Source organism: Pogona vitticeps, chromosome 2, assembly GCF_051106095.1.
Source record: "Pogona vitticeps strain Pit_001003342236 chromosome 2, PviZW2.1, whole genome shotgun sequence".
In the NCBI taxonomy this organism is placed as follows: domain Eukaryota; kingdom Metazoa; phylum Chordata; class Lepidosauria; order Squamata; family Agamidae; genus Pogona; species Pogona vitticeps.
In genome coordinates, this window is record NC_135784.1 from 165729330 (window position 1) to 165801418 (window position 72089).

The 72089-nt window shown below is 44.7% G+C and overlaps 1 protein-coding gene across 2 annotated transcripts; it reads right to left on the reverse strand.

The window, feature by feature from the left end:
* Positions 1–7676: 7676 nt before the first annotated feature.
* On the reverse strand, positions 7677–39768 carry CALCOCO1 (calcium binding and coiled-coil domain 1). Of its 2 annotated transcripts, none has more exons than XM_020784591.3 (15): positions 39677–39768; positions 29493–29647; positions 28220–28325; positions 27335–27534; positions 25859–26017; positions 25053–25201; positions 22214–22304; positions 21926–22081; positions 20072–20326; positions 19118–19243; positions 16984–17079; positions 16461–16572; positions 14858–15072; positions 14396–14502; positions 7677–12808 (listed from the first exon to the last, which is right to left on the reverse strand). In XM_020784591.3, the coding sequence occupies exons 2-15, from the start codon at positions 29631–29633 to the stop codon at positions 12607–12609; spliced, it is 2115 nt and encodes a 704-aa protein (XP_020640250.2). In that variant the 5' UTR covers positions 29634–29647; positions 39677–39768; the 3' UTR covers positions 7677–12606. The 2 variants fall into 2 exon arrangements, with proteins under 2 accessions (XP_020640250.2, XP_020640251.2); XM_020784592.3 differs by having other exon boundaries at positions 39649–39697.
* Positions 39769–72089: the final 32321 nt, after the last annotated feature.

Consider the following 72089-nt stretch of genomic DNA (forward strand, 5'->3'; position numbering starts at 1 on the left):
CTGAGTTATTGTTTTTTTTTTTTTAAAGCTGAGCCAAGTCCAAGTCAAGTCACTGGTGCGATTTAGGTCTGACGACAGTGGGTCTCATGCTTCTAGTCCTCATCCATCTTTCGGGGAGTCCATGCTAGTGGCTGATTTGACAGAGGAGCGCCTGCTTGCAAGAGTGGCTGGGAAAATGATTTGAGATGGGAAATAGACAAATGTCTCTTGAGTAGGCCAAACCCCCCCACCCTTTAAAGGGAAAAAGAATACATCTCCATATTTTTCAGGAGAGGAGATGGGTTGTTCTATAGCAGCAAAACCAGTAAAGAGTCTGGCAACAATGTATTCTCGAAGGCTTTCATGGCCAGGATCCGATGGTTGTTGTGGATTTTTTGGCTGTGTTCTGGCGGTTTTCCTTCCTAACGTTTTGCCACTGATCTTTAGAGGACAGGAGCTAGAATTCTGTCTGTGTTCTGGTGTGGTGTGTGGGATTGTTGACTATTTGTAGCTGTGGGATAAGGGTTTTTTTGTTCTTTTCAGGAGATTGGGTGTTTCCGGTGATTGGGTGTTTCCTGTGATCAGGGTGTTTGTTGTTATGGGTGTTTTGTTGTGATAAGGGGGGTGATCTGTCACTGTGATTGATGGGTGTCATTGGCTAGTCTTTTGTGTGCAGTGATCACTGGTCCTTGTGGCTGGGTAGAGTTCATTGACCTTTTGCAGGCTGTATTTTTCAGTGCTGGGAGCCAGGCTTTCTTGATTATTAGACTTTCTTCTTTTTTTTGTTGAAGCTGTGCTGGTGTTTGTGGATTTCAATGGCTTCCCTGTGTAGTCTAACATAATGATTGCTAGTGTTGTCTAGTAATTCTGTATCTTGAAGTAGGATTTCATGTCCAGCTTGTTTCAGGGCATATTCAGCTACTGATGATTTTTCCAGTTGTTTTAGTCTGCAGTATCTTTCATGCTCTTTGTTTCTGGTCTGGATGCTACATTTTGTGGTCCCAGTATATACCTGGCCACAACTGCAAGGTATCAAGTATACTCCTGCAGTGGTGAGAGGGTCCCTTTTGTCCTTTGCTGACTGTAAGATTTGTATTTTCATGGTGGATCTGAATTCTGTTTGTATTACTGAATACTGAATACTGCCTGGCAACACCTTAAAGGCGTCTACTTGGTTTCAGCTTTTGTGGATGGATGTCTTTGAAGGAGTAGGCTAGAGTCCATGAAACTCTTGCCAGGTGAAACATGTCAGTCTTTTAGGTGTTACATTATTATGGGGCCTTTGTCTGTTCCTCACATGCAATTCTGTCTTTCAGTATCACACTTCCACATATCAGGGGACTGCCAGATTATGAAAGCTCTGAAGGTAGTGATCAAGGGGAGCGCTTTCTCAATTTCACCTCCTCCCTAGAATGCTCTCCCCAGAAAAAAACCCACTTGGCCTTTCACCGTTATTCTTTGGATACCAAGTTAAAATGTTTCTCAAAACCCAGGCATTTGACTGGTTGATATTTAATAGTGAGCAAAAATGGTGAGCAAAAAGTTCTCTCTACGATTTGTCATTCTTGGGGGCCTGTTTGGGGCTATAGTTTTGTATTATACGTCTATTGCTTTTATTGTTTTGTTTTTAACCTGTTAACAACAGAGAACTATGGGATTAGCAAAGCAGGAAAATCATCTAATTAGGAAATCAGTTCATGTATTGCACATAAACCGATTTCCATATAATCCAGATATAGGGGCTAGTACAGCCCACATATAACTTATATGCAGAATACATCATGAGAAAGGCAGGACTGGATGAATCCCAAGACAGAATAAAGATTGCTGGAAGAAATATCAACAACCTCAGATATGCAGATGATATCACTCTGATGGCAGAAAGAGGGAAGGAAGAAAAGAACCTCTTAATGAGAGTGGAAGAGGAGAGCACCAAAAATGGTCTGAAGCTCAACATTAAAAAAAACAACAAACCTAAGATCATGGCCACTGGTCCCATCACTTCCTGGGAAATAGAAGGGAAATATATGGAGGCAGTCACATTTTACCTTCTTGGGCTCCATGATCACTGCAGATGGGGACAGCAGCCACAAAATTAAAAGACTCCTGCTTCTTGGGAGGAAAATGATGACAAACCTAGACAGCATCTTATAAAGCAGAGACATCACCTTGCCAACAAAAGTCCACATAGTCAAAGCTATTGTTTTTCCAGTAGCGATGTATGGAAGTGAGAGCTGGACCATAAAGAAGGCTGACCGCCGAAGAATTGATGCTTTTGAACTGTGGTGCTGGAGGAGCCTCTTGAGATTCCCCTGGACTGCAAAGAGAACAAACCTATCCATTCTGAAGGAAATCAATTCTGAGTGCTCACTGGAAGGACAGATCCTGAAGCTGAGGCTCCAGTACTTTGGCCATCTTATGAGAAGAGAAGACTCCCTGGAAAAGACCCTGATGTTGGGAAAGTGTGAAGGCAGTAGGATAATGGAGTGACAGAGGATGAGATGACTACACAGTGTCATCAGAGCAACCAACATGAATCTGACCCAACTCCAGGAGGCAGTGGAAGACAGGAGGGCCTGGCGTGCTCTGATCCATGGGGTCACGAAGAGTCGGACACGACTTAATGACTAAACAACAACAGCAGCCCACATTTCCAGGTAGCTCAAATAAGTAAGCCAGCTTTCTGGGGTAGCTGCCTGTGTCTTCACATTATCTGTTGTTTTAGAGTCGGAGCTAGATGGAAAATTCTCTCCCCTTCATGGACAGTGGCCAGGTCAGGCTGTGGGTAATAGAAATCGCCAACCTGAAAAGCCAAATGGAAATCTCTCTATGGCTCTATAGGATCTAATACTGAGTAGGGGTTTTGGGTGGGGAATGGTGGGGATTTGTGATAATTCCAAGATGTTTCTGTGTCTGAAGGAGGATGGAGGGGAGTGGCAGGATCAGGTTCAGTTTGCACATGCAGGTGAATAAGCTATTAGACCACAGATGGCAATGGCCCCATTTTTGAATGTTCTTCTTTCTTAAAAAGTTTCCTGCAAACAGAAAGCTAGCAAAACAGGCAAAGTACTGGGTTGGAATCTTCCTTTCTGATGCACTCTTTCTGTCAAGAAGAACAGTGTTTTTGTTTTTGCTTTACATGAAGGGAATAGTAAAAAGAAGATTATCCATCTATACTCTGAGATGGTATGTATGGCAGCATTCTTTGTGATGCAGTTGTTGTGATGAAGGAAAGCTGGCGCGGGGGGGGGCATAGCTCTGCAGGCTTTGTTGAGCTACAGCTTCCATCACCCCTAGCCGTATTAGCTATAAGGGCTGATGGGAGCTAGGGTTTGACAACCTTCAGAAGCCCCACCCTTGCAATAAAAGGAACTGGCGGCTATACATCGAGGTGCAGCTGCTTTAAGCTATGGAGAGGGAAACTCCAGAGTCTCAAGAACAGAGATAGGACACGTTTGTCTACTGTTAATGAATGAGGGGGAACAATCAGCTCAGCACTGTTCATGTCCCACATCTATAGGCAGGAAGAGAATGCAATCTATGTGTGTTGGACATACCGCAGGACCTTGTTTTCGCGTGGGGACCTCCCAAATTGCCTCTGTGCAAAAACTTTGCAAAATCACTACAAAAACAAGGGCTAGCTTTAATGCCAGCTTTACCACATCAAAAATAAATGTGTGAATAGCCCTGAGACTCTCCCATTTCATCGTCAATGGCAACAACCCTGTTTAGATTTCTTTGTGAAATTAATAGAAGGGAGACTGGTTCCCTGCCCAAGAGATCTCTTCCCACTCTTATAGGGTGTGATCACATTAGGAAATAGATTGCAATCTGGACTGCTTGTGGAGTGGTCCGGTGGGATCTATTTCCCAGTGAACACATAACACCAGGGGAAATCTGCTCTGTTTCTACCCCAATCTGTGCCTAAGCTGGACCTTTTTGGCTACAGGGTTTTGATTTTTTTGGGGGGCCCTGGCTGGAGCAATGTCCCAGCAGACAGACGGCTTGCCTTCTGGGAGATTGCTCCCATTAAAGCGACTTTTTCCAGTGTGTTCAGGCATGAATTTCTGCAGCTGTCTGACTGCACCCTAACTTTAGCAGTGGCTGGATTGACTTAGCCCTTGTCTAAGTCCTTGACTTAGCCCTTGAAATATTCCCCCTTCATTCCAACAACCACAGTTGTAGGTGGCAAACAGATTTCATTCTTAACCTGCTTTCTAAATAGACCCTGACCCTGTGTGATATAGGTCCAGTCAGAAGACTGATTTAGAGTCATGTGAGCATTGCCCCTGAAATTCGTGCAATCTGCTCGAATGCCTCTTCTGTCCTAGGGCCGTCCTATTGGCTGCCCCTTGCATGCCTGGCTCTTGCTTTCCCTGAACATACAATAGAAAACTGACCTTGGGCGTGGGGTGCCAGTGGGGATCTCACCAATCCCAGGTAAGAGGGAATTAATCGCTGACACACACCCCCCCCAGCCTCATGAAACTGTCTTATCTCTTTCAGAAAAAACACCCATCCTATGCATCCCAGTTAGCTTGTGGTCATTTGATGGTCCCAAGCATTTTGCAGATGGTGTTTGTTTGTGAGTGAGTGAGAAATATAGAAGCAGACACGGACACACCCCTCTCTTAAAATGCAGCGTACACAACTCTACCCATTGAGTTGGGAGTAAGTTCCTTGAACTCAGTGGGATTTATTGCCAAACTGACCATCAAGTGGGATGAGGCCAGAGGCTCCTTAGCTATTCCAGCCCACCCTTCTCAGTGGTGGGGGTGGAGAAGGACTGCTGTTTGAGAGCTCCTCCTAGCTGATCTAGTAAAAGGAGTCTTAGACTATGTTGTGCTACTGCCCTATGGGTTTTATTAAGGACTAAATATTAATATTAACAAAGGAACAACAAAACTCTGGGAACTTTGATATATTGCTTGGGGTTTGTCTGTAGGGCATGTAGTGATGAGCCCTTTCATTATACCAGTAGGGCCATGATAAAATAATATTGACCCATGTCACCTGTGGGCCCACAATCTGGCAGTGTTTCAGAACCCACTGCAAACAAGCTGAGGACCTGACATTTCATATTATTGAATTCCATTCCATTCTTGTTACTGTAGTTCATGAGGTGCTTCAATTTAACCCATATTGGGTTGTCTGTAAGATCATCAATCAGAAGAGTAGTATTTAATTTGGTGGTAGAGTAAATAAACAAAGGTGCTCAGTTTTTGCCATATGTTTTAATGATTGTACATTTAGATCTAGGGCCACAATACAATATCGGAGCTAAGCGTGATTTTTTGAGCTCAGTAGGCTTTTTCTGCACAGAGGCCCATTGATTTAAATGGGGGCTGACTCATCCTCTGTCTGATTCCTATTAAGCTGTGTTTCGGAGATTTATTATTTCACTGGTGTAAAACCTTTCAGTGGACTTTATTTTTAAAAGCAGCTGTTGTCATTTAGTCGTTTAGTCGTGTCCAACTCTTCGTGACCCCATAGACCAGAGCACGCCAGGCCCTCCTGTCTTCCACGGCCTCCCGGAGTTGTGTCAAATTCATGTTGGTTGCTTTGATGACACTCTCCAATCATCTCGTCCTCTGTCGTCCCCTTCTCCTCCTGCATTCACATTTTTCCAACATCAGGGTCTTTTCCAGGGAGTCTTCTCTTCTTGACAGAATATACTACAATGGATGGCAAAGCTGAACAAACGTCGTTTTTTTTTTGGGGGGGCTGACGGACTGACTTCTTCCTCCCCTCCCTCACCAAAGATCATGGACACTACCTTTGGTGGCTGGTGGATTCTGGGAATTGTAGTCCAAAAAGGAACTTTATAAAGCTCTGATTGAGAGTGGGTAAATGAGCAGAGTGGATGCTTCCTCCCATGGATACCCCCCAGGTTTCTTGGACAACAAACCACTCCCCCCACATCCCCAAACTGCCAGACCCATGGTTTCCTGTGTCTGCACAGCCCTTCGCTTTCCTCATCAATTTCCTGCCTCAGCAGCATTGAAGTCTACCCCCTCACCCTCTTCAAGCCCTCCGCAACTCAGCACCTGGGCTCTTGGAAGCCAGCGGCCCCCCCTCCTCCCGCGCTTCCATCTTATTCACCCCGGATAATTGCAGCAGCCGTGAGTCAGGTTGTATTAATGATCTATAGATCCCAGGTCACCCATTGCGCTTAAGACTTGGATTGCAACACTCCATTACTATTGGCTATACAAGGGCAAAGCCTCCATCCGTGCAGCAGTAAATCTGGCCTCGTTGGGCCATCACTCAGCCCCGCTCTGCCTGTCCATCTTCACCTGCCTGTGGGTCTTTTGTATTTTACATTTCTAATTAAATAAAATTACACACACAGACACCCAAGACATACACACACTGGGAGAGAAAAGAGGAGGGGGGGAATAATGAATTCCTCAATGATTTGCTGTTATATTTTAAAGGGTCCATAAAAGCCAAGGGTGATAAAAATTGATTTTGTCGTTATCTGCTCTAGTGCTGGTACAGAGAGAGGAGTCCCCTCCTTCCCAAGCACAAGCTGTTTTTTCCCCTCTTGGCTTTTGGCTGGATGGGGTGGTTTGCAGGGAACTGAGGCCTAGTGCTTGAAGCAGTGGCGTGTATCTGCAGCCCTCTTTGAAAAGCCCACAGCCAGGGCAGGAAATCTGGGTGAGTTTCCTGCCCATACTAGCACTCAAGGCTGTGGAACTCATCGCTACCACATCGTCCCAGAGCTGAAGAAAGGAATGGGAAATTTGGCCAAATATATCATTAAAAAAAATAGTTACCACATTTGCCACAGTTCATGGCCCAAGAGGTAGTTACTGTTATAGATATAAAATAATTGTTCACTCTCCTACTTCATGAATGTAACTGAGAGTTGTTACTATTTTCCAATTTTTAAGAATGGTTTTTTTTTTTTTTTTAAGATTATTTTTGAAATCTGCATGTTACAAGCTGCTGGCCTATGATACAAAACCCACTCTCCTCCTGCCAAACGTGTCACTGCCGCAACATCGAACAGCACTTGAACCATCAGATATTCCTCCTCCCTCATTTAGTGAGGCTACAGCCGCCCTAGGTGTAAATGAACTTTTCAAAAAAAAAAAAAAGTTACAGTTAGAACACAAAAGTAGTGAAGTGGTTCCTCTTCCAGTTACCGTCGCCATGTAATGTTGCTGTTGGAAGGAGGAATTAACTGCAGTTAATGTTCTTGAAAAGCAACTCATTCCATGCTTAGAGCTGAAACTCTCCACCCAACCAGTCTCTGCTCATGACATGGTGCTCTTGGTGGGAGAGGTCGCCATCGGGCAGCACTTGGCTCCAGGCAGCAGGTACCTCTTGGGATGGAGACTGGCTCTGGCGCAGACGATGCACCCTTGCGGTTGCCCAGGCCCATCAGAGGTGGTTTTGCAAATCATCTTTTGTCTCCAGCCCTTTGGAAACCCTTCCTCCACGTCTTTCCTGCCCGGTATCGCACGGGCCCCGGGCTTAGAACCCCACCACACCATACCCCTTTACTGACTCTGGCAACCTTGCAGCCCGCTGGCACTCATAACCGTGGATGGCCCTTTCTGTTACGCCGCAACCAGGCCAGGCAGCTGGGACACTCGGCGAATGGGACACCGCACAGAGTGGGATGTTTGTGCCATCACCCACTACATATAAATCTGGTAACCATAACATTCAAAAATGCACAGCCAGACTGCTGCAGAAACACTGCATTTTATTAGAATAGCGGCAACATGTCATATAAATATAAATATAAATATGTTTATATACACATCCTATACATAGACTTGGGGACAGGTCAAAATGGAGCTTAAAGGGTTGGGGCTTATTGCTTTGAGCTTCTGCCTTGGGTGTGGTTAAAAATGTGGGAGAGGGAAGGAGCAGGGAGAAGAAACAGAGGAGGAGATCTCACTGCCACTTGACGCAGAGCATGATGAAAAGGTTTCTCCTGCAAGGAAGCAGCAGCGTCAGAGCCTCTCCAAAAAGGCACAATCGCTAGGGAGCAATCTTTATCTCTCCCTCTTTCCTGTTTCAGCTGCACATTTTAGGTTCTGCAGCCTTCTCTTAGGGGTTTGGCAGAGATGCCAAGAGGCAGAATGAAAAAAGAGACTTTTGCAAGCCAAATAATTATTAGAAAGCAAGCATCAGGCTCAGGCTAGAAAGGTGGGAATGCTGGGGATATGTACAGCATAGGGGCAGGGAACAAGGTGCAGACAAGATAATAAAACCAAACACAACGGGGACCTGCGTGAGGTGCAATGCGGTGGAAGGGAGAAAGATGCATGCATGCATGCATGCCGCAGCAGGTAGCCAGTGGAGGAGGTGGCAACAGATGCAGGAGAGCCTCGAGAAAGGGGTTTTTTTTAAAAAAAGATCAAGAACAACAAAAGAAACCCAAGTCTACTTCAGGAAATACAGCTGATCACAGGATTACCCTCCTGTTTTCCCCCCTCTGAATACTGGTCAGTAAATCCTTTGCATGTGGACAGCCTGCTATTGCCAGTCACTACGCAATTGTATAATCCTGTTTAGCCATTCCTGATCTGGGAACTACCCTTAACAGGTGTAGAGGGAGAGCATGTTAGCCCTACCTTGGGTGTTTTCTGCTCTGCGTTGTGCCCTGAATCCTGATGCAAAATCCTGCCTGTTCTGATGGAATGCAAAGCTACACCAGCAGGAGGGCACTGGGTATGAGGCGGGCAACCAGTGTTGCACAGTCAAGACTGTTGTGCTGTTTGCTTGTGTGGCTCCTGTTTTGCCTGTTGTACATACGCATGACGAAGCGCACTTCCAACCATCTGCAGCAGACAGACGCAGCTTCACATTATGTGAGTGAAACTGCCCAACAAGATTTTAGCCATAGTGGCCAAAATTCTCCTGTGTAACATATGCCGGCACAAACTGGATCTGGAAACAGAAATAATTCATTTAAACCAACTCAAGCTTTCCATTCTCCCTTTTCTGAAGCTCCCTAGGGAATCAGTATCACTGATGGTGATCTAGTAGAGATTTTTTGGATATCAAAGGCTCCCCTCACCCGCATCCTGAGGCTCCCAAAGGCTTTCCCCGGGGAGCCTTAACACCTAAAGGGAGGGAGATAGGAAGCTTTCAATTAGTTCAAGTTCATTCTTTTCAACCTGGGATCTGGTTTATGCTGGGGTAACTTTACACAGCAGGATTTGAGCGATAGTGTGTGTAATGGCATGCTTGTCTCAATTTGCTGGATGTTGGTCATGTCAGTGGCAACTTGTCCATCGTCCAGCTAGAGCAAGTGGTTCCCAACCTTGGGTAACCCAGGTGTTCTTGGACTCTCCCAGAAGTCTTCACCACTAGCTGTGCTGGCTGGGGTTTCTGGGAGTTGTAGTCCAAGAACACCTGGGTTACCCAAGATTGGGAACCACTGACCTAGAGGATCACAAAACCATCGGAGCAACAGAGCAGGCCACCTGCCTCATAATGCTTGCAGCAGGATTCTGGCCTACAGGTGGAGCATGACTTTCTGAAGAGGAGAGCCTCCTCAATTGAATACCATGCAGGTATTCAAAATGCTGGAATAGCCATGTTCTAAATCACAGATACTGCACCATGGAGACAGGCAGCTCTCCTCGCTTCAGAAAAACCACCCTTTGCACAGTAAAAAAAATGGCAAGAGAAGGAGAGGGGGTTACTCTGCCTCCCCATCAACATCCCACCCCCGCCTTGTACGCTGACCCAGATCAGGAATGACCAAAAGAGGTCTCTTGCCTCGTCAAGCACAGCCATCTATGCAGCCAAATCATACCACAGAAGAGCGAACCACTTCAAGCTGACAGTGTGGAGAGTATCATAATTTCCAATGGCCCTCCAAGCTCCCTTCACACAGATATTGGCACAAGAGAGGGAAGGCTATCTGAGAACTCTACATCCGGCCATGCTCACTTTTGTGTGGCTTTTTATTCCCAGAGCAGCATTCAAACATGGGGTCTCCCAATCTGCAGCTTGAAGTGGTGTGATTCATGTGAGATGATGGCCCGCCTGAGTAGATTAGCTGTCAGAAAACTTCCCAATGGTGGGAACCAGGCTGGGAGAGGGTAAAAACAAACAAATGAAAAAACAACAACAACCCACCACAGGTGTGGGCTTCTAAATCTGTTACAACAGGATGCAACATCCAGTTGTATCACCGCAACTTGTAGAAAATACAGCCTGAGGTTTGCATTGGTAGCCATTAGGCTCCTGCTTTGCCCGAGAAAGGGAAGGGTCGGCCTAACCGTTTAACCAGAATAATCAGAAATGCACCAATACCACATTTGACACTGTAATGGTGGAGCATCTGACAAGCACACGATAAAAAGGAGAGTCCACGTGCCCTTTCAGTATCAGACCTCTTAAGACTGATAAACACATGTATGTAACCCTGATCATCTTTCCCTGCCTGCTCTTGCTGTGGAACATCTCAGGTATATCCATTGACTGAACTGGGCTTCATTCACATTGGAACCAGGACCGTAACATGCAAAGAACCACGGCAGACTCGTCTGTGCACATCAGCACCAAAGCTGTTCCACGGCCAGGATGATGTAACCTTCAGAAGGACAGACTTGTTTGAACGACAACAATGCAAAATGGAGATGGGCACGAATCACCACTTGGGTGGTTCGTGCCAGTTTGTCCTTTGGACGAATAGGTGTTTGGTGCTTCCCAGCCCCTCCTCGTCCAGCAGGTGCCCACTCAGAGGCAGCACGCTCGCTTCCCTGCCCCGCCTCCTTTGGGTGCTGCCTCTGAAGGAGGTGGGGCTAGGAAGCGCCGAACACCTGTTTCTCCAAAACACGAAATGGCACAAACTGCTGAACTGTAAGGTTCGTGTCCATCTCTAATGCAGAACTACTTTCCATTTTCACGCCCTTCTTCTCCTTTCCAAAGGACGCTGTAATACAGGAGTGGGAAGCTTGTGACCCTCCAGATGTTTTTGGACTCCAATTCCAATCAACCTCCATTCACGGGTTATGTTTGCTAGGGTTGATGGGACTTGAAAAGCCACACATCATTCTCTCCTGAAATCAATACACTTTACTTTCATTTGTTCAGAATTTATGGCAGTGGTATGCCAATGTACATCATTTGCTTACTCTGTTCTTAGGGTGGAAATTTGGGGCGAGGGTGTGTGAAAATCCACACAACCGCCTAGCAAAAGCAGACGACTAGGGAAGACTCTCTAAACCCATGCCTTTGTATTCCACACTTATATAGTTCCCACCTCTAAATTCACCTATGGTTTCCTTTTAGAATAAATTAAATCCCCAATGTCACCTATGTCTCTAGTCCTTATGATGGCATTCTGTGATAAACCATTAGTTAATTTGCTACAAGACTGGATTCCCAATCTCATCTGGCTCTTTCGTCTGACACCTGTAAACTTTTCTATGATTATTTTAGAAGCAGATATCTTTACTGCTTATGATTTATGGAGAATTTGTTTCATTTATTCTAGGATGTGGGTCCATAGATCCTGTAGCCCATCAGATCTGAAGAGCGAAGAAAACCCTGTATGTGATGTCAGGACAATCGCCTTTTTTAATGGACGGGACTGATGCATGTGTGTTGCCCAGAAACGTGAGGGCCTATGAGTTTAGATTATTATCCTGTGAATCTATCAATGTGCTCATTATTTTGTGACACACCCAACCATGCCCAAAACCAAGACACAACATTAATAATACTCTTAGAACTGCAGAGCTGGGAGGGACCCTATGGATCATCAAGCCAAGCCTCTGTCAAGAAGGCACCACTTGGGAACTGAACTCTCGACCTCTAGTTCCACAGCCAGAACCTGAAACCACTGAGGTTTCCAGAAGTTCCCAAGAACTGGTGGAACAAGGGAGTCTCCTAGAACAAGGTACTTCACTGACACACCCTTGCTGGACTAATTCTCCACCAAAGGAGAACAGCTAGATTCACTACTTCCTACATTCACGTGATGGCTTATGCTGGGATAACCAAGAACAGGACAGAGAAACAAAGCTAAAATGACTCAAAGACAGTATCCTACCTTCTCCCAAAACTCTCTTTGATACCTCTAGATAACCAATCATATATAAACAGGTTTTTTCACCTGCAGGAGGTACGACATCTTTCATTTAATGTTGTTTTTTCATCTGTCAATAGTTGGCTTTGGTTTAGCGCAGCGGTGAGGGAACGGTCACCCTCCAGATGTTGATGGACTCTATTCCTATTAGCCTCAATGGGGACAGCTTTTGATGAAGGATAATGGGAGTTGTAGTCCAACATCCAGTGGGCCACAGGCTATTCGCCCCTTAATGTGTGCTCATATATATGACTATATACCTACAGATCCTTATGTGTGTGGGTGAGTGTCTGCATCTGTGCCAATTCTTGTCTTTCTTCCCTAATGCAAGTTGACTCTGACTGCTCTGCTTTGGGGGCAGCTGGGGGGGGCTAGGAAAATGGCACCCCCTTTTCCCCACCTAGCAAGCAAAGCTGCTCCACTACGGCACTGCATTCATCTTAACAAGCTCTCCATGGGCAGGAAAGGGAAGGGAGATACTCACAGCCTGGATCCCACTCAAGGGGGAAAGGGAAGACTGACCGAGGGGGCGCACAGTGGGTGGGGAGGGAAGAAAAGGATCACTCAAAAATGAAGGGGTCGTGGGTGCTGAAAAATGGGTGCCCATCGACATGGGCATCTATTGTTTCCTTGTCGATTTCAGCAGGGAAGCGCTCGTGGCAGATGGGGCATTCCTTCCAAAATGCGGGCGAGGGCAGGTCCAAGGGGGAGGCGCCCATCCCGCAGGTCCCAGGTTCCGACATCTGGCGTTCTGTCAGCCCACTGTCACAGGGAAGGGAGAGAAGAAGGGAGAGCAATCAAGTGTCAGTGGGGGTTGGCCCACAGGCCCTAGCCCTGAATGGGAAATGCAATCCAAGAGCTAGCTTCTCTGAACAGAGGCAGGGGTGGTGGCAATCACTGCAGCATGGGCTTTGAGAACCACAGAACCATGGAGCTGGAAGGGGTCTAGAAGGCCATCCAGTCCAACCCCCTGCTCAAGGCAGGAATCCACATCAAAGCAGATCTGACAAGAGGGTTGCCCAGCCTCCTCTTGAATGCCTCCAGCCTTGGAGTGCTCACCCCCCCCGCCTTCGAGGTAATTGGTTCCATTGTTGTACTGCTTTAACAGTTAAGAAGTTTTGCCTGATGCCTTGGCTTCGCTGTGCCAAAGCAAAATGGGGGTCTGAAGGACTGTACCTAAGACAGGCAAGGCACAAGACTTCGGGAGATGTGATGCAAAGATCTGTGGACCACCAAGTCAAGTGTGGGACAAGGCAGGGATCAGTGAAATGGGGACTGGATCGCAGGGGATGTGCTTTCCTCTCTTGCGTTATACATGGTTCAAGCAACCAAAGGTCATCTTCTTCTGAAAAAGACCTTGCTAATCTACAGAGCCCTCAGAACAAGGGCTGGCTGAGCTCAGATCCTAGGGAGATGGGGCAAAGCAAGGGCCAGGGTGGTGGTGGGGAAGAGGAAGCATGGGCCCAGGAAAGCAAGAGGGAAGAGGAGGACATGGAAGCAACAGGAGCCCAAGGGAGGAGAAGGGCTCCGAGAAGGGGAAGGCTCAAGGGAGAAGGAGGCATCAGAGACACAATGGAAATCAAGGAGAGAGACTGGATGGAGTGAAGAGGTACTTCTCCCTTGGAAGCAGGAATCCCATGCTACTGGAGATAGATATTTGAGGTACATTGTACGCATGATTTGTGCGTATACTATTCATAAATACAATGACTAAAATTAAGGAAAACATTTACAATCCTGCTCTTAGGAAATCCAAATTCTGTGCTTAGGAACATGCAAAAGCTGCAGCCTCATATATATGATGCAAAATGTACAGGCACCTCGTTTTTTGCATATGGGATCCTAGGCATGATTTATTCTAATCCGGCTATTCACAAGGACGGAAAGTTCCGTATGGGGTGTAAGCTTTGCTACCAACTGCTGGAGATTTTGTTTAGCCACCCCTTTGGTTTTCACTCAATATTGTTGCCTAAAAAGACTTTCAAAAGCTATCTTCCAAATCGCTGGAAGGACTAGATGCTAGCTTCTCTTCCCCTTCAATGGAATTAAAAGGTTTTCAGGAAAATCAAATTCCACTTTCTTGTTTCTACATTCCTCTGCACACAACACACACATCTAAGGGGGGGCAACTAATGAATAACCCATGGGGAAAGGTGAGAAAACCCTGTTGGACTCTAATTCTCATCAGCCCCGGCCAACCTATCCAGTGGTGAGGCATGATGGGAACTGTAGTTCAACAGCAGCCAAGGAAGGAGAGCACAGATGCTCAATCCCTGCCACAGAATCTTTCCACCTGCAAGGAGGAAAGGGTGCTAGAAAGCAAATCTGGGTCATCCCAGCTCTCGTCACCTGGCCACTTCGTAGAAGCCACTGCCCAGCTCTGGAAGCAGCAGGTTGGTTTCTTCCCCGCCACTCTGCACAGCCGCCATCAGCACCGCCTTCTCATCCTCCGCCTCCTAAATGCAAAAGAACAAGATGAGATCCAACCATGCTCCAAGGTGGTTCCTCTTTAGGTAACTCCACTCCAGCAGCTTGGCTGTTATTTCCCCCACGTGGAGTTCAGATGGCTTCAGCATAATTACAGCGTATGCAGAGGGTAGATCTAACGGCTAAAAGAGCTGAAACGAGACCTTTTGTTTCATTCCCCAGGCAGCTGCCTGGCCCCTGTTGAGAGCGAGCAAGCGAGCGCTGGCACAGATGGTCTTGACCAGCAAGCTGATTACTTGGATCTGAGCTTTAGGGAATCTGGTCAGGCCCTCGTTTTGTCCCCTGCATATGAGTGGTGTGTTCCTTTGTCTCCAGGAGCCTCACCGAGTCGGAGCTGGAATCCTCTGTCGGCTGTTTGATCTGGCTAGCGATGGGCGCTGGCTGGCTGATCACCACAGCACGAGCAGGTCCGCGGGCACAGGGCGGGGTGGTGGTGGCAGCCCGGTTGTCACACAGAGTGTAGGAGCCCAGCTTGGCAGGCAGGCGCATGTCCTCAGGGCATTCGTCCTCAGAGTCCGACAAGGGCGAATCCAGGCCACCTAAGAAAGGTTTGTGGGAGAGGTTGGAAGAAAGCACGAACAGGGCCAGGAGAGCAAGCAATTCTAGGGGAACAAGTGTAAGTGTCTAAAACAGAGAGAAAGAGGAACTAACTTTCAGTCATCTTGCAGAACTCCGTCGCAGTATAAAGTCAGACCTGACCTCTTCAAAGACAGAAGGAAAATTCCAGATGCCTAGCCACCCAGATCCCATTTTTTAAAAATGAAAGAAACCGGTTTGCTCCTCTGAAGGTTGTGGACTCTAGTTCCCATCACCCACAGACACATAGCTGAAGGGTAATGAGATTAACTGTTTATTAACATTTGGAAAGCCACAGCTTCTTCACTCCTGAATTAAATGATGGCACAGATCTGTCTTTCCGGTGGTGGTGGTGAGTGGGTTTGGGCCTAATGAGAAAGGAACTAGAAAGCTAAAGCTATTCCTTGCCTTCACTTCCTTGCTCTCAGATATGTCTCAATCCCAAGACTTTGCCCCCTGAATCAGTAGTGGGTCGAATTCCTCTCCACTTGATTCTCTTCTCTCCCACCCCTCTTTTTGCTTCCTCTTTGGCCCAAACTGAAGTGGATGACTTCTGAGTTTCATGCTATATAGTTATAACTTTTAGTTACAGTTAGAACTTTCATAGGGTCATTCCATAACACAGCTGTCGTTGTATATACGTTAAAAAAGAAAAAAGCCAGGGTTGGTGTGGAGACCCAGAAACACACACACACACACACACACACACACACACACACACACACACACACACACACACACACACACACACACACACACACACACACACACACACACACACACACACACACACACACACACACACACACACACACACCAACAACACTAACAAAACAAAAACAAAGGCCTTTTGCAGCCTTTCAAGGTCAGTTTCAGGGGAAGACATGCCTTCCCTTAAAACAACATGCCACAGATACCTATGTTGCATAGGTGACCGTGGAGTTGTTAGGGTGAGGGAGATGGGACAACTGCAAGCTATGCCGACAGTGCAAAGGCCAGAGATGATCTTTGCTGTGCGGTCACTCTGCTCCCCATCCTCAATCTCATTCATGGGTATTACTGTACACAGAAAGATCGGGGGGGGGGCTTGGGGGGCATCAAGAAGTCAGGGGAGCAGTCATGACCCACAAAGAAAGTTCCATCAACCACCACAGGACTCCATTTAATTTAGAAGAAGACCTGGGAAAAATGGACATGACTTCGTGAGGTGGCTTCATGGCTCCCCAAAATATTCCGGTGCTGAAAACAATTCCCACATTTTCCTCCGTGACACTGTTTCGGGGGGGGGAGGGGGAGGGGAGAGATTGTCAAAAGCGTAACTGGAGAGTGATGCGAGGTCAATGGGACTGACCAGTGGCTTCCTGTGGCCCATCCTCTTCATCCCCCAGAAGAGATTCACTCCATTTCTCATCAGCGACCTTCTCCAGGCGCTCTTCAAGGCGCCTCATATATACCAGCAGCTCCTGAAGGCAGGAAAGAGAGGAAAAGTCAGCATCAGCTCCTAGCAAAAATGTAGATGGCAGAACATGCCATTTTGGGCTCTGAGGGACCTCTTGCGTACTCAGAAGGTCCAGCTACTTACTTCCTGTCAGACCCCCCCCTCTGCAACACTTCCTTGGCACCATCCATGTTCTATGCTGAGACCCTGGTCACAGATCAAGGCTCAGGAACCCACAGATGCCATTTAATTATGAGTCCTGCCATTCCTGACGGTTGGCTAAGGAGTTGATGGGAGTGGGGAGTCCAAACAAGCCTTCGAAGGCCACCGCTTTTTCAGCCCTGTCAGGTCTACTGTTGCTTCCACCTTCTTAAGCTTGTCCCTGATCTCTATGGGTCCCTTTGGAATCCTACCCACAGCAAAGCATCACGCCCACCTGCTTTTCAGCCAGGAGCTGCTCTTTCTCTTTCTGGGCAACCTGCAGGGCAGCCCGCAGCTCACGTAACTCTCGACGACCCTCCGAGACCTGCACCTAATGGGGCAAAAGCAAACATTTGCACAAGCCAGAATATTAAAGCAACGTGTGGAGGGGATATTTAACATAGTCCCCTATGAAGCCCAATATTAAACTCTCACGTTCCCTTTTTTTTTTAATATAATTTTTTAATTTTATTTTCAAAACTATTGGGTAATGGGGAAGGAATACAAAAGGCAAAGGGCAGTGGGGGGGAATGGAAAAAGGGTTTTGAGAATAAGAAAACATCAAATGCATAATCATTCAATCTTACATATCAAGTATATAAACATCTAATCTATTCATGTTCCAATGAAGGTTCATCTTTCTTCTTTTTCTTCTTCTTCTTTTGACTATTTTGTCTATGTATTAACCTCTTTAGCTTTCAACTTATACGTGTAATTCAGCTTAAATCTATGTTATTCCCACAGCATCAGAACACCAAGGCCAATTGTGAAATATATCCCCTCTTTCACCCTCCTTTTTTCTTGAGAATACACTCAGCAGACCCAAAATAATATAAATCCTGCTCTCCCCTCCCCTTTCCTCCCTGTGCTTGTTTTGTTTCTGCGACTCTTTTTTCTTCCATATTTTAAAAGGGGAAACAATATCATTCAAAGTTTGCTTTTCAACCTCAATTTCCTTATCTGCTATCGCTACATCTCTTACTGGGTGGTCCTCCATCCCTTGTATATTATCTGATATCTTCATCAATACAACCGGTTCTGAGATCTCTTTTTGGTGTAATTTAACGTCTGCTACCTTCCCTCCCCTTAGAGCCTCCAATCACGTCTTCCATCTGGTCAATATAATAATTTACCTGCATGAATTTTTGCAACAGTGATATCTGAAAAGAGGTTTTCCAGTCTAGCCACCGATCTGTAATTTTCTCAGGGGGAGGTTCCATTTTCTGTTTCCACTATTTCCACTATAGTGGAAACTCTCACATTCCCTGAAGGGAAACCATTTTCACCATCTGGCAAAATCTCTCCCAGTTCTAAGGGACCAGTTTCCCCCTGTATCAGGGATGGAAAACTGGGCTGGCCTCCTAGAAAATGATCAGGGATGGTGGAAACTGTAATCCACATTGACCTATATGGCAGAAGCCTCTATTGACCATCCTCAAACTCCTTTAGGTTCTGGAGGCGGGATCCACAACAGCACCCGTTCTTCTTCTCCCCCCCCCCCCGCCCTTATAAACTAGGTCAGCTAGCACTAACTCATTAAAGAAAAAAGAATATCAAAATAGGGCAAGGGTTCCAAAGCCTTGGGCCTCCAGATGTTCTTGGGCTTCAACTCCCAGAAATCCTGGCCATCACAGCTAGTGGTGAAGGTTTCTGGGAGTTGTAGTCCAAGAACATCTGGGTGTGTGTGCAAGGTTGGGAACCACAGGGCTAAAAGGGTATGGCAGCTATGTTCCAAAATAGGAAACTTTCCAATCTCCGTTATGGGATTAGAATGGAGCGGAGTGGCTGGAAATCCTGAATGGGAAACTCTCACACTGCAATATTTTATTGCAGCGACCGCCTGGTCTCCGCTAATATTGCACACAGAGCGTGAGGTCCCCATCCTTCATTCACAGGGCAGCTTCCTTCCCACACTTGCTGCTCTTCTTGAGATAAGATTACAGACGGGTAATGTTTGTCTTGGAAGCTGTCTAATGGCAGAAAATATGCTGAATGTTTAATAATATTAATATTAATATTAATATTAATATTAATATTAATATTAATATTAATATTAATATTAATATTAATATTAATAATAATAATAATAATAATAATAATAATAATAATAATAATAATAATAATAATAATAATAATAATAATAATAATAATAATAATAATAATAATAATAATAATAATAATAATAATAATATACACATCTGTCCCAGTTATCAGCTGGTAATATAAACAGGCCAGCCATCTCAGTGAGTCGTAGGGGATAGAGAGCAGGGAACCTTGGACCTGAAGAGACTAATTGTTTTGCCTGCCTGAGGAAATGGGATGCTCGGCCCACGCCCCACCCCAACCCCAACCCCAGCCGCCTAATTTACCAGGCTGGAGTCGCGTTCTTGGGCCAACTCCATACGCAAGACTTGCCGCTGTGCTCGCTCTTCTTGAAGGCTCTTCTCCAGGCGCAGCACCTCGGCGCTCAGCTTCAGGATCTTGTCCTTCTCCACCTGGCAACCACCACAGGGTAGGACTGAATGGTTCATGCAAGGCAGGAGATGAATCTCTCGCTCCATGCCTGCCCCCCCCCCAAAAAAAACATCCCAATGTAACTCATCATATCCAAACCTGAAAATCAGGAAGTGGATAAGAGGATAGGGCACACTCACGTTGGGGAGGAGGGTCTGCGCAGGACAGGGCGCAACTTTTAAAACATCCAGCAAATATTCAGAATTCAAATATTTAGAATTCAGACGAAAACAAGATTTCTACCTGTAAAATTTGTAATTATGTAACTTCCCTCCTGTCCCACCTTATTTCTACATTATGCTTAATCTGGTTTATAACAGGTGATCTGGCACAGGAAATGTCCATTCACATCTGTTCTTGTCACCGGAGGCTCAAAATATTGCCCAGGAAGTACACTTGCAGGAGTATATCAATCCATTAAAACACAGAATGATGAGTTTCTAAATTTAAAACTATGGCTTTAAAGGGGAAAAAACCAACAACCCTCAAGCGTTCAGTCTTGTCATCAAAATCCAAATATTCTTGCACAGACAAGAAGTGCTGACATCCATCATCCAAATGGGAAATGCACTCTTTCTGCATACCAAATTGATCTGAATTCCTACCCGCTCACGCTTTAATTCCATCTTTGCACAAAAGAAAATCAATGACGGCTGCAGCCTATGCTGCATTCATCTTGCCCTATCCACTGCACTAGACTTCCTTCCCACTAAAAGCCGAATATAGGACACACCTCGGTGAACGTGCTGGATTGGGGGGGGGGAGGATAGCTGTGGGCCTGGACATGAAAATGGGTATGTACCACGAACCTCCATGCTCTGCAGCAGAGTGGTCTTCTCCTTCCACCACTGGCCTTTCCCCTCTTTCCACTTGAGGGTCATATCAGCCAGTTTGATGTTGGTTTCGGCAGCCTCGAGGCGGCTCTTGTGCAGATCGGAGATGGTGCGGTCCCGGATGGAGGCCACGCTAGCCAACTCTTCCCCTAAGAGGGCCACCTTCTGCTGGCTGGCCGCCAGGATGTCCTGGGTGGAGCGCAGCTGCTCACACAAGGACTCCATCTGAGCCTGGAAAAAGAGAAGGAGGGAGGGGATGAATTTGGGGGGGGGGCAGCAAGAGAGAGGTCAGATGGGCTCATGGGAGAAGCTTGCCCACAAAGCATTATGGGAACTTCAGGAGGAGGGTGACTTTCACCCTCACCACCCACAATGTTTCATATGGTACCTAATCAAGGGATGGGGAAATCATTTGGTATATTTTGAGCGACTGGTAAAAGAAATACGTGACTTTTTAATTGTAACCATAAGGTTACAATTATTTTTAGTTCATTGTATTATTACTGGTAGCCATAACTGTCTTTTTGGGCCTCAGAATATCTTGGACTCTGTTACATCAGTCCCTACCAACCCACTCAGTGGGAAGAGAAGATGGGGGCTGCATCCCAGCAACGCCTGGAGAGCCACCTCAACCAAGTTTGGAAAATTACTCTAAAAAAAAGGAATCAGGTATGCTGAAAATTCTGAGGCCCAAAAAAGGCAGTTATGGCTACAAGTAATAATACAATGAACTAAAAATAATTGTAACCTTATGGTTACAATTAAAAAGTCACTTATTTCTTTACCAGTCTCTCAAAATATACCAAATGATTGCTGTTTTCAGTTACTTTTAAAAAAAGAAACACTTGAATGCTGTGAGCTATTGATCTCTGGTACAGAACACTCCATCCTTTTGTCTGCTTTGTCGTCACTTTAACGCCCATAACAAAATACGAATCAGCAATGTGAAACAGCCCATGAACCATATGATATTTTCCCTCCACTGTGTCATCAGACACAACTCATAAGCTCAGTTATAAGTTAAGTCACACCTGAACTACAAAGGAAAACTCATCACTGAGTTATCAATGTGATTTAACGAAGCCATTGGGAAAAAGAACTGTTTGCAAATAATGACTGGTTTGCTATTGGTTCCTCCCAACGTTTGCTGAACCTTTGCTGCCATCAGTCTCTCCCAAACGCAGGCCTGCAATCTGGCTTCTTTAACAGAGTCAAGAGTTAATGTTGTGGTTGCTGGTCACACATTCCTATAACTGCCAGGTTCTGGATTCAAATCCTCACTCAGCCACAAAACACTCTCAGGGAGGGGAAAATGGCAAACAACACATTGACCATCTTACACTTCAAAAACCCTATTAGATCGCTCATAAGTTGGATATGACCTGATGGCACTCAACAACAATCATTCTCCAGATGCTAAGGGGAGAGCTTTAGGGCAAAAGGCTGGAAGGGGAGAGGAGGAAAGAGAAATGAGAATGGGAAACTTCCTTTCTTGGAGCATCCTGAAGTCAACGCATCTTTGGAATAAACCCCTCAAATATTTTATTGATTGACTGATTGATTGATTGCATTTATATCTCGCCTATCTGGTCAAACAACCACAAATAATGTCAAAAGCTGCATGGCTGAAACAGATTCCATTTTTGGGGGGTGGGTGGGGGTGGGATCTGTGTCCTGATGAACGAAAAACAAAGTGGTGGGGAACACGTGGCCCCCGCTGATGCCCTAGCCAGCCCAGCTAAAAGTGAAGGATGCTGGGAGTCGTACTCCACGAAAACCTGGAGAGCCCTTCCTACATTCTTCCAAGGGCACTCGCAGCAAAGCACTTACGGTGCGGCGATTAGCGGCGGCCAGCTTCTGCTGCAGCTTGTTAATGTCCTCCTGCAGCACCAGAGTCTGTGAGACTTTCTCGCCGTGAAGGGTCTTGGCTTCCTGCAGGTCAGAGGCCAGGTGGCGGCTCTCCTCCTCGGAGGCTTGCAGCTTCACCTAAGGCACAGAAAAGAGGTGTCGGCAGCCAGTGGCTCCCCTTTCCTCCCCCACGGGGCTTTCCCTCCCTCCCACGTGTGCCTCCTTCTCTGAGTGTCTCCAGCAACCCCTTCCTCATCTCTCTCTCCTCACCTGGTATTGTTCTTTCTCAGCATTCTCTTCTCTGAGCTGAGTATGAATCTGCTCTTGTTCCCGGAGGAGGGACTTGACTGTATCCTTCACTCTGGTTGGAAAGGGAGAAAAAGCGTGGGTGTATAAAATCGAAACAACTAAAGGCCTGGGATCCAGACGCCCATTTCCTTTTCATCCCACTGAGTCCTACTACTAGAAATTGGCTTTGACCAGAGCACCTGCTTCGCTTTCCCCAGCAAAGGAGGTTTTCCCCCAGTAAAGGAGAACGCAAGGCCCACTCCTAAGACAACGTCCAGACTCACACTGCTAATTGAAAGTTGTATAAGAGAAATCATATCCGTCTTGGCAGCACTTTGCCATTCATTGAAGCAGATGCTGGTCGTGTTCTTGGCTGCACATGCAGGAATGCAAACGGCACCTCATTGAGGCGCCTCCAATTTGCCACCAAGACCTGTGTGACTGCCCTTACGCAGGTGTAAACCGTCAACAGAATTCTAGCCCGAGATAGGAAATACTATGGCATCTGCTAAGACACTGGCCTGAATCCAAAGGGTTAGTGCCCACTTGAGTAGGCCTATTCAATAAATGGTATTTGCATTAGGCAGTAATTCCTCACTCAACCAGTTGGATCAATGAGTCTACTCAAGTAGACCGATTGAAAACCCACTGAAAACCTGGCAACCTTTATCTATATATGGTACCAATCAAGTAAGGCAGAAGATCCTATAGGAAATAACATAGATTGCTGGTTTGTAATATTTTAGGATAATGAATTTACGTATGTTACGATATGAAACCAGCAGGTGTCTAGATAATTATAAGGTGGTAAAATGTATTGTATTATATCTTTAAAGTTGCTTTGTCATGTCATGGTTGCCATGAGATACATGGTTGATAAATAACATGAGAAGAATGTCAATAAAAATGATTAAAAATTAAAAGAAAGAAAGAAAAAATCCTCAAGGTTTTCAATAAAAAGCCAGCTCAAATTGGAAAAAAAAGGTAGGGTCTAACAACAGCTTTAAGCCATTAGAATTCAATTGTCAAGGAAAATTAATCTCCTGATGCTCAACCGTTATGAAATGCTTTCATGTCCATTTGTTGATTAAATTGTTTAACCATTCAGGCAAAAAAACTATTGCAAAAAACATGCACGTAAGGGCAATCAGGCAAGCTGTTTTGGCCTTTCCCAGGCTGCTGGTCGTGCACCTGAGCACCCAGCTAATTGAGTCGCTCTCTCTCTAACCAGGGGATGACCAGGTATGTGATGGACAGCCTAATAAACAGGCAGCATTGCTTATGTAACCACCTTTATGAGACCATGTAAAGCAGTAACATGTCTGTCTTCGGTGTTTAATAATCTAATAGAAATTCCAAGGCACAACCAGCTACAATAACAGTTAATCAACACTCAAACAAAAACAACTTAGCACTCGCTTTTAATAATTAAAATTACAAATTCTAAAGTTGTTCATGGAAACTTTTTAATGAATTAAGAGCAACAATAAACCGCTACCACCACCACCACCACCACTTCTAAATTCTGGCTTTGCAAAAATAGTTTCACTGGTTTCTGCGCAGAAGAATTATCTAATCTTACAGCAATAACATTGTATGAACCAGCCTAGCTTCTCTGGGTTGCATGCTTCAGAGGTGGAGAGATGCAATCAAGGTTAAGAATGGGGATCAGCAAAGTCCCTCTACTTCTTTTTCTTTAAAAAAAAGGGGATGTTCCTCAAAAAAAATAAATCCAAAATCCCTTGTATAGAAGTGGGAGGGATTTTGCAATGTTGTGGAATCATCCCCCACAGCATCCTTGCCTCCACCTCCCACACAAAATAAATTGCCATTGAAGGGCACAAAGGGAGGTGAATGGGATGTGTGGAAGTGGTATAGCTCTCCCATGGTTAACAGTACCACTCACTGTCGATTGTGTTTGAAACCTCCCACCCTGTCACTATAGGCATCCTTTGCATCCTTGGCCAGAGGCTGGACCAGGCTAAGCAGCCACCAGTCTCTTCCAGTAAGACAGACAAGTGGGGTCCATAACTCAGCTCTGAGTAGTGGGTGAGTCTGTCATTGTGGGTTGGAGGCAGGCAGGTTTAGGGACAGCATGTCACAATAATGCGTAGCCTCTCATGCTCTTAACACTCTGCTCCCCCAAAGTAATATGTTAATGTATATCTCACAAAAAGCTCCTCCCTCGTTTTCTAAATAATGAGGTCACTCACTGAATTAACAGGACTCTATAAATGACCCCAAGCATCCTTTAAAAAGCAATCAAAAAGTAATATGAAAGTGTTCAGTTGTTACAAACAAAAAATGAACACCGTTCCCACTCATTGCCCTGCTTTTGATATGGAGCAACGTGATGCTGCCATTATCCTCCAGAAGCAATAGGTTACAGCCAACACCGTGACATGTGACATGTCATATCCACACTCCAGATCTATTTTACCCTTGAGGGGGATGCAAGGCCAGCAGAAGACCTTTTTGCTGCCTGAGAAAAATGAAACAAAAGGGCAGCCCTTTCCCATTTCAAGGCTAAAAAATGGGTTTGGGGGAGGTCCCTGAGGATCCGCGTTTGGAAAAAACGTGTTGGCTATTACTGTATTGAGCTGTGGCGGGAAACCTGTAGCATTTCGGATGTTGCTGGGCTGCCCTTTGCATTTGCCCTAATCATCATGGGGACAGATAATGGGAGTTGTAGTTCAATGACATTGAAAGGGCCACCCCCTTCTCAATGCCTAATGTACAAGATAGGCCAGTTACAGACAGCCACGGAAGAGGGCTCCCGTCTACGATAGTCTGGGGGAGCCCTTCCAGCCACTGTCCTCACCTGTCGAGTTCTGTCTCCCTCTGCAGCATCTTCTCACCCATGGCCTGGATGTCGCCTTCCAGCTCCTGGATTCGGGCCAAGTGCTCCGTTTCTTGAAGGCTCAGGGTGTCTCTCTGTTTGGACACCTCCTTATAGGAATCTGACAATTCCTGGTTGGGGTGGGTGGGGAGACAAAGGAGTGAACACCGGCCTCAGCATTTAGCAGGGAAAACGGAACCTACTTGCACTTAATAAGTCTGACAACACAGGCTTGCAGCAGGAAATCTTGCCACTCTAAACATCTGTTTTGGCGAAAATCCAGAGCGTGAGAGAGCATGTGGGCGGACTACTCATCGCTATAACAGGGAAAGAGGATCCTGACCACCAGATCTTGCTTCAATTTTGCATTCAGAATCTGGAGGTTCCTTGGCATCAGAGGCAGGGATGGCTAAAGAGATTTTGTAGCCTGGGGCAAAGTCCAGGGTGGCAGCCCCTCCTGTTTCTGAGGTACAAGGACAGAACAGACTGGTGCCTGAATCTTTCTTCAACATGCTGCCCACAGGACAGCCTCCTCCACTGCCCTGAAAGATGGCAGGCTGACTGTTCTCTCCTCTAACATCATGCTGCCACCTCCCGAAATTTGCAGTCTGAGGCACATTGAGAGGTCAAGCCCTCATCGGAGCCATGCCTAATGAAGACATCCATGATTCTGGAGGGGGTCCCACCCAAGGCAGGAGAACACGGGGCCTAATCACCCCATGTTGCTTTAGAAAGGATGTGGCCTAGAAGACCTCAGTTTCTCCCAGCTCTCCTGCGTTCCTGCTTGCCTTGTACTGTGCAGCCAGCTTGGTGTGGTCGTCCCGCAGAGAGCTCAGCACAGCTTCCAGCTCCGCCACGCGGCTCCGCAGCTCTTGAACCTCATCCTTCAAGCGGCAGGACTCCCGCAAGAGGGCTCCTTGCTCCTGACGGCTCTCCTCCAGCTGAGTCTGGGGGGGGGGGGGAGGGTGCGGTAGGAATGAGATGCCAAACAGCAGCCAGGAGAAGACATGCCAAATGCATTCGCCAAATGGGCTTACACATTTCGCCTGCGCGCACGCACGCACGCACGCACGCACACACACACACACACACACACACACACACACACACACACACAGAGTCTAGATGTTGCCATCCCGGATGTGAGATTCAGAGTTTATTCAAAAGAAAAAGCATTATGATACAACTCTTATGTTGTTTTTTTTTTACCTCAGAGATGTCCCCCAAATTTTACTGAACCACCACCACCACCATCCTGCCATGAAAAAACTAGCACATGAAGGAGAAAGGGTTCCTCCTGGTCTTCTGTCAGAAATCTTAGCTGTCCACATGAGGGAGGACTGTGTCCCTCATGTGGTACAGTTTGGGAAGGACAAGACCTGAGGAAGACGTGGGGAAAGCACGGTCTCAGGCCAGATCAGAGCTTTGGCACATTATTCACTTGGACTATTTCGAATCCCTTGGCCAGTGTAGCCAATGGGAGTTGTAGTCCAAAGGAAGAGATGTTATGAAGCTGTGTCCCAGATGCTGTCGGCCCTGGTGTTATTGGATTGCAAATCTCAGGAAGGAAGTTGCAGTTGGCTAGCCCGACTCTGGAATTAGTAGCCAGCCTAAGGCTGCCCAGGGACATTTGTGATTCTGTTGTAACTAAATGCTACAGAGTGAAAGCCCTGGGACTTTCTACAGCAAAGGGTGGATGAGGTCAGTTGCAGTGGGGGCAGGAGACGCTTTCTGAACAACAGCATATTGTTGTGAGCCATCTCTGCTGAATTGGCCATTTAGATCCCGTTACCTCCCAATGGAGATGAACCCTGCTAGAACTGGGTTTGTTGGTACAGCTGAACACAGCTATCTGAAGGTTTGGACCTTCCTTATGGGCAGGGAGTGGCTATGGGAAGGAGTCCCCACACTTCAAAACTAACTGTTTCACCATGATGTGAACCTGGAACTAACGAAAAAGTGGGGCACAGGGCATGATAACTGACATTGAAGAAAGGGAACAAGAATAAAGAGGTACAAGGGAGGATGCTTTGCAGTTGCCACAAGTCAGGAATCAGAGATGATGGGCGTTGTTCACCTGCAACCTCTGCATGCTCACACGTTCCCCATTTGCTCTGAACCCTTCTTTCCCTCCTCACTTAGTCCAGCATCTTGTTCAAATGATGCAAGACATCTTTGCTTTAATAGCCACAGAGGTAGAGCATTGGTGGTTGAATTGTCTGTCTTAGAATGAGGCTCCTGGGCCATATATAAAAGTGCATTACCTCTAGCAGAGTGGCCTTGGGAACCACCAGCAACATATCGGTGCCTCCGCCATCATCGCCGGCCTCCTCTAGGGTGACCAGCTCATCCATGGGGCGTGGCTCGCTGAACTGGAAAGGGGAGCTTTGGCCACGCACCTCCCCACGGCGATCCACATAGCGGAACTGATATTGCTGGGGCCCTGGTTTAGGCAGGTAGCTGGCTGGAAAGAGGACAAAGGTACTTCTTGAATTATCTTACCGCATTTTGTACAGACCACAATCAATAAAGGCTATGCTTCAGGTAATCTGCTAGGCTTCAGACAACTTGGTATGGTCATCCCCTCTGCACCAAGCTTTTGTTCAATGTTAAACTTTCGTCCTTTTTTTACCGATTGAAGTCAATAGCATCAGTTTTAATGCTATCGAAAATTAATTTTGCTAACATCAGCTGGCATTATTTTTATTTTTGTTAATTCTCTGAACTTTTTTTTAAAAATAAGAGGTTATGATTTTCTTAAACAAAAGGAAATCAGACTATAACATTTTAAAATGATAAAGCAATTAAAGCTATCACTTTTGCAGTGGCCAAAATGCCCAGGTGCGTTCTGCAACATCTGAGCAACTCAACCAATGACTGTGAGAAGAACTGTTTAAAAATAAAGAAAAAGCCAGATTCTGCCCCCGAATATAGCACATTATATGGGTATGTCTGTGTGTGGTGGAGTCTGGGCTTTGAAGGCAGGCCACACATTTTGCTCAAATTGAAGAAAACCACAGCAGATCCCATGTTTCTTCCTCTTTGTGTTTTCCTTCCCAGTCTTGAATCACCTTCCCCACTGTTTCAGCATATTTAAGCTAAGGCCCTCCACTTAGTCCACAATGAACCCTGTAAAATAAAACACCCACCTTGGAACTGAACACTACAGTGAAAGAAGGCCCTTGCAGAAGGTCCACCATCTGGCACCAAGCACCATACAAAGGTGTGATAATCACGCACTGAAGAGGCTTCCACCTAGAAAGGGAACATGGAGAGATGAGAGCCCAGGTTGATCACACGAGGTAACAATAGAGGCAATGCCTTTTTAAATGACAAAAAGAGAGAGGCATCATTCTCTCACTTAACCAAAAAAAACACAAACTACCCTGCAGTTAGAAAACTAGTACAGTGGTGCCTCATTTAGCGATTGCCTCGTTTAACGATGTATTTGCTTAGCGATGAGGTTTTTGGAGCGATTTTGCACTCCGTTTAACGATGTTTCCTATGGGGAAAATTCGCATAGCGATGTTTGGGACCTTGCCTCGCTTAGCGATGACAGTTTCAGGTCCCCTGTTTTGCTTAGCGATGTTTCATTTTCGTAATTTTTAAAGTGTCTTAAAAGGTTCAAAAACGGTTTTGAATGTTTGGGATCGTTAGTGCACCTTCTAAAACATGTGCTAACTTAATTTGGCTTTGTTCTGACTCTTAGTTAATTTTTGGTGAATTGTTTTTCCCCATTGAAATGCACTGAACCAGATTTTGACAGCTGTCAAACGGGCACTTCAATGCTTTCCAATGGGGGAGAAAAAAATTCACCAAAAATTAACGAAGAGTCAGGACAAAGTCAAATTAAGTTTGCACACGTTTTAGAAGGTGCACTAACGATCCCAAGCACTTAAAACTGTTTTTGAACCTTTTAAGACACACTTAAAATTGCAAAAACGGACATCGCAAAACCACTGAAATGCATTGAATATTGTTTCCTATGGCCATTTTCACTTAAGGACGGTTTTCAATGCATCTCTATGGGAAAACGTGTTTCGCTTAGTGATGTTTTCCCATAGCGATGTTTTTTTTTGGAACCAATTAACATCATTAAGCGAGGCACCACTGTACATCAAGGAGGAAAATTCCACTCAGCCTTGATGTGTTTATTCTCTACTTGCAGGGAGTGAGCTGTGAGATTCTGGGAGCTGCAGTCCAAAAAAGAGAAAGCAACGTTTCCTATCGCTGTAATCAACACACTTGCACTGCTGGGTACTGTCAGGATTGTGAGTGACAGAAATTATAGTAGAACGTAATGAATTCTCCTTTCCCCCAAAGCATGCAAGTGCTTTGGGCAAACCCCCACCACCCAGGGGCCCAACATTCCTAGAGGACTCCCCCCAAAACACCTCCAGCATTTCCCCCCAGTTCCAATACCTTAAAGATCCCAATCCAATCTCTAGCCGATGGCTTCAGGCCAGCTGGGAGGGTGTAGTGACACTCCACCTTGGTGTGGGGCACATAGCTTGGAGCTACATTTAGGAAAGTCACAAGAGAGTGGGAAGGTGCCTCTTCCATCTCGGTAGCAGGGGCTGCATAAGACAAAGAAGGAGGGGGGGGGAGTCACAGGAGCAAGGAAGAACTGCAGGAAGGGCCTGGAAATGAACGCTCGGCGGGCATGGAGCTTGTCAATGCAAAGGCCGGCTCTGCTGTTGAGAGGAGCTGGAAGTTGCTATCATTGGGCAAGCAGAGCTTGGAACATCTGCCTGAGACCCACACAAGACTGCCTGTGATTTGCACCCCTGTGCCCCAATGGGGAAGTGCCACAGCTGAGCACATGACCTGCAGGCAGAAGGTTCCATCGCCCATGCCACAGGATTCATAGAGTTGTACTCCAAAATGAGAGAGAGAAACATTTCCAAGCTCTGATCACTCCTCACCACTTTCACTTCAAAGGAGCTTCAGAGCTGGGAAGAGCATTTCTATGCCTGCACACCTAGAGAATCTCTGCCCATCACAACAGATCAGCCTTCCCCAAGCTGGTACCACTTCAGATAGGCTGGGCAGCTCCAAATATTCCCAGCACAGGATGACAGAAGATATGGCCCAATGTACCTAGATGAACACAGATTTGAGGGTGTATGTGTAGACAATAGCAGGATAAATGCCACAGTGGGTCAGATTCTGTGCAAGGCAAGTCCGTATGTACGTCAGAGGAAGGCAGAGCCGTTATATGCCATCATCTCACAGCTGGGTTATGGAAACCTTGGTAGGGCTTTCAATATACACAAGATACTTAAGAAGTGGCTTTACCAGTTCCTCTATCTTTCTGAGTTTCCATGGCTAAGAAAGGATGTGAACCCCAATTCTCAGTCAGTCACTCTATCCGCTACCCCAAACCAGCTCCCAGAAACTTGTGCTAAACAGACTGTGCCAGAAAAAGTTGAAATTACAAACTCTGAAAGGTTGTGTTACGGACATGTGGGTACTTCTGATCATTTCTGCAGAAATGATTCCATTTCCGCGAGGCACAGCTGTGGTGTGGGCATTGGGGACATGCCCATGGCAACCACCCCATGCAGCTGAGTCTTGGACACACCGTGCTGTTCCCACCGACCAGAGTAATGCCTTCAACATTTCACAAGACGTCACCAATGAATGTGCAAATTCTCGTTGTCCTCCTCTCCAATGCGAAACCCAACCTCAGTACAGGCAGCTCCTCCCAGCCACCTGCTGCCACCCTTGCTCTACTTCTTTTTTCTTCTCTCTTCCTCACTGTTGACATCTAAACAGGAAGCCCCTTCAGATACAGACTTGTCTTTTGGGGAAAGGGGCACTTATGTGGGTAAGGAAGAGGCCTACTCAACCAAAGCTGACACCAAAACTTCTTAATACCTTGGAAAAAGTCTACAGACTCCCCCAGACAGCATGGACATGAAGGGTGGGGGATATGGGGATGTTGCAGTCCCTCAAAAGTAACTTCTCCAAGTTCCAAAAGTAGTTAAATTCAACGGCCCTATTTTGATGTTCATATTTTGGTAGTATTACTGTAGGATACATACAGTGCTAGGACCTCATCCTATTTTAATCACCCAGCCAGCCACTTCTGCGGATCAAAGAAAGCCTATACAAACCTACTTCCTTCAGTCCAAACCCAACAGTACAGGTTTCTGGGTGCAGAATGCCTGGAAACTTTGGAACGAATTGCTGCCTTTGAGCAGATGCACATAAGCAGTGTGCAGGCACAGACGGACAAGAGGAGTTGTCGATAAAGACATGTAGAAGAATGACAAAGGACCCTGCAATCTTTTACAGCTTCTATTTCTCCAGCCAAGAGAGCTGGTAAATTATTCATTATTACAATGGTTTACTTTACATGGCATCAACAGCTTAAAGGACACACGCCACAATGTGGGAATATATTTTTAAAGCCACATCTCTGCCCCAAGTCCATTACGTTCTACAGAAGAGGGGTGGGTTAGGTGTGGCCCTCCAGCTGCTCTTGGATTATAAATCCCAGCATCCTTAGCCCATGTGTCAAAGGTGAGGAGCCATGGATGTTGCAGTCCATCAACATCTGGACGGCCACCCCTCTCCTCCCCCCATCCCTGTGTAAGCGTAGGAAAAGATAATTAAGGGAGAGGAGAAGCAAGAAGAAGAAAGCTAGGGGTGAATATGATCTATTACTTTTGCATAGGAGGTCTTCCCCCAGCGATTTCCAGTTGGTTGGCTAAATTAAATCTGCTGCGGCAAAACCTACAGTCCCCCTGCACATCAAAGATGAACACATTTTATTTGGCATAACCTTTCAAAGATTGCAGTTTCCTTCAGATGCATCTGATGAAGTGGGCTACACATCACAAAAGGTTACATCAAATAAAACAGGCTTCTCTTTAAGGCGTCCAAGTCTCTTTACTGTTTTTATTTCAATAGGAGGAGAGCTCAACCAGCTGCAGAAGGGATAGCATTGGGAGGCTGGATGTGAAAGAGAGAATAAGGTGATAGGGGGCAGGCATCCTGGATGACGTTAAAGAGATGGTGAGATTCTGTAGAACCCCCAGCAGCCTCTGGACTCTGCAGCTATTTTTTTTATAAAGACAGTATCACAAAGGTACACCAACATTACTTTGGTATTTTGGTGGGTATGCGAAAAGGAACAAGCTCTCGCCTCATTCTAACAGCAAGCCTCTCTGTAATGCAAAGTCCTGGAGGGAAATCAGGTCTGCTACACCCAGACCGGTTTGCCACCTAATTAGTGGCAAACTGATGCCACGAGGGTTATGTGCAATCATTTATTTCTCTAGCATGTTCAATTCAATGGCAGAAATCTACAACTAAGTCACAACTAGAGTAGGCCCACTGAAGGCATAGAACTTACAAAGGTGTTGACTCTCCAAATCCCCATTGATACAATGGCCTTACTGTACAGTGGTGCCCACTAGACGATTACCCTGCAAAACGGGTAATCTGCAGGACGATGACTTTTTGGGTTTTTCCTATGGAGGATTTCTCTGGACGATGATTTGTTCCGTGCTTCGCAGAACGTTTTTCGCAAGACAATTTTTACAGCTGATTGGCACTTCCGTTTATCGCAGGACAGCGATTTTACAGCTGATTGGCGCTTCGCAAAGTGGCTTCCCTATGGGTGATTTTCCCTGGACGATTACGATTTTCCCCCATTGGAACGCATTAAATGGATTTCAATGCATTCTAATGGGGAAATGTTTTTTGCAAGACGATGTTTTTGCAAAACAGCAATTTCAATGGAACGAATTAACATCGTCTTGCCGGGCACCACTGTATTTGTGATGTACAAATTAATTCAGCCCATAGTACTTCCGTTCGACTCAGTTCTCTCTTGTGGTAATGCAGAGAATGGCCGATTTTACCTTTAAGCCTTGTTATGAAAAGATGGGTCTGGTAGTTGTGAAGGAAAATAACAGATTACAACATAATTATTACATTTGTTAATGACTTAAAAGTCTTGCCTGAAAATTTAATCCATTGATATGAGTGTCCAGCATGTGTATATATTTTACCTCAGCTGTTTCCCTCTGGATTTTTGTTTTCTTTTGAGAGAGATCCTACCCACCCCCAACCATATAGCAAGTTTTATTGTGGAACAAACTGACTTGAATCAGGAACTTCTGTCCACCTTTTCCACATTGTACTGCACTGTGGCAGCTGACTAGTGAGTAATATGTGTATGATGGAAGAACTTGGCTATAATGAAATTGGATGTTATGTTTTGTCAAAGATTAGAGATGATCCTGGGTGGACTCTTTCACTGGTACATTCCATGATGTCCTGCTTTCCCTTTCATGCAGCCCTATCTATTTTTGCTTGTTTTCAAAAAGGAGACCTTGGTCTTAAAGGTCACCAATACTGCCATGGGACCCAGCCAACAGAGGCAAAACCAAAAAAATTAAGTTAGATATGGTTAAAAAGGTAAAGGTTCCCCTTGACATTTAGTCCAGTCGTGTCCGACTCTAGGGGGCTGTGCTCATCCCCGTCTCCAAGCCGTAGAGCCAGTATTTGTCCGTAGATAGCTTCCGTGGTCACATGGCCAGCGCGACTAGACACGGAATGCCATTACCTTTCCACCGAGGTGGTCCCTATTTATCTACTCACATTTTTACATGCTTTTGAACTGCTAGGTTGGCAGGAGCTGGGACAAGCGACGGGAGCTCACTCCGTCACATGGATTCGAGCTGCTGGTCTTCCAACCTTGCAGCCCAGGGGCTTCTGTGGTTTAACCTGCAGCGCCACTGTGTCCCTGTTATGGTTAGGGATAAGCAAAGCTCTCTGGATGCTGCTAGACTGCATCTCCCATCGTGCCTCACCACTGGGCCTACAGGCTATAGCTCACAGGAGGTGCATCTCCAACATGTGGAAGGCTTTGTCCCAGAACAGGATGCAAAATGTAGAAGTGATATTGTTTATGGAAAGGGCAGAGAATCTAGGTCTCTCCAGCTCCCGTGAGCCAGCCTCAGGTGGCCAATAATCCTGGATGAAGAGAGATATAGTGCAACAAGACCCAGAGGGCCACACAATCTCCTTCCTGCTCAATAACCTCAGCTTACACAGGAGGGGAAAAAATATCAAGACCTTTTTGTATGTATTCTTGAAGGCTTTCACAGCCGGGATCTGATGGTTGTTGTGGGTTTTTCGGGTTCATTGGCCATGTTCTGAAGGTTGTTCTTCCTGACATTTCGCCAGTCTCTGTGGCCGGCATCTTCAGAGGACTGGAGTAGGAACTCTGTCCATGACCTGTTGCTGCTTGTTGGATAGTTGAGTATTTATAGCTGTGGGAAACAGCTTTTGACCTTTTCAGGAGACCTTTTTGTATATTCACTTCAATGCTGAAATGAGCTGTTCCAAAAACTCTTGAGTTAACCTGAGCAGTCAAAGGTCTCCTTCTCTTGCAGGGCATCATCAGCGTCCCTAGGTGCTGGTGGCAGGATTGTCTCAGATTTAATAAGAATTGCTCCTGCTACAGGCGCTTGCTTGAATCAGCTAGCCACCTACTGATGCCCTCCTCCAACTGCTGCTGCCATCAAAAGTCAGGCAGAAGGCGACTAGAGGCAGGCCCTTCTTGGTTTGTAGCATCTCAGGACGCTCTCCTCAGAGAAACTTGAATGGGGTCAATATGGACGTATTTTCGGGCCCCAAGGATTTATGTGCAGATACTGCAATCAGTTGACTTCTTCAAAAATGTTTTGCTTCTTTCTTTTACTGTGTTTTCATTTTAAGCTACTGTATTTCTTTCATTGGAAAGAAAATGGTGTCCTGGGAGCCTTCGGGTGAAGGGTGGCTTACAGTTTTATAAAATAAAATAGGTTCTGTGGCAAGGCGGCTGAGCTATGGTCTAACGCTCTACCATCCTAACATCAGGGCGAGAAGAATTATTTGTCATCCAAGTAAGGTACTAGCTGCCCACACTGGAATATATCCTGGATACCAGCACTCTTGTGCCCAGATTTCACAGGTGAAGCAAAGGATTTCTGACAAGTACTAACAAGTTTTTGCCTTGAGACTTTGAAAGCAATTTAGCACACTTGCTAATGACATAACTGTGTCTAACATGCCTTCTTTTCCTTACAATCCAATTGATTCAGCTACGAATGAAAAGGACTCATGCACCCATTTATCACACTGCAGCACAGTATATATTTCACTCGTGCTTTTACTCATCCCCCCTCCCCAAGACAGAAAGTTTCTAGTCCTCATAATAGCAGAAGGGATTGTGAGAGACAACAGTTTTCTGAATTTGGCATACACTTCATTTCGATAATACGGAATTGAAAGTTGTTTTGTAGACCAATCGTGGGCTGACTTTAGGCTTCCAGGACCTACACGACTTTTAACTAGAACTCCAGGGTCCACCAACCCGAGCTAGTGGCAAAACAGTGAAGGTCTTGGCAAGCCTTAAATATATTGGTGAAAAATGCTTACTGGATATGCACAAGAGGAATTGTGAAAGTTGAAGCAGCTAATGGCGGCTAATTACAAGGTGCCTGCTGGGTGCACAATCAAGAATCTGACCAGTATTGTCTGAATTAGCCATGGCACCTTCTGTAATTCTTCCTGTGTATGCATAATAGGAACAGGATTTTTGCCATCAAGAATTAAGGAGGAGTAACTCTGAGGACAGGTTCAGCCCAGAAGTTTGCTTTGCCATCAGTGCTTTTGGTGCGAGGATCTGCTCCTGTGCCTCTTTGTTTCAGCAGCCTTGTTTGCTGATGCTAAGAAATAATCAGGAGTGAGGAATTACCGCTGTTCTGCAAGTCATCTCAAGATCTACCAGCTGGACCCCAATCTAGGTTCTGTTTGTACCAGAAACAGACCGTCCTCTCCCTGACACAGAAAAGCTAGAGCAGGAATGCGAAAAAGGCTGCCTTGGGGGAATATCAAGATCAATCCACAAAAAAATCACCAATGAAATTCAGCGCAAACCAGTAAAAGCCCTCTAAACCAAGCTGGAAATGCTTGATTGGGTGGGGCAGGAGGATGTTCACCATTTGTCATTGAAGAAACCTTGCATTTTATGCTGGTTTTAAGGGCTACTCTAGTGTTCTGCTGAATTTTGGTGGCCTTCCTGTGGTGCAGGCAGTGTATGGTGGGTCCCAAAAGTACCTCATTGGTCTTTGGAGTCACTAAAGTGGGCCAACTCTGACCTAGAGCTAATTGATTGATTGATACAAACAGGTGGCTGCCCAGGAATCCTTCATGATTGAAAGGGCCACCAGACTGCACCATCAACCTCTCAGAATCCTTACAAACACAAAGATACCGTATTTTTCGCTCTATAAGACGCACCTTTCCATAAGACGCACCGATTTTTTAGGAGAAGAAAACAGGAAAATATAATCTGTTTTCTTCGCTCCATAAGATGCACAGACTTTCCACCCCCCTGTTTTGTGGGAAAAAAGTGAGTCTTATGGTGCAAAAAATACAGTATATGTCTTCTGTCTGGAGCCTTCTGTGAGTCCCTCTTGTGAAATTCATTTTCCACACGTTATGGAAATAGACAGTACTTTAGATGGCTTTGGGGGTAAAATGGATACATGCTTGGACCATAACTCTATCAACAGTTAATAGCTACAAAAGCAAACCAGAACCTCTATGTGCAAACACAGTGTATTTCTGAGTACTAGATACCACATACACACAAACACACAATTGCGTAATGCTCTGATACAAAGAAAGAAAGAAAGAAAGAAAGAAAGAAAGAAAGAAAGAAAGAAAGAAAGAAAGAAAGAAAGAAAGAAAGAAAGAAAGAAAGAAAGAAAGAAAGAAAGACTCAGCAAGGCCACACTGAGTGTGGATAAAAAATCACATAAACAGTTGACATACTGGGGAAGAAATAGCATGCTTACTCCCTAAAGGAAGGAGGATATGGTGCACATCTCCCACCTGTGAGCTTGTAAAGACCCCAGACAAATACTTTGCAAGTAATCTCTCCCATAACTCCACTTAAGAAATAACTCTGTGGTCGATCAGACCAATGACCCATCTAGTCTGATTTCCTATTCCACACAACAGTTAGGCAGATATCTACTAGAAACCCACAAGTAGGACAGGAAAGCGACAGCTGCTACTCTTTCCCAGCAAGTGGTAGTTGGGGGCGACATGGTGTACCTCAGTCTAGACCAGGAACCACAATAATTCATTGATAATTATGTGCCATTAAGTTGGTTCTGACTTACAGCAACTCTTCTCATGTTTTTTTTTAGCTATAGAGTACTCTAGAAATAGTTTACCACTGCTTTCCTCTGGAGACTGCAGTTTGGGACCCTGGGATTGTGCAGCTTGCCCAAGGCTACACAGGCCGGCTCCTCTCCAAGGAGCCATAAAGAGGAACTGAACTTCTCTGAGCTCTGGCTCTGCAGCTGGACACCTATCTCACTGACATTTGCAGCCACCAAATCCCTTCATAGAATCATAAAATAACGGAGCTGAAAGGGGCCTCTAAGGGACGTGGTGGCGCTGTGGGCTAAACCGCAGAAGCCTGTGCTGCAAGGTCAGAAGACCAAGCAGTCGTAAGATCGAGTCCACACGACGGAGTGAGCGCCCGTCGCTTGTCCCAGCTCCCGCCAACCTAGCGGTTCGAAAGCATGCAAATGAGAGTAGATTAATAGGGACCACCTTGGTGGGAAGGTAACAGCGTTCCGTGTCTAAGTCGCACTGGCCATGTGACCACAGAAGATTATCTTCGGAGAAAACGCTGGAAGTATGGCTTGGAAACGGGGATGAGCACCGCCCCCTAGAGTCGAACACGACTGGACAAAATTGTCAAGGGGAACCTTTACCTTTACCTTTAAGGGGCCTCTAAGGCCATCGAGTCCAACTGACCATGGGGCTCTTGCTCAATGCAGAAATCCAAATCAAAGTATATCTGACAGATTATTTATTAATACATATGTATGACGCCTTGTCCCACTTTATCCTCAGAGCAATCTTGTGGTACATGTTTAAGGTCAAGAAAGTGTGATGACCCTCATGGTCACCCAGCGAGTCTCCATAGGTACTCCACCTGGTTCTCCCAGGGCCTGTATATAGTCCAGCATCTGATGACTTTGCTTAATACTCTTCTAATTCTGTCCAGGCTGATGGCCCTTGCCACTGCCCCTTTTGGTAGCAAATTCCACAGTTTTTGATGGATCTTGTGAAGGAGCACTTCTCAATTATGCTGAAATCCTACCATTCAGCTTCTGCATAGGTCTGTAACAGGTTCTAGCAGAAAAACTTCTACCCCTGATCTTCTCACCAGGTATAATTGTATAAAACCTCCTCAAGCCGCTTCACTTTCTTCTAAACCAAAAAAAAGCCCCAAACGCTGTAAACATTCGTCACAAGAGAGTCCTGTTATGAAGATCTGTTGAGAGAAAGCTCGAACTAGACCAGCCACCTTCATCACAACAAGCCAAGGCAAAGCGCTTATCCCCAAATGCCCTGGGGACCAAGCCATATGGTAAATGAAACCTTGGCAGCTCGTGGCCTGCCAAAATTCCTTTCTCCAGAAGCATGGGAGGGAGGGAGCATCTCCAAGCCTAGCACCAATCAGAGTCCAAGAAAGACCCCAGACCCCTCTGCCCTGGGCGCAGCAATAATAACAAGCAGCAATCAGATTTCCTCATCTGTCAGGCAGCAGCGTGGGAAGGATCCAGGCCAAGTCTGACTGCCTCTCTGGCCTGCTGGGAGGCTTACGCAAGAAACTCATCATCCCGGTTTTAATGTCTGTAGGGGGAAAGCGAAGCTGCCTTGCCGTTTCAGGGAAGGAGGCGGCTCTTAAATCCTCAGCTTGTTTTGGAAAGAAGAAAGCTATGATTCTTCTGTTTTATGAACACTCTTCCTACCAACATCAGAAACCAAACAAAGGAAACTAGTTTTCAAGAAACCACAAGCACTCATCATGTTTTTTCTGAACAAACATATAAATCAACGCTCACGTAGATGGCACATTTTTTAGTTGCTCTTATGCTTTCTCCCCCTCTTCGGTAAGCCCTAGATCATAAACAGTATAGGAGACAGCCAGAGTAAAATGGAGGCGTGAGAAACTATAATAGGCACAGAACATCCTTTTGAGGGTGGGTGGGGAGATGGGTGTCTCAAAATTAGCAGACTGTGGCAGCTTGTGTGTGTTTACACGGGGCACAAGTCAAAGTCGTCGGGTAAGGGCTAACCATTTGTTAAGTTTGATGATGGCATTTTTGTCATCCTCTGTTCTGCCTTCGGTGCCACCAACTTAAGCCTGGCCTGCTGGGCCTTCTGCATCTTTTTTTTGTACAGTATTTTAAATCTCTGCCCCACCCTGCAAACATGCATATTTTTTTCAAAACGCAGGAGGAGTGGACATCAATGCAAACCTCCCTCCTTTTTTGATCACAACATTTGACAGGAAGTGTACGTGGTTAAAGACTCCTGAACGAAAACCGGGGAGGGGGGAGAGAAGAGAGAGGTTCCTCCCCTCCCCCAACAACGCACCCGAAATCCGCTCTTTCCATCCCCTTCCAACCAACAGCCGGAAAGACAGGACAGGAGGATAGTAAGCAGAAACGTCCCCCTCCCCAACACCGAAGACGCTCCTTACCCCGAGAGCAACCAGCTGTTCCACTAACCTTTTAAAGCAACAACAATAACAAGCCTTCAAGCCAGCTGGGGGAGGCGGAGACAGGCGAGGCTCCCAGGTGCTGCTGGGAATTGTAGTCCTCCCCGGCTGCTTGTAAATCGGCAGGCACGCCGCGAAGAGACTCCAACTCCCAAAGATCCCCGCGAGGCCGGCAGAGACCGCCGGGGATGCTGGATTTGGTAGTTCTAAGGCCGGGCGGCTCCGGGGGGGGGGAGGGAGGATGGGGCGAAAGGGTGTCCTGCAGACCTTAAAGTGGAGGCAGCCGCGATAGTTTCAGTCGTTTGACTGGAAGGAGAGTAAATAATTTAGAAGAGATTTAAGTTGCCAAAGTAAGGAATTTAATATCCCTCCTCCCGGTGGCGCTTGCGAAGCCCGGCCTTGGCTGTCCCCCCCCCCCCCGAAAGGTGTAATTTAACAGCTGGAGTTGTGGGACATGCGACCAAACCGGTACCAAAGCGCACAGCAAACGGGAAGAGGGAGAAATATGAAGGAATACAATCAGGGAAGAGGCACCGAAATAGTAAAAAAAAGGCACGTGCACACACGCGGATTTAAACACCCCGATGTGCTTGCACAAAATGTGCCCGCAAATAGGAAGAAGAAAAACGTACGTGCAGAGACAACCGCTGGAAGAGCTTCAAGAGAGAGAGATGCGCGGACGCAAGCGAGACTGGGCGCAGAATTTGCGCAGAACGCGGGTTACCTTTTTATTGCGGTCCAGCGGCAAAAGCCAAACTGTAGGTGGGAACTATCTGAAATAACGTGAAGCAAAACCTTCTGTATCATACAACGGTATTGCATGCCTTTTGGTATGTGAGAGAGATTCCGTCCCAAAACTCGTGCAAGGATATAAAGTGCCCGTCCTACTGCCACCTCCTTATCGTGCTTTTGGTTTTTCGATTCCCTACTTTTTTTTTTACAGCTTTCAGGTTTCCTCTCCTCCAGAAGGAACTTTTAAGGGATTTATGTACTGTTAAGCACCTAGGATCCCTATTCTAAGCCGCAACCTCACCCCCAAGTCCAGCACCTGGCCCTTGTTTACTGCAAAGGAGCGACCTCCCGACCCTATTGTCTGATGGATGGTAGCTCAGAATTTGTAGCTCCTTCTAAAGAACTTGCTGTAAAGCATGGCTCTTTGCCCACTAACCAGCCCCATGCTTCCCATGCATGGTTTGGGGGACGGGAATTAAGATGAAAGTAAGCAATATCTGATAGAAGCTTGGCAACAGGGATTGCGAAGAGGGTTGAGCTCCCTGTCATCGACAGAGAAAGATTTTTGAGACAGCCACTTGAGATATGCTTTTGCACCACGCACATCCCACGCTTGCTGTCAGCACTGACATTATTTTATCAATTGTACTTGTGTTGCGGAGTTCCTCAATGATCTCGTGGCTTCTCTCTCCTGTATTAGCAGAATACCCTTGGAAGGTAGGCCAGGGTGGAGGCAGAGGACCGGCCCAAGTGAGTCGCTTGGCTAAAAGCAAAGTGCAAAAAGTGGGTCTCCCAAATATCTGCCTAACACTTAACCACAAGAGAGTGTATATTTCATTTCATTTTTATTTTTTAAAATTGTTTCTCTTAACAGGAATGTTGGCAAGTCTTTGAATCCGGGACTGAATTTTTGGTACCAAGTCCCAAGCTCCAAGTCTGAGGGGTGGGTGGGTTCCGAGTCCAGAGTCACGTCCAAGTACAGTAGTTGGAAACAAAACAAAACAAAAACCGAATTGAGTCCAAGCTGAGTCACTGTTGTGAGTTCACTGTTGTGACAGTGAGTTCCACGACTCGAGTCCCACCCCTGCTTTTTAATAGGATTCACCTACACATAGAAACAGGTTGGGTACTCGTGCAAGAAGTGTAGCGTGAATAGTGGGAGGTTTGCACCAAGACTGGGTAGCCAGAATTGTGTAGAAAAAGTTGTACCTTGCCTTTTTAAAATAGCCCTTTACAAATCCTATTGTCTCCAACCCAGCTTGCGGGCTCTTATGTGGACAGACATAAAGTCTGCTTCTGGAAACATCGCTCTAGGCGTTCCCAGTGAAAGCACACAGTGCAGGCCTCTCCTCTTTTCCTATTTAATGGATATCCAGGGATAAGATCAAAGATGAAAGAAGGCTGTGGGAAAACATGGGGGAGATTTTGATGGGGCTTCCTGTAAAATTCCTTTTCTGCAGAAGGATATCCTGTAAAATTCCGTAAAGTTATTGCATAATAAAAACCTTCTCTCCCCCCCACCTCTCTCTGTGGAATATTCCTGTAGCAAGTTTCAGCTGAGGGGTTGGGATAATGATAGCCTGCAGCTCTCCTGCTAGCTTTGGATTGTGACCTTCATCTGTCCTAGCCAGGATATGTGATAAGGAGAGCAAGTGGGACTTGCAGACCAGCATTAGCTGGTGAAAGGCCCCATATTTCCGCCCCCCCCCCCCAAGCCTGAACCTAACATCTTAGGCAATGTGCATCTCCAATATAAACTGGCCTTTAAATTTGCTTGCCTACCAGTCTGCCAGAGCATCCTCCGGTGGCAGCTATCTATCAGTCAGTACCAATGATTGATACAGTATATTATCTGAAACCCCTCGGCATACAGTATGAGAATGTTTTTTGGACTTCACCTGCATTTTGTGAAGGTCACTACCATACATTCAGTCTACCCAGGGCGAGAGGAAGGAAAACTATGGTCCAGTGTCATAATGCTAGGTTGGCATACAGGTAGAAATTAAACAAGTTTTTCCCCATCACTTCACCTCCAAGCTGCTGGGTGGGGTGACCTAGTAACCTGGAGATATTGATGACTTAGGTCCCTGGTGAAGCAGGGAAGGGGAGCCATTTTAGAAAAAACGTTTTGGCTTGGCCTTGGGTGTGTGGGGAGAGTCCTACTTACTCTGAAGGTGAGGATGAGCTTGATGGGTTTTTATCCATTTTAACCTACAATTTTGTGAGTTTCTTGTCTCAGTGCTGTGTGTGGGTCAGTGTGTCACTTTCATCTGCCTTAAAGCAATGCCTGGTCAGAGTCCGGAATATGCAAATACTGTAATAAAATAAAATTTAGTTTCTTAATGGCCAGGAATGCCTCATGCAAAGACATATCCTTTTTGGAGGGAGGAGATAAGGTAAATGTGAGAGAGATCTTTCCGGAATGTTTGGGACCAGAAAAGTAACAGTTGAAGGCCAACAACTCCTGGAAGCACAGCTAGCACTGATTTTTTTCTGCCTGGGGAAACTGTGAACCAACAAGAGAGTTTTTGTGGCAGGTGGAGATAGAGGGAGCAAAAGAAAAGAGGCTCTCTCTTCCACAGGAAACCAAATCCAGCTAAAAGCCTAGAACTCCTCAACTCCTTGTGTATGCCCGCAAGTTCTTGGGGGAAATGGCAAACATCTCACAATCCTGTCATCGAAATGCAGCCCTCTACGGCAGTGGTTCCCAACCTTGGGTAACCCAGGTGTTCTTGGACTGCAATTCCCAGAAGCCTTCACCCCCAGTAGTCTTGCAGTCTTGTGGTGCATTGTTAGGTGAAATCTCAAAATCCCAAGAAGTAGTTACTAGATAAGGATTAGATCAGAGGCGAGTTGTTATTCTGTATCTTTCTTCATGATTAATACAACATAAAGTGTAATAGGAAAATGGCAGAATAATGGCAAATAAGGGAACCTTTGGCAAATTGATTGTATTTGCATAATTTCTGCAGATTGTAGAGGTCATTTTTTCTCCCACTTAATTTGTGCTAATATGGTGCAAAGTTGGTTGTTTTTTTGTTTGGCACTGAGAACAGATGCTCCTTACCCTTCGTTCAGCTCTGGATTCCCTATTATGGGGCAGACAGGTACCATGCTGGCTTCTGTTAGGCATGGGGGCCAACAGGGGGCAATTTGTCATTGTAGAGCCTTTTTGCCCACCCAGCTCCTGGTGAACAGTGGCATTAAAATCGCACTTATTTGCTCCAAGAGTCACCTGAAAGAAGCACCCACAGATTACAGAACAGGAGGATTCCATTTTGGGCTCCAGCGCTAGCCCTATCAGTAGACAGAGGGAGGCAGTGGGAATATGTAGGGGCAGCAGCAGTTCACCCTGGCTCATTTCCCTTATTTAGCTGGATCTGGCTGTCAGTCCAGCTGAATTCTGTAAAGCGGTGCTGTGGAACCTTAGGTCCTGGGTCTGAAGCCACCCTTCTTGACGTCCCAGTCTGGTCATCTGCTCTAGAAGAATGGGGAGCAGGGGTTCCATTTTCTCTCCTGCTGCAGACACCACCATGTCTTGGGTTACTCCTGCTGGATTTGCACATTCCACCAGATCTCTAGGGAACATTCTCCTGCCCATGTGTTTCGGCAGAAATATTTTGATGTGCACAGCTCAGGTTTGTGCAACAAAGAGAAGAGACACATGGCCAACCCCTAACCCCCAACAAAAATCTGCTGCAATAAGACTTTGCTGCTTTTACAACTGCTCGGGGCTTTGTACTATAAAAAGCAACAAGAGTCTTGTTGGGTTTTAAGCAGGAGCTGAGGTATCTGGAGAGAGTGCTTTTAAGATCCCACAGAGCTCCATGTCAGCAGCTTTCTCACGAGCCCAGAGTGTGCATCTGTGCAATGAGAGCACGTGTACCCCTGCACGTATACACTGGTGAGTGGGCTGGAGCCAAGAGTGTCATTACTTGGACATAAAAATGTTCTCGGCGCCCCAGCATGCTGTAGATTGGGTTGCCGTTTGGAGGATGGCAAGGCCACTGCACGGTGCTAAAAAGCAGAGACCACTGCGTTGTAGGGACCTAATTAAGTCTTCGATCCGGCTGGCTCCTCTGCCTCTCATTAGTGCCTCTGCTGCCAGGTCTGGCTGGCACTAAAACGAACAGAAGGGGCTGTTGGCTCAGCATTCTGTGGCCAGCCCGCGCGATGTGCCAGCCCGCCTCGTCGCGCCAGGCTGCCCTTCTCCTCTCGCCTGCCAATCACTGGGTTGAAAGTGAACCTGCTCATCAGAAGAACATTTGGCCGTGAAGCCGTAGAGGCATAAATCCATCAATCTGCAAGTCCAATGATTTGTTGCTTTTTCTTGTCCTCTTAAGTCGAAAGGGATGCAGGAGTCCAAACATGCAAGTGTATTTCCTATTCTATGACTACTATTATCAGATTGAGGTTGCAGTCCTATACGTGTCATCTGAACGTAAGTCCTGCTGAACTCAGTGGCATTTACCTCTAAGTAAACTTGCATAAGATTTGTACTGCTGGTTATTTCCAACCATCTGGGGGTTGGATCTTGTTCAATTGCATCCCACTGCCCTTGATGCTCCCCAGGTGGCTCTCAAGATCTTCTGCTGCCTGAGGCAAATGATTTGATCAAGATTGCCACCTGATCCCCAGTTTCACACATGGAACCTGGCTGGACTGGCAGTCAGCTTGAAGCAACACTGGTGATAGGACAATAGCTCTGTCACATTGGAGGTGATGCCAGTCAGGGCGTTTGGCATGCAGATGGCTTGGCTGTTCAGTAGCTTGCCACTGGGCTGCAAAACCCAGTACCTGAAGTAAATGGCCTATGAAATCTCCTCTCTGTCTTTAAGGTTGGACTGAAAGGTATTTTTGTGGACCTGTTGGTGACTGTTAGGGTTAAAGTAGATTGAACCGAATGAGAGCATACAGTTAACCTGCCATTAAAAGCAGAGCTTGCTTAAAAGGAAAAGGCTATATTTTTGTTCCAATAAAAGCTTGTTGCCTGGCCTACATTTGATAGATGAGGTTATTTTTGTCTTGCATTTGGTCTGTCAGGAATTAGCAGACCTTTGCTTGCATGTCTAGTGTCTGAGACACTTAGCACTGAAAGATTTGCCTTGCCTGAAAAGATGCTGCTGTAAGAGGAAGAAATACACATTTGACATCATCTGTAATTTGACCCTAAACAGACCTGTAAGGAGAGCTGTCAGTGATGCTTGAAACCAAGACCTTTTGAGACCTGACAACAAGCACAGCCAGTAGCACTCTGGTGATTTGTTTCCTTGGGATCTGTGGTAGCCCAATAAGCCACAGGTGTTGGGAATAGATGCCTCAGCTGGCTCACCTCTCCCTGCTAGAGAAGCACCAGAGGTTGAGTAATATAGGTTTAGTAGGAAGTCAGACTGGACTGGAATAATGCACACCTGGCTGTGCTCCCTCCAGGAACTCTTAGGGCATTGGGGTTTTCCCTACAAGAGGATGGCTCATGGATCTAGCAGAAAGGGTGTGCCTCACCTCCACATTTTGCTCAAGTCATGGGTGGAGATGGAATGTTCGTATACGAATGCCAACGTCTCAGAACCAGGTGGCCAGGAAGTCCAGTCTCACCTCCCTGAACCTACCCATTCACTTGTGGGTCGCAACACGGCACACACAGCCAGGTTTCTGCTCATTGCGCCAATCTCAGGAGTAGCTCAGCTAGTGCTTCTCTGCCTTCCTCTGCTGCTGGCCATTCCAGCCAGAGAGTGGGATGACAAGTCTCCTCACTCAACTGTTGAGTGGCCAGAAGTGCAGGGAAACAGAAGCATCAGCTGGGCTACGTCCAAGATCGGTGCGACAAGCAGGATGCTGGCTGCATGCACTGCACGGTGACCCATAAGTGGACAGGTAGGTTCAGGGAGGCGGAACTGGGTTTCCTGGCTACCTGGGTCCAGGATATTCATATCTGTATATGAATACAAATATCTCATATCTAGTGGTCTGCCCATGCCAATATGTTTCACAGGGAGAGTAATCCAACAAGTTGAGTGCTGTGATCTTCATCTTGTGTGTTTCCTGTATAAATAAACCTTATACCACAGAAAAGCCATCCATCTCCAGTGAGTTCTTCTTTCTAAGAAACATGGAGAAGCTGAAATATCTCCTTGTGTGGGAGTAAGATGCACATGTATAAGAAACCTCTCCTTTCTTGATGTTGTCAGATTTTTCACAGCCAAAATCTAGATTGGAAACTCCTTGGGGGACAGTGATGTGTTTGTCTTGGTAAAGTTACACTTAGAAGCATCTTTAGAGTAGGGTTGGAAATATGTTGTTTCCAGGATTCTCTTGGGCTCCTAGCCCCCACTGACCATGGAGAGCACAGTCCAGTGTGAGGATGATGGGAAATACAAGCCAACAACACTGGTGGATCTGTGCATTCTCCATTCTTGTGCTATACCTTAGCACAGAGAATGGCAACATATTCAGTAAATGCAGAGGCAAGTTGTGCTCATGCTGGAGATGGGTGTTAATTTTGTAATCTAGATCCTGGTGGGATTTTGTGAGGATGGGCCAGGGAGAAAAACAGAATTATTGGTACTTGGCTCTTTGTCTTTTTCCTTCCAGTGAACAATTTAAATAATAACAATGTGCCCTCAAGTTGATTCTGGCTTATGGTGTCCCTTTTCAGGGTCTTGTGCTTATAGAGTATTCAGAAGGGGTTTATCTTGTCCTTCTTGTAGGGTTGCCCTGGGACTGTGCAGCTTGCCCAAGGCCACACAGGCTAGGTGAGAGGCACAGTCCTTCTTAGCTTATTGCATGATCTTGGGCCAGTCACTATCTCTCAGCTGCCTCACCTATCTTATAGGGTTGTAAAAATAAAATGGCAGGCGGTGGAGAAGCAATGCACACTGTCCTACTTTCAGGGAAGTTAACATACACTTCTCCCTTATACAACACTGGGGGTAGGGGCACTGGACCCAATGTACTCCAAAATCTGTGCATAATTCTTATGCCCCTAAAAATGTAATGACAAAGCATAAAGGGACTTGTTTCTTATTGGGTTGAAATATTTCGCTACTCACCCAAGTAGCTTCTTCAGTCTGAGGAGAGTTGGTAGGAGACCCCCCTGATATATCCTCCATGTTGGTTTCATTTGCCTCTGGTCTGAATAGGCTTGTTAGATGGAGCCTATTCAAACTATGGGGAAGTGAAACCGACATGGAGGATATATCATGGGTCTCCTACCAACTCTCCTCTCCTCAGACTGAAGAAGCTACTTGGGTGAGTAGCGTAACATTTCAAACTAACAGGAAAGAAGTCCAGTTGCCATGACTCAACTTCTAGATAATCTCACCTGGATGACTAAGAATCTTCACAGATACAAAGCATAAACAGTTGATTCACACACACACGAGAGAGAGAGAGAGAGAGAGAGAGAGAGAGAGAGAGAGAGAGAGAGTCTCCATTGACCTACAATGCATTGAAAACCGATTAATCCCATAACTGGCCATTTTTGTTCCATTTCTGTTCCATTTTTTTTCCTGGTCTGTAGGTCAATTCTCAGGCTGCAAGTAGAACTTAAATTTTGCAGCCAGAGAAGTCTGTAACTCGAAAAGTCTATAAGTCGAGCTGTCTGTAAGTCGAGAGTCCACTGTACTGTACTGGGTGTAAAGAGCCTTAAAAGTCTTTAGGCCCCCCCTGATCTGGATCCTGAATTAGAGATGTTGTGTTTGGGGGCAAGTAGACCACTTTGACCCCTTCAGTATTGAACTCATGGAGTAGTGGCTGGCCCAGGAGCACAGTGTTTATTAAATATTGATTGGTATTTATTGAAAATAATCTCTGTATAACCAAAACCATGCAGTTTAGACCCATGCAATTCAAATATATATCACATTTCACAAATATATATCACATATTAAATGATGTTATCAGGAAATAATAATAATTGTGTGCTGTCAAGCCAATTCTGACTTATGGTGACCCTTTCCATGGTTTCCATGATTTATGTAAAGTAGGAGAGGACTCACCTTTTTCTGGGGACATTCTGGGACCCTGCAGCTTGTCCAAGGCTACTGGTGGGTTCCTTTTTTTTGTTATGGAACAGAGTGGGGAATGAAACTCCCAACCTCTGGTTCTATAGCCAGGTAGTTACCTAGCAAGCAGGAGAGGTAGAAGACTTCCATAGCTTTACTCCATCAAGAGGCATCAAAATAGCAAAAACCTGTTTTACCCATTGGTGCATGTTCAACTACATACCTTTTGCATTAGCTCCTCTTCTCACATGCCTGGGTCACTCTCCTTTCTGGAGTATTTTCTATATGGTGGTAAGAGGGTATGAAAGCTTGTCCCCAAGATATGCAACTCAGGTAAGCAGAAGTGTGGTGTATTGCGCAGTTGAAGTGAAACAGGAGTGAAAGAATCTAAGGACCTGTCTGGCAGAACAAAGGCCTGTTTAGCCCAGCCTTCTGTTTCTAGCAGTGGGCTGCCAGATGCCTGTGAAAACCCAAAATCAAGGAATGAAAGTGGCTCCTTCCCTTTGTTGTCTGCCCCCAGCATCTTGCCTTGAGATGTAAATTATCTGTGTATCCATGGAGATAAGTCTCTGGTGATGTCACAATATCTTGAGGCAGTATGGGACAGGCTGAGGAGACCTAGTTTGAATCTTCTGATCAGCCCTGATGTTCACCAGGAAAGTATGCCTTTTGATGTGGTTGGCCTCCAGCTCCCATTATCTCCATATAGCCAGTGGTCAAGGATGATGGCAGCTCTAGTCCAACAACACCTGGAAGGCCACTGCTTCAACCCCTTTGCCTCAAGCATATCACACATACTCTCTCAATCTATCACATGGGTTTTTCTCAAGATTAAAATGAGATTCTCAATATATGTTTTCCTGAGCTCTTCTGAGGAAGGCCAAAGGCACAAACAAAACTAACAGGTAATCAGTAAACATTATTTCATCCTAGATCCAGATTTTCAGCCGTGATTTGTAATAGGGGATATTTAAACATTTAACTGGTTGACTTGAATAGTTATTTCATCTGCCACTCTATTCACATTAAACACATTTGTTAACTGAAACTGTTCAATGTTGTATTGCCTTGGCCATCCAGAATGGGAAGGCGGGACATACCCATGCCAAAATTAATGAATAAATAAACATGAATCTGAAAGCGTTCTTGATTCAGTCACTTAATAGTGCATGTATTCAGCTTACACTAACCAGAACAGTTATTTGCAATACAAATGGCCCTGTTTCTCAGAGTGGAGAATACAATTCCATGATATAATAGCTTGTTGGCAAAAGAGAAAAAAACAAACAACAAACAAAATATTGTAGCACTTTAACAGAAATAAATGTGTGTGTTGGGAATCAAAATCCACTTCTTCAAGCACGTGCAAACACATGTCCCTGATATTTATTCCATGGTGGTGACAGACATGTCCTGGTGAGGGTACAGATAATAGACAAAATGACAATGATTCATTATCACAGGAATGGCACTATCAAGCTGTTAATTAGCAGACTCTAGCCAGGGTGAGAAGCTACTGTAGGTCAACCTGGCTGTAACAAGAATGCTAAGAGTTATTATAGGACGGAGGTCAGATCCTGAGCCAAAAGTTTGGAAGGCAAAGTTTAGAAACAACCCTGGTTTGTTTAAATATTGTTTTTTAAAAACAACAACAACAAAAAACAAAAAACAAAAAAAGATGTAAAATGGTATTATCAGGATCCTCAGGGAGGGAAATGCTGAATGACTATTTCCATGATGTTCATTCTAGGTTGCATTTGGGGGAGGGTAGAGAATACAGTGGTACCTCACTAAACGATGACCCTCCTAAACGACGAATCCGCATGACAATGACTTTTGCGATTGCTATAGCAATTTGCAAAACACTCATTCCTATGGGCAATTTTCACTTAACGATGATTAGGTCCGTGCTTCGCGAACCGTTTGTTCGCAAGACGACGATTTTTTCGGCTTTGTAAAATGGCTGCCCTGTATTTACCGGACCCATGCTTTGCTGGGCAGCCATTTTTACAGCTGATTGGTGCTTGCAAAATGGCTTCCCTATGGGCGATCTTTGCTGGACAACGAGGTATTTTCCCCATTGGAACGCATTAAACCGGGTTTCAGTGCATTCCAATAGGGAAAGGGTTTTCGCATGACGACAATTTCGCTAAAGAGAGATTTTCCCAGGACGGATTATTGTCATCATGTGGGGCACCACTGTATTTGATTTTTGGTTTATGTATTGTGGATGAAGGCTTTAGGAATAGACCTCAACAGATGGGAAACCCTGACATCTGAGTGTTCAGCCTGGAGGCAGGCACTGCATCGCGGCCTCTCCCAATTTGAAGAGACCCTTGCCCAGCAGGCTGAGGCAAAGAGGAAGTCACAAAAGCAGGAAAACCAGGGAGCTGGACAGGGGACAGATTGGATTTGTCTTCAGTGTGGAAGGGATTGTCACTCTCGAATTGGCCTCCTTAGCCACACTAGACGCTGTTCCAAGTCCTCCATACAGAGCACGTTACCATAGTCTTTCGAGACTGAAGGATGCCTAACCAACCAACCATTGTGGATGAACACTGTATTGCTATATAAAAACAGACAGACAAACAAACAAACAATTCATTCATTCATTCATTCATTCATTCATTCATTCATTCATTCATTCATTCATTCATTCATTCATTGTTGTTGAACACTGATAATGTCTTTTTTGTCCTTTCCTGTAAGTCAATATAAATGTCTTTGGAAATGGATAAAACTAATAAATGACATTAAATGGATGAATTTAGCAATGTCAGGTAGAAACATGGTCTTCTGATTGGTCCAGTTTTCCAGTTCTTTTGGTAGGAACAAGCATTGCTTCTCACATTAGATATATTGGTGGTCCATGGGATGTTCTGGGGGTCGACCGGTCTGGTTTGCATAGTGTCACTTACACATACAACAGAATGAAAGAGATGAGCTTCTCATTCACTCATTCACTCATTCACGGTGTACAAAATGGAACACATTGCTAGTGACTGTATGAACTGGGTCACTGCAGCAGAGGTGTTCCTAATTTTTGTGGGAATCAATGCAGAAGTTCAAAAAGGATCACTTTATTCTTTTCTTTGTTATTAAACTTATATCCCACTTTCCCATTCAAAAACGCAAGGCAGCCCACAAACAGCATGAAAGATCAATTTAGAAATTAAAAGTTACCTATGTTTATTTCAATCTACAGCCAACGCAGAAACTTGAGCTGGAAGGCAGAATGTTTCAAAGCAATCCTGTGAGGAAGGTTATGTGCCTATTTTGTGTTGTTCTGTTTTGTTTGGTTGCCTCTGCCTTAATGAATAAGAGAGCTCCAAAATGTCCTATCATCAACAGCTCTCCGCAGCTCCTGGACGTTCAAGGCTCTGGTTTCCTTTATGGAGTCAATCTATTTCCTGTTTGGTCTTCTTTTTTCCTGCCGCCTTCAGCTCTTCCTAGCATTATTGTCTTTTCTTGCAAGTCCTGTCTCATGATGTGCCCAAAGTATAACAGCCTCAGTCTCTTCATTGAGGGTTAAAATTAGGACTAGTCTACACAACTAGCAAATTACAATGCCAGACTTCCTGAACTGCATCGTTTGAAGTGAATCTCTTTAGTGAATGTTATCAGTATGTTGGTTTTTAGTATCCCTTTGTGCTACTGTTTGTGTTAGAAATAAGAATTGAAACCCAGTCTTTTGTTGACACATGAAGTTTCCTAACTACAAATATTGGTGAACATCCAAATAAACAACTTCCCCACCCCAAGGCTGAAGTAATACAATGAAGGAAAATTTGCACTATATAATCTTCTGTCTATCTTGAGTTGCTCTGGGTGACTTGGTCTAGCTAAGGCTAGAGACTTCATGATTCTACTTTCTGAACAGAGCCTTTGTCATAGACCTATAGGTCAATACCTACACATATGTCTATACGTACATCCAGGGGTCATCCTGGTGGCAGGATTCTGGGAGTTGTGGTCCATAAAAGTAACTGCCCAAGCTTTTATATATGCATGGCTGGTAGCACTGAAGGCATCTGTGCAAAAATCTGGAGAGCTCCATCGGAGTGCTGGCATACTGCTGGCTCATCCCTGTTTGGGCCAGCTGGTCTGAGCAGACGGGTCTGTAGTACCCCAGTTTGGCTGAGCAGTATGAGTGTGGAGAAAGCCAGATGGGACTCATGCCATGCTGAGCCAGGCATTATTGGAGTAGACGAACTTGTCAGCCATGGCTGCAGCAGTGACAGATGCCATGCACTGGTATCTCTTTTTGGCACACTGGCTTGAGACACAATGCCTTCTACAAAGCCACAGATACATTCTCTCAAACTAGAGACCAGATCACATGATCAGGCCACTTCCTCACACAAAGAAATGGGCATCCTATGGATGGCAGGGAGTTTAGAAGCTTTTCATTTTACAAGTCATAATTGCAAGAGTAACAGGTGGCATAGCTTATGAGGATTGTGTGGGGTAGGTGAGCACCTTTTGTGTGTCCAGGGACCAATCTTCTGCCTCCATCAGACTGTACAGGCCACAAAGAGAGAGAGAGAGAGAGAGAGAGAGAGAATTCCAAAACAACCATCCACTTTAACTTTTGAAAAGGAAAAAAAAATATTTTGAAGTGTTAAATGATGCAGAGCAGCCCTGTACAGTAACTTACTGTTATTATTAAAAAATTTTGTCAGAAAACAAGAGGTTGGGAGATAGCTAAATGGTTTGTAAGGTCTGCAGACTATACATGCAAGTTGTGTGTCACCTTGTACCAAAGGGACAGGTTATTTTTCAGTTAGGACTAAGGTCAAGCAAGTATTTCCCATGACAATAGCCCAAACTATATCCAGTTGTGTTTGGATTACAACTTCCATCGTCCCCCACCATTGGTTGTGTTGGCTCAGCTAGTGGAATTGCAGCCTACCAAATATCTGGAAGGCCGAGGGCACCCCAATTCAGTTGTAACATTTTCTGATGAAAGCTTCTCAGTAAGTTTACATTAACTGAATAGGAGAAAATCAGTAATTCAATATAGGAATTCTATTGAAGTTGTGACACTTCAAGTCCTGTAAAGCTTATTTTGTTTTGTGTATTCTCAAAGGATTTCATGGCCAGGATCCAAAGGTTGTTGTAGGTTTTTCGGGCTTTTTAGCCGTGCTCTGGAGGTTGTTCTTCCTAAAATTTCACCAGTCTCTGTGGCTGGCATCTTCAGAGCACAGGAGTCAGAACTCTGTCTGCATTCTTATTTTGTTTTATTTTTTTTCAATCTGTCCCTGTGGGTTGTACAAGAAACTCCCAGGATCAAATCAGTAGTCTCTCTGAAAAGCATACTTTGAAAATAATAATACGTCTGAGAAGCTTTCATCAGAAAGTGTTATGCTGGCTGGATAGCTCAATGGTTTAGGTATCTGGCTGCAGAACCAGAGGCTGGGAGTTTGATTCTCCACTATGTTTCCTGTAAGTAGAGCCAGCCTGTGTAGTCATGGACAAGCTGCACAGTCCCAGGGAGCCCCCAGAAGAAGGGAATGGTAAACCACTTCTCTACTTTGGAAACCTTGGAAAGGGTCACTGTATGTTGGAGTCGGAATTGTCTTGATGGCACACAATACATACATAAATAAATTATGCACTTTTATTCAGATTTACAAATGCTGGAGATGTGGAAGTAGTTGTTTGCTGAGATCAACATGTCAGCATCCTGTTTTCTTTTCCAAATGTTACCCCCTCCTTTTTTTCCCTTTCCTCCAGCCACATCTGTTTTTCTGTTTTAGTTTAGTTTATTTTATTAATTATGAGCCCTGTCAGGGCTCTGGACACTGATGAACAATTCAGTTCTGCTGCTCTGAGTGGGAGATAAAGCTGAATAAACAAATCACTAAATAAAATATGATAGCATTCTCGCTTCTAATAGTTCTTGAATTGTATGATGCGAATGAACCAAATTATTTGACACAAATTGCCTTTCAGCACAGGGGAAGGGAGAAAGAATCCAGAGAATGGTCTCAAAGCACATAGTGCAGTTGTGCTGCAGACGCTTAAACAGATTTTGGCCCTGATATGTGAGGGTTTTTTAAAAAAAATGTAGATATGTGTATGTCTATTCAGAAACAAGATTTAATGTGTAAAAGCCTGGTGGCAGAGCTGTGTGTCTTATCTGGTGATGATGACATTAGCCTGCAATATTAGACTTAATTTAATTTAATTTAATTTAATTTAATTTAATTTAATTTAATTCAATGTTTCCTATCCCTCCCCCCTAGCTCCCAAGGCTCCCTAGGGATTCTTTTGACCTCGGTAACCTTAGGACAGGGAGCATTTTTAGTATCTGAAAGTTACTGCTGGGATCAGGAGCAGCAGCACAATTTATCCTTTTTTAAATTGTTTTGATAACTTGGATTAGGGTATGGGATACAGAAGGTGAGGTGTGTGAGGGGGGGATAGGGTTGGGGGGGGGAAGAGAAACAAAAATATACTAACATCCTAACAAAAATATACTAACATCCAGGACAAGCAGCACCATTTATGACACACAGCTCTGCCAATAGGATTTCAGCCAATGTGTTTGACAGTGCTTTCTCCTAGATTTTTATTATTTGCCTTTTTAAAATATTTTTTACCTCACCTTTCTTGTCAAACAGGATCCAGGGCAGCTATTGATTAGTAGTTATAGGACTTCTAGATTAATGGTTATAAGAGTATAGTTTAAACCTACTGAGGACTGTAATATTGTCCACCTTACCCTGGACTGGTTTCCTTCAGATATGGTGGAACTACAATTACCCTTACCTTCAGCCATTACAGGCTGATGGGCATGCTGACAGTCCGACAGTCTAACATCTCTGGAAGGCATTAAATGGAGGGAGATTGCACTACCCATTGAACCTGAGGTGGGGATCATGGAAGGAAATATTTCCACTAAAAAGGAGGACATTCAAAAAGGAAGACATTGTTTTGATTAAACATGCATATGCTAGTTTAAACTAACATATGCAAATTCATCACAATTTGACATTATTACAATAATTTAAGTGGAAATACTCTTGATATTTCATAGGATTGTGACTAGGTAACCACATGGGGACAAAGAACTGAGAAAACGATGGGATAAAAATAAATGAGGCATAGTGTTTAATCATTCTCTGAAACGCTCTGTGCTTTGTATTTTCTGAAGCTTATTGCAAATGAACACATATTGAAAGAAAATAAAGAGAGGTCACTGTAGTTTCTTGTAAATATTTAGCTAGGCAATGATCAGTTATTTCAAAAGCATGATTAAAACATTTTAGAATGCCCACTCCTGGAGCTGATCTCAGATCTGAAGTTCATATAGAACTGAGGTGCTGTTCCATATCCTTCCTGCTTTCATCAGGAGTTACATCAGTATGTGTGTTTTGCATCTTTCCTACAAAATGACACACACCCCCACAAACAATTTCACTTCAAAAATTAGAGTTGTCTGATTAAATACATTTACAAATCAAGGCCTTTACTTTCCCAACTCGTCCAGGCAACCTCACTGGAGGAGTGTGTGGCCACTTAGACATAATGAAAAAGGTAGAAATCCATTAACAAAAAGGAGGACAGCTCTTCAACTAGAGCAATGATGGTGAACCTTTTTGAGCCCGAGTGCCCAAACTGCAACACAAAATCAACTTATTTATTTCAAAGTGCCAACACTGCAGTTAAAACCCGAATGCTGAGGTTTTAGTTTAGAAAAAACAACTGCTCTTGCACTGCAAGGATTAAATGCTTGATGCTTTTTTCCCCCATGGGTGGTATTAACAAAGAAATACTTACCACCTCCAGTCCTCCACTGGGTTAGACCGGTAATGGTCGCCATTGCACCCCTCCACTGGATCACTGCACCAGCAGAGGGGAGTGCCAAAATCCGGGATCGGAGGACAGGTATTTCTCTATGGCAACCTATGGCTCATGTGCCCACAGAGAGGGCTCTGTGTGCCGGCTGTGACATACATGTCATAGGTTCGCCATTACTGAACTAGAGGATTACCCTCTCTAAAGAAAGACATAGGGCCAGCCTACCACTGGTCGGCTAAGTAAATAATGAAAATACATTTGAGATATTCAAATTATAATACAGTATCTGTGTTGTGTGAAAGACACCTTTATTGTTATAGCATTCCTAGAGCTTGGGATATTCCACAAAGATCAAGGACAACCTGAGGTTTCCAGAGAATGCACAGCCCTGCAACCCCAAAACCACAACTCCCTTCCTCAGCGCAGAGTCTTCTCTGTTTAGAAGACATGATCGTGGAGCCACAGAGCCTTTCTGCGCTCCTGGTGCTCTCCATGTTGTTTGGGCAGCCGGTGATTAAGCAAGCCACTGACTGGATAATTGCTGAACACTTGTGGTGACTGCTGTCACCGGGACTCTGTGTGTTATTGCAGAATCGCTGTGGCGAGTAATGACTCTCTCCTGCAGCTGAGCGAACACGCTAATTATCTGGAGAGAGCCACACTCCCCAGTATCCCCTAGAAGGGCAGGATAGATGAGATGTTGAAGTCCAGCTTGTGATTTCGCAAGAGACACAATTTTAATTTTCTGCCTTTGTATAATGACATTATTGGCTTGCAAGATTGAAGATTAGATGCCCAGAGACTGTCATCCTAAATATGTTTTATGAATGGACAAGCCACACTGGCCTAAATCCAACTGTTAGTCCCAACTAAAGGAGACCCAATAAAGCAACAAAACCTTTGTAAGTGTTGACTTACAGTGTTTCTATTGATTCAATGGGTCTCCTTTAGCTGAGACTCCCAATGAGATTTAGGCTATTGGGACTTACTTCAGACAGATACCTATTAAATTGTTCGGAACGAAATAAAACAAGTGACATTTTGAGGAATGGGAGGGAGGCCACATTCCCAGAAGGAAAATTGGGACGGCTTGTTTCTGTGTGGGCCAAAAATGGCAATCAAGGGAATGCACATCATTAAGATGCCACCTGTTCAAGCCTTCCCAGTGTGGGTCTTCTACATCTGTGGTTTCTACATATGGGCCCCAGGTGTTGTTGGGCTTCAGCTTCCAGAAGACCCAGCCAGCATGGCCAGGAATTGTGGAAATTGTAGTCCAACAGTATCTAGGTATCCAAGATTGGGAAACATTGTTCTAAATGTTTCAAGTATAATTCCCATGGGGGCCTAGAGGGTCATGGGAGATATAGACCATCACAGTTGGAGGAAACACACAAAATAATTTGGGAACTTCATGATGTTGCTCAATCTAAAGTTTGAAGAAGAAAAATGGGTGGAAGTTGTTATGCACTTTGTACAATATGTTGGGAAGTACTTAAGTAATATGATTCATAACAACTTTTTTTTAAAAAAATAGCTCTATAAAGATCAACTTGCATTACTCCTCCAGCCTGGCTGGCCATTTTGCTCATCCCAAGAAAGAAACTCCCTAGGTTACTGTTGCTAGGTGACCACTGAATAACCTTCCAGATTGGCCACCTCAGAGTATAGGCAACAAAAAACAATCTGTCACAATAAGCAGCTCAGGCAGTGAGTATTTATGTCAGGAGCAAAGAAAGTTCCATCATCCTCGCTGTGAGAGAAGTTGTGCCTGCCCTCCTATGTTTCTTTTTTCCTTTTTTAAAAATTAATTAACTAATCAGAAAGCTAAAGGTGAATCTATACCTAAACATGAGGTAATAGCAGTGGGCTATTTAGAGCTCTAGCCTTACTAATAAGAGAGTAGAGAGATGCTGAGGAGGGTCCAGCAACAATATAATGGAGAAGAGAACCATTGGCTAAATAGTCTACCCTTCATTCCCCTAAGCTGGCCTACTGCCTTTGGCATGATGGAGGACCATGTCCCATCAGCTGTGTCGAAAAAAGATTTAGTTGCCAGTGTACTTGGCTTTTCTACATTGGATGATGAGGGGTTTGTCCTTCACTTCAGGCAATAAAAGTGTCATGGGCTAGCCCTGGCTTTACATGTACTGTTCTACACACTAGTAGCATCACCTCCCATTTGAATTTGAACTGGGACACATTTGCCAAAATGGCTGCCCACCCCTGCTTTCTGAGGTGGGAGGGAAAGAAAGTAGTGGAGAAGATGTACATGTGCTTAGCTGTGATTCATTTTGCCTTGCCCTGATGGTAGTCACAAAATCCATCCTACATGTTTTCAGCTGGGAAATGAAGCATAACTTATCCATAACTTATTCAACTGCTGGATAGCTCAGTGGTTTAGGTGAAGTTCAATTCCCCACTGGGCCTCCTTGACAGGAACGGGACTCGACGGTCCTTAGGACCCCTCTCACCTTTGTAGTTCTGAGATTCTGAGATGATTTTAGCAAACAGTCTTCAACATAAAGTTGCTATTCCTTGTCAAGGGGATGTTGGTACTGTTTCAGAAACAGGAGTTTTTAAAAAATTGTTTGATGCTGGCATGTGCTGAAGTAAAATGACGCCATTCTCAAATGGGGCCATTCCATCTGTCAGGGAGAGGAAAGGGGCAAAGGACCAGATTTTGGCAGCTGAAATTAGGGGGCTCGAGTAGCCAAGAGAGAAAGAATCTTGCCCTAAGAGTGATAAATCTCAGAAAAGGTTGCTGGCCTTGCCCAGCTGGTAGCTCTTTGCCATCTGGAGAAATGAAATCTTGGTCCTTTCTTGGGGTTAATGGTTTTCAGATTCTGGCAAGTGGTGTGCCAGTCTTGGAAAAGTCTCTTCCATCTGTCACAGAAAGCCAAAGGGCAAAATGCTGAATCTTGGCAGCTGAGATTGGACAGGTCCTGCTCTAGCTCATGCCAAAGAAGAAAGGTTGCTGGCCCTGCCCATCTGGAACCTCTTGGCCAGCTGGAGAAATTAAATGTTTGGCATGGAGACCAGAGGGCAAGGCTCTGAGCAGAGCTCACACCATCAACCTGCAATTGTTTTCCCGGAACTGGCTCCATCAATCTGCATAACAGGGTAAAGTTCTTCCATCCGTCTTGTGCCATTTGAAGAACAGCCCATAGAGATTTTTGTTTTGTTTTTTCAGGAAGAAGTTTTCACCAAAGAATCAGAGAGCTATATGGAAAGTTTTACCTGGCTGCAAGTGAGGACAATCCTATTGGAGCTTAGAGGTGAGTGATCCACGCCAAGAAGCAAGATACTGGGGCTGGCTATCTACTCAGCTATCCACTCAGTAGCTGAGATGAAGAGCTTCTCTTCACTATGGTAGAAGCTGGCAATACTGACCTGTGTAGTTAGTGTTGTGTTACCAGTTGTTGTTTTTTATTCAAAATGTCACTGCGCAATCAACAAATGCTGTGTGTTTGAGAGCAGTTATCATCACATCCATTCATCCAAATTTATGGTCTGATGGCAGGGATACATCGTGCATACAAATCATGCATCATTTGAGTCTAAAATGGGCAATAAATGTAGATAGACAGACAGACAAATAGATAGACAGACAGACAGACTGATTGATTTAAACAAGTGTGTGTTTGTATGTAACGGGTGGAGGGCAAAACTTGGAATGTATTTTTAAAAAGTAATTGGCTGCCCTTGCAGTTCAAAGTGGAAAAACACTAGTTTATTAGCATACGAACTATCATTGTTATAGTCATAATTTGTAAACAGTAACGTTTTTGTTGTAATTAAGTCGTGTCCAAGTCTTTGTGACCCCACGGACCAGAGCACACAAGGCCATCCTATCCTCCACTGCCTCCCAAAGTTGTGATCATGACCAGCGCCCATGATCTTAGTTTTTTTGATGTTGAGCTTCAGACCATTTTTTGCACTCTCCTCTTTCACCTCATTAAGATTCCTCCTCATTTAATTCCCCCTCACTTTCTGCCATCAGAGTGGTACCATCTGCATACCTGAGATTGTTGATATTTCTTCTGGAAATCTTAATTCCGGCTTGGGATTCCTCCAGTCCAGCCTTTCGCATGATGTATTCTGCATATAAATTAAATAAGCAGAGAGACAATATACAGCCTTGTCATTCTCCTTTCCCAATTTTGACCCAATCAGTTGTTCCATATCCAGTTCTAACTGTTGCTTATCTATCTCCTATTCAGGAGATAGATAAGGTGGCCAGGCACTCCCATTTCTTTAAGGATTTGCCATAGTTTGTTCTGGTAGACGCAGTCAAAGTCTTTTGTGTAGTCAATGAAGCAGAAGCAGATGTTTTTCTGGAACTCTCTGGCTTTCTCTATAATCCCGCGCATGTTAGCAATTTGATTTCTAGTTCCTCTGCCCCTTCAAAATCCAGCTTGTACTTCTGAGAGTTCTCGGTCCACATACTGCTGAAGCCTACCTTGTAGGATTTTTAGCATAACCTTGCTAGTGTGTGAAATGAGTGCAATTGTCCGGTAGTTGTAGCATTCTTTGGCACTGCCCTTCTTTGCGATTGGGATGTAGATTGATCTTTTCCAACCCTCTGGCCACTGCTGAGTTTTCCAAACTTGCTGGCATATTGAGTGTAGCACCCTAACAGCGTCACCTTTTAAGATTTTAAATAGTTCAACTGGAGTGCTATTACCTCCACCGGCCTTGTTGTTAGCCATACTTTCTAAGGCACACTTCACTCTCCAGGATGTCTGGCTCAAGGTGAGCAGCCACACTATCTGGGTTGTCTGTGACAACCAGATCTTTCTGACATAATTCCTCTCTGTATTCTTGCCACCTCTTATTGATGTCTTCTGCTTCTGTTAGGTCCCTACCATTTTTGTCCTTTATCGTGTCCTTCTTTGCACAAAATGTTCCTTTAATAACTCCAATTTTCTTGAACAGATCTCTGGTTTTTCTCTTTCTGTTCTTTTCCTCTATTTCTTTGCACTGTTCATTTAAGAAGGCCCTCTTGTCTCTCCTTGCTGTTCTTTGGAAGTCAGCATTCAATTTTCTGTAACTTCCCTTATCTCCCTTGCATTTTATTTCCCTTCTCTTCTTTGCCATTTGTAAGGCCTCATTGGACTGCCACTTTGCTTTCTTGCATTTCCTTTTCTTTGGGATGGTTTTTGTTGCTGCCTCCTGTACAATGTTCTGAGCATCCATCCATAGTTTTCTTCAGGCACTCTGTCCACCAAATATAGTTCCTTAAATCTGTTCTTCACTAACCATTGTGTATTCATAAGGAATTTCAGTGCTACATGCCTGAGATACTAGTGATACAAACAAAGTCACACTGTATCCTAGTTGACTAATTACAAAACAAAAGCAGGCCCAATGTGGATTGAAGCAAACTCGTTTTAAAATAAATATATAGCACGTTTCTTTGAAGGGAACTTTCTCTCTAAAACATGTGACTACTGGGCTTATCTGAATGGAGTATTTGTTGTAGTACATGCACTAGATTTCCCACTTATTTTACTGTTATTTTTCTTGCCTTCCAAATTATATAAAACTAGTCTCGCTTACTTCAGTGGGGTTGTTTTTTTTTTCAGCTATTTTCTGTTGGGCTAATAGCAATCTTGCATGCACTAACACTGGGCATCAGTGGGAGAAGGTCTTTACAGCCTAATGTGATGTTCTTTGCCACCTAACTGGACTGAGAGAGTTATTTAGTCACCTCTGGCATTTCCATTATAAAGGAAATCAACCCTCAGTGCTCACTGGAAGGACAGATCCTGAAGCTGAGGCTCCAGTACTTTGGCCATCTCATGAGAAGAGAAGATTCCCTGGAAAAGACCCTGATGTTGGGAAAGTGTGAAGGCAAGAGGAGAAGGGGACGACAGAGGACGAGTGGATGGACAGTGTCACCGAAGCTACCAAGATGAACTCTGGCAGGCTGTGGAAGACAGGAGGGCCTGGCGTGCTCTGGTCCATGGGGTCACGAAGAGTCAGACATGACTTAACGCCTGAACAACAATACCTGACTAGCCCAGTCGTTTTTCCTACTTTCTTCAGTTTAAGCTTGAGTTTTGCTCTAAGAAGCTGATGATCAGAGCCACAATCAGCTCCAGGTCATGTTTTTGCTGACTGTATAGAATTTCTCCATCAAGTTATAGCTATTTGCATTTTCCCATTGCAGGAATGAGAGAGTCAGAAGGCACAAATGCCAGGAAACATATTAGTATAAAAAAAGCCAGATTAACTCCAGAAGGGGAGCAAGTGAAGCAAATCCTAATCTGTGTGCTCTTATTTGAGCACAGATAGAAGGCCAGTGGAGAGGAATACGTGCACATGTCTAACTGAAACTGAATAAAAACTGTACAAAAATTTTTAAGTACACATAACAGTTAAACCTGGAATAATAGAGGGAGGATATTCACATAAATTTGTCAGGTCAAAATCTCATACAATAATGTAAATGGGTGTTTCACAACAGGGAAAACAAAATCTAAGGGTGGTAGGGTAGGGGACTATTGAACATTGCATACGGTTATCTAATTTAAAATGTAGTTGTGTGACTGACCTATGAATGGAAACAAAATCCAGGATTGAGTAATACGTTCACTGGGTCATTAAAATGGCTCAAATGTGACAAGCATTCATGGTCTCTAGAACTCTTCTTCAGGCGTAAACGGGAGGGGGGAGGCCTGGCTTCTGGCCAAGAGTGGTGGGAGTTATAGTCCAAAACATCTGGAGTATGCTTTGTAGCAGAGCTTGGAATGTTACTGTAGAAGTTGTTAGTTTCAGTTATAGTTCCAAGCCCTCGAAGCGCTCATTACCAGTTTAGCCACAATTTTGTTTTAATTAACAGTTTTGTTTCCCACTCAAATAGAATTCAAATCGCTTCTTAGTTACTGAAAAAACAAGCATCTGACTATTACAAGCTACTAGCCTTGGTCCAAAAAACCACTTTCTTTCCATCTACTGCCACAAATTCCACAACCATGTATTAGACACAGCATAAGCCAATCCATGATACCCTTCTTCCATAATTTTAATAAGGCCTCATCCTAGTAACTATGAAAGTAACTAAAAGTTAAAGTTATTTTTTCTATCTCAGTTTCTTATACAGTAATCAGTTTTAAAAACCTGATACAGCGGGAAAGATGGAGCAACCAGGAAATCTTTATTGAGTGCTGGTGATGCTAGGTGCCATCATCCTTCTGAAAGAACCCTTCATTTTTGAAACAACAGTTTCTCTCTCTCTCTCTCTCTTTCTCTCTCTCTGTGTGTGTGTGTTGTGTGAATCAACTGTTTATGCTTTGTATCTGTGAAGATTCTTAGCCATCCAGGTGAGATTATCTAGAAGTTGAGTCATGGCAACTGGACTTCTTTCTTGTTAAGTTGAAATGTTTTGCTACTCATCCAAGTAGCTTCTTCAGTCTGAGGAGAGGAGAGTTGGTAGGAGACCCCTGATATATCCTCCATGTTGGTTTCACTTCCCCATGGTTTGAATAGGCTCCATCTAACGAGCCTATTCAGAACAGAGGCAAATGAAACCAACATGGAGGATATATCAGGGGTCTCCTACCAATTCTCCTCAGACTGAAGAAGCTACTTGTGTGTGTGTGCTAAAGTGAACTTTGTGGCCAGAGATGCTGGAAGAAGACATGCCAAGGTTATCCACTAATGTTTCTAAAGCTGCTCAACATATACAAGAGCTTTCCAGCAATGAAGGCACCTGTTCTAATGGCAAAATCAACAGAAACATATGTAGAATTAAAATGGTTAAGCTACAGCTCTGACTACTGAAAAGCATCACTAGGATTACAGTAGATGTGGATGGCTTAACGATTAAATAACAACAAAAATAACTTGAGAGGTGGAGGTAGCTATGCAGCATCACTAGAATTATTTTTTGCAGAATTATTGTTCTACCTTCAACTCAGAGGACACAGGGAAAAGAGAAACAGGAGACAGGTATTATGTGTAGTATACAGTAACTGACTGTCTTGCATACATGCCAGTGGGTCCTTTTGGATTTGAGAGACAATAAGCACACCAGTGAGGTAAGGTTGCAGTACTTGATTTAAAAGACAATGAAGAAGGAAAGACCACTGTAGAAAAATTACACAGAATGAATGAGTGTAACATAACACAATAACAGGAGAAATAAGGTGCAGGACAATACTAATGCAGCAAAGCACGAGACAACTGAATAAAGTGAAATAAATGATATATGGCCTTCACCCTTTCTGCTTGCCAGAAACCCCTGCAGAACTGCACTGAGTGGTTCCAAGCAGTTGGAAAACACTGACCCAGAAATGGCCTGCCCTTGAGCTCCCTGAACACTTTGGAGATCTGCTATGCCTTTACATAGCGAACCAGAATCACAATGTGTTCCTTCTTAATGGGCAACATGATAAGAGAGCAATTCACTAACTGGCACTGTGATAAGAAAATAAATTACTGACTGGCAAAACAATAACAGAGATATCTTCAAAACATTTGACTAATGAACAAAGTGATGTCACCTTATACTCTCAGCTCCAAGTGTCTGAAGTCAGGCCTTTGCTAGCCTAAGACAGACACATTCTTGATTCTGCCATTGGCTTGATGCAGCTGAGATAAACACATGCCTTTTCCAGACAATCATTTCCCAGGCCAGGCAGAGGACATGAGAAGAGAAGCAGAGAAGTGGCTTCTTGAAGAGACTTCCTAAAGGCCTGGGCAAAGGCAGAAGCCTATGAACACAAACAAGCTTGACCATAAAGGAAACATTGGTATTATGATTACGTCTGCTTGTTATGATGAACGTCATCCATGTCGATACTACAGTGACTATACCAACAAGGAAAGAGAAAACAAAGGCAAATCAAAGAGCAGAAAGAAAGAGTGTAAGAAGGGGAAGGATTGGGAAAGGGGAAGAAGTGCAGGAGAAGTGAGCATCTGTATGGAGTAACTCAGGTAATCTTGAATGGGCTGAAATCTTTCTATGTGAAAAATGATCTTGTGAATTGCTGAAATGTTTTGGTAGACCTTCAAATTGTTGACCAAACAAAGACATGGCTATGGTTTGCAAGAATGTGTTGAGCTGCCCTTAGAAATTTCTGTCATCTACCTGAATCTCCTTCTGTTTTCCTCAGAATTGTGTGGTTTTGCATAACTCAAAAATTTACAGCAGCTTCAGAGCACGACTGTATAGAGGTTTACTCTGGGTTGACCCAAGTGTCTCCTTACTGCACTCTGGCATTTAAAGTGCTGTCCCTGTTCACACAGAAATGTTTTATTATTCCAGGAAGGTGCCTTACAAGAGTCTACACGACACACAGTACCCCATTCCTCCCACAGTTCTCTGTATCACCACCGTCTTACCAACCCCTTTCACCAGCATTCAAATATTTTTTTAAAAGGCACAAAATGACACAAAACGTATGTTATTTGAATTAATGATGTATCAGGCTGTATCATAAAGTAATATAAAACTGTCGTCACTTGTTACTGATGTTCTTGTTCCTCATGAACTGGCCTGATCCCCACCATCCAGACTGGTGACTGTCTTGTGGTTGCAAATTCTACTATTTGAGTTCATGTTTCTCATAGAACTACTTGATCTCTCTCTCCTCCACCTTGTTGTTCTTATGTGGCCTCAAGCCACCTTTGACTTATGGCGACCCTGTGGATGAGTGATCTTCAGAATATCCTGTCCTCAGTATGTGTAGCCTGCATAATTAACTTGTAAACCACCCAGAGAGTGTTTTAAATGCTATGGGATGGTCTATAAGCAGCACGCTTTGCTTTGCTCAGTAGCCCTGCTCAGCTCTTGTAAATTCAAGCCTATGGCTTCATTTAGGCAGTCAGTCCATCACATCTTTTGTCTTCCTTTTTTTCCTGTTTGCTTCCTTCCATCGTTCTCCCCCTTTCTCCCTGTCTGCAAAGAAATATAAATAAATAAATAAATAAATGGTGATTCCAGACAGATTGAGTAGTTCTACATGCAATGTTGGTTCCTCAAGGAGAAGCAATTTCATCTCAGCCATCGTTTGACAGATTTTTCCTGGTTAGTCACATTAGTATATCTGTCAGATATATTCACCCATTTAAATATGCTCAACTTCAAGGAGAAAAGGTTACAGTTTTTCAAGTCTAAGGCAGCATAATTTATGAACGGCAGTAATGGATGATCCATCCTGCTAAACTCCCTGTTGAACATCAGTGTGCTCTAGAAAGCAGTCATACAAATTGCACAGTCAGGCACCTCCGTTGAAAAAGCCCTGCTTGGCATTGCCACCTACACCTAGCATTCAGCAAGATTCCTGGTTAGATCAGACCCATTTTGCTACACCTCTTTGCAGGTCCAGCAACGTTGCAGAGTTTGGAATTGCCCATAAGCCAAACAGTGCAACCCCACTTTGTCATCTGATTCTTTTTCCTTTTGGGAAAGATTTTATGGTCAGACTTGAGCAAACTGGGCATCAGGGGTCCAGTTTTCCACCTATGAGACCCACTGTGAACCGCAAGATCTTTCCTCCATGTATAAAAGAAATAAAACCATGATTGACCAGAAGTCCCTGTTTCATGGGGGCAGGGAACTATGTTCCATGTTTTCGCAAAACCACTGCTGCAGGCAGCTTGCACATGTGAAAAAGATGATGAAGGAGTCAAATGAGCACACTTTTATAAAAGAATAACTTAGCTTAACAGCAGCCATGTTGCCTCTGTAATTTGCTTTGCTTTGCTACATGAATGTGTAACACAGTGGTTCTTAACCTTGGGTTACTCAGGTGTTTTTGGACTGCAACTCCCAGAAGCCTTCACCACCAGCTGTGCTGGCTGAGGTTTCTGGGAGTTGCAGTTCAAAAACACCTGAGTAACCCAAGGTTAAGAACCACTGGTGTAACATATTATGTCAGATTTCTGCTTAGAAGACAGAAATAGACAAGGAAGGAAAGTCGCCTGCTTTCCTTTGCTTGCAAGTACTGTAACTGGTTTTAATTGGGAATTAATCCTTGTTTACTGATAAGAGAGCTTTGGTACCTAGCGCTGAGACGGGAGAGAAGAGTTATGGCCAAAAGCCTAGGCACCAGCAACCCCTCCTTTGACCCCTCCTTCTCCACACCACTTTGCCTCCCTCCTTTTCATCTGAATTTATAAAATATATATTCTTCATATGCCTCTCCTCTGCTTGTTCTGGTGGACGGAGATGTGTCCACTTACTTTTGCTTCTTTTCAGCTGAAAATAAACAAAACTATATTGGATCTCCTTGTCCCTGGTTAATTGAAAATGTATCGGAGACAAGTTAATGTCCAGAAATTAGTTCTGGCACCCTTCAACATTTTCTAGCTTTCGTTTTCATGTGACATTTTGTATAGTTAGTGTCATATTAATGATTTTATGTACTTGTGCTTTGAGTTTCTCCAGCAAGAATTAAAGACAACCACAACTCAAAATACCAGACACAGTTAATCAAAATTCTAAAAGCATAGACCAGTAATATATTATACAAGTTTTAACCAATAACCAAAGTATCTGTTAAATATTGGCACAGTATATATGCTGTTCCTAATATTACCACTTTTTTGTTAGTTCTGATGGTGTTATTTCTGAGATCTGCAACTGCTTATAATACTGTGTGAAATTTCTTGATATTGGTTGTTGTATGTTTTTTGGGCTGTTTGGCTGTGTTCTGGAGAACATGGCCAAACAGCCCTACAGCAACCATTGGATCCCGGCTGTGAAAGCCTTCAAGAATTTCTTGATATTGTTTGCAAAGCCCCAATGACTACGAGGACCACTGAAGTGTTTTGGGCTTTCCCACATTTCTTTCCAAAATTTTAGAGCATCATCTTTACATGGGCCTAAATTCTTTTGCTCGGCATTTTCTCCTAGTGATTTATAGAATAATTGTTGGTTATTTCGAAATTGAATGTTTTCTCTATATTGTTTCAAGTGTCCATCATATCTTTCAATTTTCTTTGCTGTAACTGTTACCCATTGTTTTAATTCTGCCATAATTGCAACAATTGTTTTCCTTTCTAGGTCATGTATTTTGCATAGTCTGGCTTTTACTTCTTCATTTTTAAGTTTTGAATCTTTCAAGTATTTTAAGTTACTAATGTCTGCATGTAATTTGTTTATTTTTCCCCCAGCCCAAATTCCTGTCATTTTATGATGGCAAAGTTGGACCAGAAGATAAACTGACAAACATAGTCCAATTTTTGCATTTATGTTGTTCCAGTAGCTTTGCAGCAGCCTGTTCTGGTTCCTCAATAGGGTCTGTTGAGCCCTGTAGCCCATTCGTCACCAGATGTCCAGGGGCTATAGCATCTGATGTGGTCCTTGTTGACCCAGGCAATGACCGATCTGGTATGGATTTCTGTTTATTTCCTCTCATCATATGTGATGGTTGGTGGACACAGTCGGTCTGGTTTCTCAGCTGAGACTTGTCTGGTTTGGGAGGCCCTTCAGCACAGCTCTCAATCTCACTGAAGCATGCAAGCCCCTCTGCCTCAACAAGGCTTGTTTCCATGGAAGGGTAACAACAACAACAACAACAACAACAATTTTAAATTTGTGTGGAAATATTCAATTAAAATATTATAATAAGAGTATCTGCATTAACAGATTAACTTATTTCTCCCTTCTTTCCAAATGTGAAGCCCCTTCATGAGAAATTTTACATAAGTTATGCACTTTAGGGTATTAAATCTTGAGTTAAGTCTTGGTGGTCCTCAGCAACAGAAGATATTTAAAGGGGCTCCATGGTAAAGAAAACGTTCAGAACTGCTGACCTAGTGAGTACCATGGTTCTTGGGTGACTTCAACGTGCATGCGGAGGCGGAGGTTTCCGGTCCAGCACTTGAGTTCTTGGAGACCATGGCCTCCTTGGACATGTCCCAACATGTCAATGGCCCCACCCATGTGGATGGCCACACACTGGACCTGGTGAGTGTGCTCCGATGTTGACTGACCTTGTGTCTGTCCCCTTGTCATGGTCAGATCATGGCTTAATTAAATGCAACCTCTCAGTGGCTCTCCCTCACCGCAGGGAGCAAGGACTATTTTAATAGTCCACCCTTGAAGGTTACTGGATCCTATAGGATTCCAGGACACCATGAGCAAGGTAGTTGAGAGGGTGGTGGCTGATCAGCTGCAGGCTCTTCTGGATGAAACCAATGTCCCGGATCCATTCCAGTCAGGCTTCAGGCCGCGCCACGGCACACAAACAGCAGTGGTTGCCCTGTTTGATGACCTACTGAGGGAGGCCGACGAGGCAAAATGTCTCTGCTGGTCCTCCTCAATATCTCAGACGTCTTTGATACCGTTGATCATGGTATTCTCCTGGGGAGGCTCTCTGAGTTGTGAATCGGTGGCCTGGCTCTTGCCTGGCTCCGTTCCTTCTTGGAGGACCGTCCCCAGAGAGTGCAGACTGGAGAGAGTCTCTCAGCCCCATGGAGCCTCAATTGTGGGGTTCCGCAGGGCTCGATTATCTCTCCAGTGCTGTTTAACATCTATATGAGGCCGCTGGAAGGGGTCATCAGGGGATGTGGGGCTTTGTGTCATCAGTATGCTGATGATAGCTCTACATCTCCTTTTTTCCAACAAGAGTGGATGCTTCTTCGTCCCTTGAGCGCTGCCTGGGGGCTGTTCAGCAATGGATGCAGGAGAATGGACTGAGGCTGAATCCGGGCAAGACTGAGGTCCTTCGGGTGGGTGTCCCAGACATTAGTGGTCTGGGAAACTCCCTTTCTTTTGGGGTGTGTATGTGTGACTCTTGCCACCAAGAGTGAGGTTCACAGTTTGGGTGTACATCTGGACCTGGCACTCACCAGGGAGACCCAGGTGTCATCAGTGATCCGTTCAGCACATTTCCACCTCCAGCAGATTGCCCAGCTGTGTCCCTATCTTGATGTGGGGGCGCTCACCACTTTGGTCCATGAGCTCATAGTCTCAAGATTAGACTACTGTAATGCACTCTATGTGGGGCTGCCTTTGAGACTGACATGGACACTTCAGATGGTACAAAATGTGGCGGCCAGACTTCTTACAGGGGTGAAAAGATACCAACATATTTCCCCCACGCTGGCCGCCTTGCATTGGCAGCCCATTCATTTCCACGTTGATTTCAAAGTTGTTAACGATTACATATAAAGCCCTAAACGGTTTAGGACCTCGATATCTGGCAGAGCGCCTTCTCCCACCCAGTGCTGCCAGAGTCACTCGTTCCAGCCAGGCCGGGCAGCTGAGGGGCCTAATGCCGGGGGAGGTCCAGAGGGAAAGGACGAGGAAAAGGACCTTCTCAGCAGTGGCCCCTCGCCTCTGAAACAATTTGCCAGTGGAGATTTGCCTGGCTCACTCGCTGGGTGTTTTTAAGAATAGACTTAAAACCTGCCTATTTGGGCAGGTTTTCCCTCCTGCCATGTCTTAATTTCTTATACTTCACCATCTTGGACCTATATGTTTTTGGTTTAATTGTTTTTAAATTTGTAAACTGCCCAGAGTAGACCTTTGGTCTAGATGGGCAGGATAGAAATCCAATAAATAAATAAGTAATAAAATAAATAAGTCATGAAATGTATTGAGTGACGTTGGGTCATTCTCTCAACCTGATCGACATTGTGGCAACAGTAGCAACAGCAGCAGCAATTGCTGCTACCTCCCTCCAAATGAGGATGATAGGCAGTCTATCAGCCTGTGTTAATTTTAGAAATCTGTTCAATAGCAGACGCATTGAAGGCTTCACTGTAAAAAGTCAGAGTAGAAGCTGAATCACAGATAGGTTGTAAGTTGAACGGACAAATCTGAAAGGGCTGTTTCTTTGTGATTGTCACAGCAGGAACTTCTCTCACTTTTTTGGGGGGGGACTGGTTTCTTAGTGCTTAAACAGAGAATTCCTTTGAGCAGAAACAGATGTTATATAGACAATATTTCACTAATGTGAAAGTCAACCTCAGTCATGTCTTTTCAATGCTAATGCACTTTCAGCTTTAATTATGGGCTCAGATAATCAGATACACGATTGTTGACACTGACTGGGAATGACTCTTTGGAGTTTTCAAGCTTCAGAGATATTCCCAAGCTCCAGCTGATGATGCTGGAGACTGAACCAGACACCCATTATTAGTGGAAAGCTGGGATAGAAATTCACTAAACAACCAAGCAGGCAGGCAACATAATGAAATGAAACCTTTTGCACATGAAGGAGATGCTGTATCACTAAAGTCAGAGTTCACGGTGCAGGTTGAGGTTGGGGTTGCTTAGTTACCCAGGATCAACATAATTCTCATTTTAGGCATCCTGGAGTGGCACTGAAGTGAACTGGGCCTTTCTTAATATGGAATCATAGCCCGGTACCCATTACCATACAGACGGGTCCAGCGTTATGGACTTCGTCTGCACGACTCTCTTTCTCCCTCCCTCCCTCCCTCCCTCCTTCCTTCCCCCTTGAATTTCTAGCTGCGTTGGCAGAGAGACACAACAAGTTTACAGGCATCTATGTTAAAGGCCCTCCTGGGTCTCCCCTACAACCCCCAGTCATCTTTGCTGTAACTAAATAGACCATCCTCCTTCCAATTACTAAGGAAGCAGGCTGTTAAAGGCAGCCGCCAAATGCCCTCCATGGCAGCTATGCCGAGGCCCAACGGGCTCATTGCATGTGTGACCTTACCCAGGATTTGAACCCACTCTCTCCGGAGGCAAATAGCGAAGTGCATTAGCGCAGGATGCCACCAGAGCCCAATAAGAAAGCAACGACAATTTGTAATGGGCACAACATTTTCACGAAAGCTTTATGCTTGGCAATTATTTTTTACGATTACACCTTTAACGTGACTTATCCTTAAGGACAAATTGGGGGGAAAAATCAACCTTGTAACTAAATGCCCCTTCTATCTACCCAGACAAACAAG

What these genes read in the sequence shown, in the direction of transcription:
- CALCOCO1 (XM_020784591.3), bottom strand. Translation starts at nt 29,633, where the DNA reads ATGGAAGAGGCACCTTCCCACTCTCTTGTGACTTTCCTAAATGTAGCT. An exon ending in ATTGGATTGGGATCTTTAAG is followed by an intron (nt 28,326 to 29,492) that starts GTATTGGAACTG and finishes TTCCCTTTCTAG; the next exon opens with GTGGAAGCCTCTTCAGTGCG. An exon ending in TGGGCCACAGGAAGCCACTG is followed by an intron (nt 15,073 to 16,460) that starts GTCAGTCCCATT and finishes AACCTTTCTTAG; the next exon opens with GTGGCCTGGATTCGCCCTTG.